General features: G+C 37.6%; 5 protein-coding genes across 10 annotated transcripts; 4 read left to right on the forward strand and 1 right to left on the reverse strand.

Annotated features, from left to right (window-relative positions):
* The first annotated feature begins 12,233 nt into the window (after positions 1 to 12,233).
* LOC101175665 (lysosome membrane protein 2) lies at positions 12,234 to 35,443 on the forward strand. Of its 4 annotated transcripts, none has more exons than XM_078956339.1 (13): positions 12,234 to 12,630; positions 20,234 to 20,391; positions 20,616 to 20,763; positions 20,919 to 21,107; positions 21,232 to 21,323; positions 21,779 to 21,892; positions 28,593 to 28,777; positions 30,987 to 31,105; positions 31,344 to 31,417; positions 31,504 to 31,555; positions 32,470 to 32,622; positions 32,777 to 32,818; positions 33,043 to 35,443. In XM_078956339.1, the coding sequence occupies exons 1-13, from the start codon at positions 12,508 to 12,510 to the stop codon at positions 33,148 to 33,150; spliced, it is 1,557 nt and encodes a 518-aa protein (XP_078812465.1). In that variant the 5' UTR covers positions 12,234 to 12,507; the 3' UTR covers positions 33,151 to 35,443. The 4 variants fall into 4 exon arrangements, with proteins under 4 accessions (XP_078812465.1, XP_078812466.1, XP_078812467.1 ...); XM_078956340.1 differs by having other exon boundaries at positions 33,046 to 35,443; XM_078956341.1 differs by lacking the exon at positions 32,777 to 32,818.
* Positions 35,444 to 35,897: 454 nt separating this feature from the next.
* On the forward strand, positions 35,898 to 45,802 carry nup54 (nucleoporin 54). 3 transcript variants are annotated; one of them, XM_078956338.1, is made up of 15 exons: positions 35,940 to 36,115; positions 36,407 to 36,511; positions 37,288 to 37,368; positions 37,528 to 37,692; positions 38,048 to 38,134; positions 38,596 to 38,754; positions 38,840 to 39,066; positions 39,147 to 39,334; positions 39,455 to 39,651; positions 40,442 to 40,496; positions 41,973 to 42,066; positions 43,047 to 43,154; positions 44,276 to 44,395; positions 45,140 to 45,250; positions 45,330 to 45,802. In XM_078956338.1, the coding sequence occupies exons 1-15, from the start codon at positions 36,073 to 36,075 to the stop codon at positions 45,456 to 45,458; spliced, it is 1,869 nt and encodes a 622-aa protein (XP_078812464.1). In that variant the 5' UTR covers positions 35,940 to 36,072; the 3' UTR covers positions 45,459 to 45,802. The 3 variants fall into 3 exon arrangements, with proteins under 3 accessions (XP_011480014.1, XP_078812464.1, XP_020563283.1); XM_020707624.3 differs by having other exon boundaries at positions 35,942 to 36,115; positions 37,528 to 37,563; XM_011481712.4 differs by lacking the exon at positions 37,528 to 37,692 and having other exon boundaries at positions 35,898 to 36,115.
* A 775-nt stretch (positions 45,803 to 46,577) lies between these two features.
* ppef2b (protein phosphatase with EF-hand domain 2b) lies at positions 46,578 to 54,424 on the reverse strand. The gene is made up of 18 exons (XM_020707622.3): positions 54,286 to 54,424; positions 54,004 to 54,073; positions 53,898 to 53,918; positions 53,436 to 53,563; positions 51,894 to 51,948; positions 51,617 to 51,792; positions 51,388 to 51,502; positions 51,246 to 51,292; positions 51,003 to 51,169; positions 50,384 to 50,420; positions 50,156 to 50,305; positions 49,729 to 50,061; positions 48,130 to 48,315; positions 47,901 to 48,043; positions 47,660 to 47,766; positions 47,392 to 47,555; positions 47,073 to 47,160; positions 46,578 to 46,974 (listed from the first exon to the last, which is right to left on the reverse strand). The coding sequence occupies exons 2-18, from the start codon at positions 54,053 to 54,055 to the stop codon at positions 46,790 to 46,792; spliced, it is 2,154 nt and encodes a 717-aa protein (XP_020563281.2). The 5' UTR covers positions 54,056 to 54,073; positions 54,286 to 54,424; the 3' UTR covers positions 46,578 to 46,789.
* Positions 54,425 to 64,197: 9,773 nt separating this feature from the next.
* Positions 64,198 to 67,846, forward strand: gsdf (gonadal somatic cell derived factor). Its single transcript, NM_001177742.1, has 5 exons — positions 64,198 to 64,453; positions 64,913 to 65,067; positions 65,173 to 65,265; positions 65,349 to 65,479; positions 66,185 to 67,846. Exons 1-5 carry the CDS (start codon positions 64,332 to 64,334, stop codon positions 66,332 to 66,334), a joined length of 651 nt encoding a protein of 216 aa, NP_001171213.1. The 5' UTR covers positions 64,198 to 64,331; the 3' UTR covers positions 66,335 to 67,846.
* A 172-nt stretch (positions 67,847 to 68,018) lies between these two features.
* LOC105355224 (uncharacterized) lies at positions 68,019 to 70,362 on the forward strand. The gene is made up of 2 exons (XM_011481709.3): positions 68,019 to 68,388; positions 68,654 to 70,362. Exons 1-2 carry the CDS (start codon positions 68,163 to 68,165, stop codon positions 69,019 to 69,021), a joined length of 594 nt encoding a protein of 197 aa, XP_011480011.1. The 5' UTR covers positions 68,019 to 68,162; the 3' UTR covers positions 69,022 to 70,362.
* The last annotated feature ends 141 nt before the right edge of the window (positions 70,363 to 70,503 follow it).

Consider the following 70,503-nt stretch of genomic DNA (forward strand, 5'->3'; position numbering starts at 1 on the left):
AAAAGGGATATTACAAAAGGTACAAATAAATTAATAAAATTATTTGAATTTCAATGTTTTTTTATTGTTTTTATTGTCTATTTGATAAGTTTTGTTCTATTACTTTTTTCAGAATGATACAATAGGTATGATCAATCGGAGAAATTAATATAAAGATCTTGATACTGCACACTAATCTTCTCTTTTAGCAGCGCATTATGAGCTTTTTTTAAGAGAAAAATATTTTCCCAGAATTAGTGATGCTGGTAAGGTTGATATTTCAAACAAATGTCAGTTCTAACTCGATTCTGGTGCATTTTGTGGTATAGAAAACCAAATTTGCCATGAATGTCCCTTAGGATCCAAACACGTTAGCTACGAGAAAAATCCAAACTGGTGGCCATTTGGAAATGGGTGCCACACGTTCAATTGTTACAAAAATACTCAATGTCTATTTGCCTACGTCTAATATCTACTATGAGCTGCTCATGCACAGTTTTTAAACTTGAGGGGTACTTGCAGAATCCTATTTTATATATATTATTCATCATTTATCATCTAATCTGTTTTTCCCTTTTGGGAACACGGGGCTGCCAAAGGCAGAGGACACCCTGGATAGGTCGCCAGTCTGACCCATGCACACTCGCATTCACACCTATGAAGAATTTAGAGTAACCAATTGACCTATGAAGCATGTTTTTTAAATGGTGGGAGGAAAACGAAGTCCCTGGAGAAAACCCATGCAAGGGGAGAACACACGAACATACAAACATACAGAAAGGTCCACCCTGGTGTTCTTTTCAGGTCCCCCAGCCGGGACTTGAACCGGGGGGCTTATGTGAGGCAAGAGCGCTAATCACTGTGCAACCCTTTATATATTATTCATATTACATATATATTTATATATTATTTATATTTTATAAATTATATGAAATTAACTGCAGCCTCACAACAGCTGCTTGAACTGAGTACAGCCAGATGTCAGACAGGAATTTTCTGAAGGCTGGTACAAAAAAACATGTGGTAATCATCCAAGGGTCATTCAAGGGCTTGTTTTTAGTGTTGCACTCCTGAAACTGAGAGAGTTACACAATTCATGCTTACACATTTGTGAGTTGTTCATTTGTATGTGTTTGAAATTGTAGGGCACTTTGGGCCACAGAACTGTTCATGACAATTGTGCAAGCCACAGGGGGACGGACAGATAGGATGGGGGCAAACTATCATGCTAAGAGAAATTTGGGCATTAAACCTAACTAGGAAAAATAACTAGAAATACAAGTTAATATGAATGAAACAACATATTAAGATAGAGATAATGAATCATCGATTTGAGATTATTTTCCGTGATAACAGGAACTTGCATTTACAACTCCACAAAAATTTCACTTCTTTTGATTGGCCTTTTTGACTTCAGGAAACTGGATGCTGCTTTTCTGGTTTGATTTCCTCTAGTTTGATTTCCTCTTGCTTTCTGCGCATTGCAGAGATCAGCAGGCAAGAATAAAAACAGTAATAGCTGAATCACAGCTTCGGTCAACATGTACTTTGGACACTGTGGACCAAAAAATGCAGACACTAAAGTTAGAATTAATCCTCCACCTACTTATTACTATTTGGCAGCTTTATGAAGTCATACATAAATGCTACTATGTGAGTAAATGCCCCCACCATTTTAAAGCAAATCTTTTTGCTTTTGTTTTCCTAATAACCTTAAAAATTGATTGATAGGTGAACTTTGTTTATTAAACACAGACCATAAAATTATTTGCTGGCTTTTTAACCTTTATCTTAAAAAAAAAATTTGGAGGGCTTACATTTCCTTTTTTGTCAGTGAAATTGTAACATAGATATTTTATGTGATGTGGACAAACAGAAAGCATGTTGGGTTTTGGAGAAGATTTGGACTGAATTCCATAACAAAAAAGTGGGTCAAGGCGTGAATTTTAGGGAAAATCTAAAGCTTTCTGTGCATCTCCTGAGAAAATGAATTGTTTTCATCCTTATTAATTGTTGAAAGGAATTTACTTCCCCAAAAAATATGACAAAAAACTACCAAAATGCTATTTACACAATACCAAATGTATAATGTATAAATAAAGGGTTTAAAAATAGAGATATTTTATAAATGAAGACCTAAAGACTAAGATCACTACCATCTGCTAAAGGAAAAGCTAGACCTGAATGAGTCTGCATCCATTCAGAAACGTCTGCTCATTCCTGGAAGATTTATGAGGATGTTTGCACCATTCTTAAACACTTCTAGAATTTTGGGAGGCGTCAAAATTTCTTATAAAGTTTTTTTGATTGAGATCAAGTTTTATGAGGGAAACAAAGGAATGTTTATTTCCTGGTTCTGCTCTGTCTTGAAGATATCATGTTTTTGCCTCTGGGTGATGCTGCCTAACTGAATGAAAGCTCTGTTTTGGGTTCATTGGATCCTCCCCCTTTCATCCTTCACACTCGCTAGTTTCTCAATCTGGGTGTGGTGCCAAGCACGCAGAGAAAGGCAGGTACAAAATTACGCACAACTTTACACACAAGTGGTTGCTCCTTGTTGGAGAAGGACACATGGATAAAATCAAAGGCAGAAAAGATATTTCCTGCACTTTCCACTTTAGCTTATGAATAAGTTGTGGGCTACTAAGACAAGCAAATCTGACAATGATTTCTATTTTTTTATTTTCCTCTATTTTCCAAAGTCACATTCTCACCTTGGATGTTCCTTTTGTTCAAAGTCTGCTCCTCTCTTTCATATTCTTTCTTTGTGCTGCGCTTTGGGTCTGCTTTAACACCGCCTGTAGTCCATCTTTGATCCCTCCTGTGAGGGTGTTATTGTCCATGATCATCACAGGCTGACCAGCTGCTGAGTATGGCTTAAGCGTCCCACTTTGACATTCTTTTGCCTCAGAAAACTGCGTGCAACTCATGCATAAAAGATGCCAGACCATCTTAAAATTATCAGACACTTTAAGATTTTCTAGCAGTTCAACTTTCCCGCACTCAGTTCACTCCTTTCATTGCACTGAATTCATAAATCCCAATTTTACCTCTGCGCCCTGTGCCAGACATCCTTTGCATAAAACCAAAAATCCAAATTAAATAGCAAGTCTTATTTCCTTGCATACGCTCCTTTTTGGGGAGGAGGATATCTCATTACATCAGACACTTAATATTTTAGCTTAAATCACTTGATATCGTCTTTGACACGTGCCTAAATTGTTTGTTTTTTTTGGGAGAAAAGTGTGCAGCAGAGCAGCTTGAATGCACCATGACAGCTGGGTTTTCACAGTGCGCACAAATCTGAAAGATTGTGATGAAAAAACATTTTTGTATTTAAGAAGAGATGTGTGTGACATTACTAAAAAAGTGTTTAATTTATCCTGAATCTAAAAGACAGAGTGCAGGCATGAAAAGTCTAAAAACAGATTACTTTCTGCTTTAACAAAAACCTTATGATCTTTATAATTTGTTCCATGATGTGAAAAATGGAGGCCCGCATGTGAGTGGGGAGAAGCGAAGGCTTCCACTTTCTCTAGGTTGTGTTAAAAATCTATGAAAAATTGAGACAAGTGCAGATGATGAAGTGCAATGGGCAATATAAGGCAAATCCTAATTCTGTGCAGGACTTGTGTTGTGGCATGGATTATTCATATTGTGTTTGTTGTGTGAAAGTCATCCTGATTGTATGATATTATTGTATCCCTCTTTCCATGATCCTACAAAGAAATGCCCCTATGTTTTTTGGATCATTCTTCCTTGAACACTCCCAGATATTAATGATTATAGGAAATTACTTCTGGTATTGTTTGAGGAATGAAAATATGCACACTTTTTTAAGCATCTGATAAAAATGTGTTAAAATGCAACATTTGTGTAAGCATGCCTGTCCTGTCTTGTCTGACCCTTTAGTTGATGTCAGTGTTGACTTGATTCTTGTTTGCTGTAGCTGTGAAGAGAACTGAAATGTGAAGATGTCAGCTGGCACTCATCCAAGCTTATGAGAGAAAAAACAACAAAAATAGTGGGGGGGGGGGGGGGGGGGGAGTGGAACACAGAAACAATTTCCTGCAGCTGTGTTTCTTAAAGTCACCAAGCCATATTTTCTTCCAGAGAAAAATTTTTTTTCACCTCTAAACGAATGACACACATTTATCTGGAAATGAACAGCAGGATCTAAAAGCTTGGTGCAAACTTCAAAATAAAGCTGGCTTTAGCTTTATTATAAAGGATTAACCGTGTTTCAGTTTAAAGAGGTTTAAACATTTCTTGGTTGTAAAATACAGATCCTAGATGTTTAAGTTGTGAAATTAAATCAAAAGGTTTTAGTGTTTTATTGAGCTAAAGTGAAGTCAGTGTCAACAGGCTGATAGTGACATTCCTGAAAAAGGCAGGATGAAACCAAATGTTCCTTTACTGTTGTTTTTTAGTCAGCCAGGGGAAAAAGTTTAACTGCAGACTGATGCTGCTTACTGCTAATCTAACCGCCACAGGAGGTTTTTCCTTCCTATGTGCATTCACATGAGCTGTTTCTGCTAAAATAACACTTACAATAATGTGGTGTAGCATGATCAACATTCTGTGCATAGAGCTGTTTTACCTATGAAAGATGACTCATTCAACTCCACTCACTCCATGCTTAGTTGCTGATAAAAACAGAAGATGAAAAGTAGATAGCAAAAAAAGCAACATTTCTTTACCTAGTAATACTCACTTGCAAAAAGGTGAAATGAACAAAATACAAATAAAAAAATTAATGTGTGTCAGTTTATGGGTAACATTATAAAATGTACTAAATGATTAAAAAAGGAGTAGTAAAGAAAAATGTATCCATTTGAATTAGATGGGAAAATATGTGCACTTGAATCATTTATTTTCTTTTTAGTTTAAAACTCATTTCGTTTATTGTCATAAACATCTTTTGTTAGTTATATGGCTTCAGAAGAAAACAAGTCAACACTAAATTTAAAATTTCATTACTTGTTAATTTAAACTGTTTTTTTTTTTCCATGTTTAGAAAAAGATATAAGAAAAGAGTTCCAAGAATCAAGAACATCGAGGTTTAACGGAGTAAATGTAACTTCAAGATCAGCATTCAAGTAACGACAGAAACATGAGTTAGACCAGTGGTTCCCAAACTGGGGGACGCGCCCGGAGGTATTGCAGGGGGGGCGCGGTGGAGTTTAGAAACAAAGGATTTGTATGTTTGTGTCAGTGGGGGGGGGCTCGAAAATATTCTAATCTTCAGAAAGGGGGGGCCCTGCAGAAAAAGTTTGGGAACCACTGAGTTAGACAATAAAAGCTGGAAGTGACAGATCAACATGGTGACTAAGATGAAATTTTATTCATTAACTTGTTTTACTTTAATCATAAAAGGTCTCCTTGAAAAAGTCCCAGAACTGAACGGTTTGTTCCTCACAATCTCCCAGTTAAAGACTTATCTACTGTAACACCCTTTTTTCTAGTTACGTTCATCAGATCCATGCAAATAATTTAGGACATTTTCAGTTAACTCAGATATCCACACGAGCCACTCCCCAGGTTTTATTGCAGCTGACCCAAAGTGGCACTTTGTAAGCCCTTCCTCCTTCTGCAGTCAGCCCATAAACCTTTAGTCAATTGTAAAGATCTTCAAAAACGTAACAGTTGTGTTTCACTTGTTGGAGAATTCCTTCTCTGCATAAATTACTTTGTAAAATTTATGTCAAATATTAGATTTCGTGTCACAATAGTATATGTTTGTTCTGGGCCTCTTTCATTTATATACTGCAATGAGGAGAAAACTTAGGAATTAGATTAACATTTTTTGTTATATGAAAGATGAACTGAAATAAATATATTTGTATATCTTTGGGCTCTAGGTCCAACAGCCATAATTGATTTTAACTTTAACAACTGTGCTGCGCCTCATCAGACTTTGAAGTTGGATGCGTGACATAAACAACTTTGTTATGGTCAAGTTATTGTTTTTTTTAACAAACACAGAACAACTTGACCGGTCATTACAAGCACTTAAATATGACCTTCAAACACAGACCCTCAAAAACAATGGTGTCATCTGTTTGGAGCATTTCAGTGCATTGTCAGCCAAAGGTGAAAGAGTTAAGACAATGGGTTCTCCGCAGGGGAAAAAAACTAATAAACTTGTAAGAAAACATATTGTTCTCAATAACAACTTAAGAAGTAACATTATAAGTACACTAAAACTGAAATTATTTGTTAACCCCCTTGACGCCAATGATCCACACCACTCGTCAGCTCCAAAATTATCTTAATTTAGCATCTACTTAAAAACATGAGTGATTTTTTTTTTCATAGCTGGAAATAAATTCAGGCATAAAGGGAGAAAATCTTATCATATGCTTCCGTCATTATCAGACCCTGTGTGTTATGGGTGGGGTGCCATATTGTTCTCTCTTTCAGTGTTTATATCAGGTCTGATCCCATCTGTCATCTTAAAGAGGGCCACATCAATTTTGTAAAACAAAAACAAAAAATTGGTTCTAAAAAATACTATGCTGTGAAGTAAAAAACTACAAAGAACAATTGCAAATCACAGTATTCTTATTATAAGATAATTTTATGAGCCAGATAAGGAAGGAAATTAGCCCCCACCTTATGGCTCTAAAAGGTGTGCCATAAGTGGGCCATCAGTTTAAGACACTTGCTATTTTTGTGCTAAGTTGCTTCATGTCAGTCTTCCTGGATGTCTCTGGGAAGAAAAATGTCACTTCAGCTATTTCACAATAAAAAGATACTAATATAAAAACTGGAGAGTTCATTTTAAAACCACCCTTTTTCCCTTCACTTTTCCCTGACAGCACAATTGTTTTTCATCTTGCTCGAAGCTGATAGTTAAGGGGGCTGGAAATATTCACCGCTTGAACCCTGAAAGCAGAAGGAAAGCACAAAGTCATTTTCCAAGTCGGAATATCTTCGCTTTGGTTATTACCGTTTTTTTCCTTACAGTCAAACACAGGACACAGAGCCAAAGACAACATACAAAATAGAACAAATGTCTTCTATTGGAATAAGAGGGGATTTACAAGACCCTTTACAAGGATGTTTTTACATTCATCTTTATCCGTTTTGTCCCTTTCGGGGTCACGGGGCTGCCGGAGTCTATCCCGGCCACAGGCAAAGGGAGGGGACACCCTGGACAGGTCACCAGTCTGTCACGGGACCACAATCACACATTCATTCATTCATTCACACCTCTGGACAATTTAGAGTTGCCAATTGATCTATGAAGCATGTTTTTGGATGGTGGGAGGAAGCTGAAGACCCCAGAGAGAACCCACGCATGCACAGGGAGAACATGCAAACTCTACATAGAAAGGTCCCCACTGATGTTCTGTTTCAGGTCCCCCAGCCAGGACTTGAACCAGGGCTTCTTGCTGTGCGGCAAGAGCGCTAACCACTGTGCCACCGTGCAGCCAAGAATGTTTTGATTCTTTTATTATTTTTTTTTTCTTTTTATCCCTGTTAACACCCAAAAGAGTTATGTGAACTCTGAAATGTGTCTACAAGAGTGTGTATCTTGTGTTTGTTTCACTTCAAACAACAGAAAAACTCTTGAAGACTCAGTAAAGATTCTTTTTCTTCTCTTGACCTAATTTTTTAAATAGACTCTATGAAATGACCATTGTCCTCCAGTGTCCCCCTGCAGTTTGCATTGTATAGATTGTCTAACTCGCTTTGAAATGACTTCTTCAAAACATGCACGAAAAAAAGAATGGTCCCCCCCATAGGAACTACCATTGTTTAAAGACACAATGACAGAAATACGGATGAACAACATATGTTCTGTAAAAACAGATCAATAAATAAGGGATTGCTTTAATATTTTCTAGTACAATGAATGATTGGTATCAAAATAAAAAAAGAATAAGAAAAACATAAGACTTTTTAACACCTCTAAAGGATTTATCCAAAACCGGAAAAGTGAAGCTGACAAAATTCCGACTTGAACATTTGATTTTGATTTGAAATGGTTTATTTCAACCAATCAAATAAGAATAATACACAAAAAAACCTTACACTTATCAGTTATGATATGACGTATCAAACTTAGGATAATTGACCTAAATTAAATATTGCTTGAAAGGGAGTGGAAGGAAGCAAATTTATTTAATCCCACAAATGGATAAGAGCGGATAGCCGCTTGTGTTGGACAGGTTTTACTGTTACAGTATAGGGATCATGAAGCTTTGGACCCACAATGTGTATATTTGTATAAACCCCTTTTGTATTTAAGGCTAAATTTTACTTTTATTATATTTGCATGCATTTCTTTTTGGACTAGATGGTAGACAAAGGAAGAGTTGGATGTTAGAGATAGAAGGGTAGGGTGAAAGAGTTGGAGACTAATTAGAGAAACACATACGATGATTGCAAACAAAAAACGGCAACAAATTGTTCAAAGTTAATCATTAAATCTTTCACGTCTAGGTGTTTACCAACTAAGCTGGTCCACAAATGCACTCATCCACACACATACATGTTACATAAATGTGGTATGGACTTTTTTATAGCATGACAGAATTTGAGTAAAACAAACCTTGAGAAAATTACGGACAGTATAAATTAGACATAGCGCATGATTAGTATCATGCTACATCCTAAAAGAATGTGGTTTACTTAATTTTCCTACATTAGTCCTACTGGAAGTTAAAAGAACCAATAGTATCATACTTTGAGAACTTTTGTTTTTTTTCCACCTAATTTTTCCTTTTCTTTCAACTTTTCAACTGCTTTCATTTCAACTGCTGCTACTTAAAATAACAAAAATACAATGATTTTCAATTTGTTTTTCTTTAAATTTCTAAATTGGATTGGTTACTAAGCAGGTCGGTTTAGCTTGCTGATATACTTTGAACACCAACCCTTTGAAGCCAGCTTTTGGTCCATTTGTTAGCTGCAAAAAAATAGCTGTGGTGCTAAATGAACATTTTAGCTTTTACCAGATAAGCCCACATTTTCAATATTTGAACATTTCTTTCAAGATAACATTACAGCACACAACAAGATTACACAACATGTCTTTTTATGTCCTGGATCTGTCAGTGAAAGTTCTTTTTTTTTATGAAAAAAATAAAAAAAAGTATCTTGATCGTTGAAATCAAATTTACATTCAAATGGGTGTGGCAGGTGACAGTTGAGTCCTTGGCTTTAGAATGGCAGACTTGCGACTCTGTGATCATGCCAGTTTTTAGGGGGCCGGATGCAGGAAAAGCAGCCGTTTTCCAAGAACTGCACTTTCCAAACAGAAATACAAACTCAGATGTCTTTTTAAAATGCAGAAAAACAAAACGACTACAAAACACAGTCCCATTCACACACTGGTGGTGGCTCTGCTGCCGAACACTGGCGCCAACCTCCCACCAGAGACAAGGTGGGGTTCACTGTCTTGCCCAAGGACGCTTCAACACATGGGCGTGCAAAGCGGGAATCGAACCTGCAATCTTACGATCATGGGGTCAGACCATGGCTGCACCACAGGGGCCTCATCTAAAAGAGGGAAGTTCTCTGTTTTGCCTGAAAACATAATGCAATTTAAAAACGAAAAAAATGTTCAACTTCCTCCTCGTGATATAAAAAAATGTGTGTGAAATGTCCCCTTAGATTAGATACTCATCTCTTTACATTTCAAATAAAGCAGAAGGAACAACTGTGTTTCCAGCAGGACTGAGTCACTGAGTCTGTTACAGGAAGTGTCAGTTCAAGCTCAAATTTTTTGACCAAAACTTCCATCCATCCATCCATCCATCCATCCATCCATCCATCCATCTACCTTGTTAAAGAGATCTGTAGAAAATAATAAAAATATCCAAGTGTACAATGCTGCCCTCAGTGCAATCAGTGTTGTGATTACACAGGTTTGACTTGAGTAGAAAATAAATCATTCAATGCAGACGCCATGATTTTTTGTCAGTGTGCATGGGGTTGTTGTGCTTATTGCAGCTCCCACATCCGATACCTTTTCAAAAAACGTTATTTTTGAAAATAACAGGAAGTCTTGAAAAAAAGGTTCATGAAAAAAAACATGAAAATTATGTCAGATTCCAGCTCATTCAGATTCTCTACTTGCAACTCCTCCTGTTTCTCTGCTTTCATGTCCAGCTGGTCTACTACCTGACTCTGCAAGTGAATTGTAGGATTGTCCTTTCTGGTTTTTATCTAGTTCTTGAACTCTGTTTCTTCCCTACTTGTCATTTACTGTAAATCTTTCTGGATTTTGACCTTGGACCAGTCTACTGATTCCCCCCTCTTGTATATTTTTTCCTCTTACACTCCTTTTCTGGAATTGGATCTCCATATTGGACAACAACCCTTCTTCCCCTGTACCTCCTTGACATTTGCTGAAGTCTCTCAGTTTCCTCCTTCAAACCATCTCATCACAGTTTCCCCAGTCACCGTTCATCTATCTGAAAAAATCAACTCCACCGATCACCGTCCTTCTAGCATCACGTTCTCAGTGCAGTCGCCATCCAAACCTCTGAAAATAATTTTTCCTTTATTATGAGTCTTTGCTCCAGGGCGTGGTGTTAGTTGCATACTCATTCCTCAAACAACATTATTTTTGGTTTTTTCCCCTCCTTTGTGAACCTGCAACCAGAACCTTTTGGTTTTTAGTTGTCTGTTAGGGAAGGAAGGAAGAGGGAACTGATTTTGGAACCAAAATTAATATTGGCTTTGAATCCATTTTAGCCCACCCAGCTACTATCAGGGGCAGGTAGGTTACCCCCTGGAACATTCGCCAAATTTTATTACAAACAGTTAAAGTTAAAAAAAAGAGCTCTAAATAATTTAATATGCAGTTGTGGATACATTTGAGAGACTAAAAGCTTTTTTACAAAGTTTTGCTATTTTTGCATCTTCTGCTTGTCATGTTTATGTTACAATAAATCTTTTTAGCATTTTCCCTTTTTAGAGCGATGCTAAATTAGTACTTGTGTGTCCATTGTTCAAATTCAGGGAAATGAGATGTCAAACTAAAGGGCATTCATACAACAGGCAAAAATGTGTGCCTTAACCTTTACTCTTGACAGTGGAAACGCCAGTTTAAATTGATCAGATACTTCCTGGCTACTCCTTCTTAGCTTTAATAAGAGACCTAAATGTAGTTTTTTTTGTTTTTACTTATCTTACATTTTACAATTTTGACTTTTTACTAGGATTTTAAAATTTGCTTGTGAAGCTCATAACATAAAATACTTTTGTATTTATATATATTTAGCTAAATTGGCTATAGAATGAAAAAAATTGCAGTATTTTATTGCTTATATAAGGTACGGTAGTCTTATATGAGGTAGTCTGAAGTTACCATCTATATATCTACCGGTATCTATCTATTTATCTGTCTGTCTGTCTGTCTGTCTGTTATGTATGTATGTATGTATGTACGGTGTGAATAAATAAACCAAAAAAAACTCTCCTAGCTTATATAGCCCCTCACACTCCCAATGTAACATTATAGGTGCAACAAAAATGGTGAGCAATATTAGAGCTATCCAGCTGCACAGTTTTGATCCAGATGCCAGCTCAGGCCAGGAAAACAAAAAACTTGTATTGATGTAATGGATCTAATTGTCTCCAGGTGGATGCATTAGGGAGCAGGGAGTTTGTGGCCTGCCGATTGTAGATTTTACGTACCGACTACAAGACTTTTCAAAAAGCCTTTTGTCGTCTGCTTCTGACTCAATTTTTTAAAAAGACATTGTCAGAAATGCAATTTTGAGCTTAATTTTCTTTAAATGCGTCTTCCATCATGAGAAAAATGCTTCAAGAACATATTACTGTAAAACACACACAAAAAAAACAATTTTAACTGGAGTGGGTCTTTAAAAACTTTAGGTTTAAAAGGCCTTTTCTATTGCTTTTACATCCAAATTTACAAATAAAGATCTTTCGGTTATTACTTCTATATTCTGCTAAAAATGAGTAATATGTATGTTACATTAAAATAGATTGGGGAAGGGAGCATGCAGCAACGGTGAGTCTGCTTCTCTCTCTGGGATAAAAGTGTTATACGTGAGCACGTGGCTTTGTAGCTGTTGCCACGTAACTGCGGTTTGGTCTCTTCTCTGCACTCTCAGGAATAAGATAGCTGACTTTGCTATCTGAATGCACTCCGTATGTAAAAGTGGTTTGAAGGTTATTCTTGGTCACGCCACCGTGAGACATACTTTATTGCACCCACCCACATAGCCACCCGCGTGCGCTCAACTTCCTGGAAATCAGCAGAACCAATCAGAGACTTCCTTTTGCAAAGGGGTGCAGCGGAGGGCGTGGCCTCGTTGTAACTTAAACTCAAAATAAGGCGACGTTGATGAAGTCCCCGTTACTCAGTTGTGAGTGGGTTAGGAACTCAGTTATACACCTTGTCCCGCTTTTACTTAAAAGAACAAACAATAACAAAGTCGGAACTTACTTTACTGTATGAAGAAAAGAAGTTAGACGTGGAGCATTAACGTCATCCTTGTTGAAAGTCTCATTTGCTGCTCTCCGTTTGCCATCACCTGCATCATGACACGGAGATCCTACGCGCTCTACGCGGTGGGAGGCATCTGCGGGACCCTGCTGGCCGTTGGGATTGGGCTCCTCGTGGGTAGAGTCTTTCACACGTTAATGGAAAATCGACTGAAAAAGGTAAATGAATCTTGCTTGAATTGAAACGTCAGAACTTTACACCACGTGTCTTAAAAAGGCTGATTGAATGGGCTCTATCCCCCCCCCACCACCACCACCACCACCACCTCCAAGCTACTGCTCTCTGGATGGATTTCTGTGTGAAATCTGGATCTAATAAGTCTTAGAAAACAATGAGGCGATTGTTTTGGCTCTACTATTTACTACAGCACAGTAACAGTTCGCAAAGCTTTTGTTTGACTGCATTCACCCATGATGATCTTCTGCAGAAGCTGAAAGCATTCCTGCAAAATTACACAAAAGAAGAAGCACATAAGCTGACCTGTTACTAACTATATGTTATTACAATATTAGTTAGGAGTTGACTCTAAGAATGGCATAGAATCAGAAGTTGCAAAGTAGCATTGCTCATCAGAGTTGGTGCACAATCTGCAAATCATTTCATACTTTAAGTAGATGTCTGTTTAAGAAAAAAAATAAAAGAATGTCTGCACTTCTGTCATCAGTTTTTGTTATTATTGTGCAACTATTAACTATTGTGCAAAAAGTCATGTTTGCAGGTAATGCTGTTTTGTTTGCATTGGCTGAGGCAGTGGTAGACTTCCATCAAAGTCAAAGGGCATATAATTGGCAGGGGTGTTTTTATGTCACTGTCAACACAAATTTATCAAATAATGACTAAAAAATGAATGCCTAAGTGGTTCATTTATAATTATTTTTTAAACTGATTAAAGTATAATCTGGTATTAACTTTTCCACCAGTAAAGCTCCTGGTGGGTATAGCAAAGATGTAATCTGGGTACAAACACTGAGTGCCAGACAGGCATCTGATTTAAAGGAAAATGAGATTTAGTAAAACATTGATGTTGGTTGTTATTTTTCTATTTAAAGATACACAAATGCAGTAAAGTTTTGCATTTATTGAGTAAAGTGTGTTAATTTTTTTCATTTTTATTTTAAGTTCTATAATCTCTTTGATGCTGCTGTTTTAGAGCACAATTCTCAAACACTTGTCTTGAATGTTAAATGAATTTTGAAACAGTTCCTGACTTCTGGGCAGCTGGCCTAGATTTTTAAGGAAGGTTCGTTTAGTCATTCCTTGGCTCTCTTCAAGACCTGGGCTACTGTTTTGTTACAAGGACAGACTAAAAGACATCGATAGTCTACACTTTCAATGGCCAAATTTTGGTCTTTTTAAGTTTTAGCCCACAACTCCTGTTATCTAACTAGTCCCAAAGTGACAGCAAGATGCTATTGGGACCAGCTTTGACATGTTACAGCAACATTTGTGCTGATTCCTTTTACTTTGCTGCAGAGAAGTGTTAACTCAGAAGGAAGTTAAACAGGCTTTCCTTGACAAACTCTAATGAACTGTTAAACTAGACCCACCAACATAAAGAAGTCATTCAGAACAACATATTTCCTATAGTTGTATCATGCATTGGCTGATGTTTCCTTAAGTTTCAAAATTTCAGTTGTACCCAAGTTGAAAGAGGAAGACATTTAATCATTCCGTCAGTAACAGGATGTGATCAGGGATTTCTTATTCCCGTTTCCAAAGAAGGGATGTTATTTTAAGATTAAAAAAGTACATCATCACACTATTATGTTATTAACTCTTCAAACCTATCTCGTTTAAACCATCTTTTTCAACTTTGGAGTTCAAACATTTCAGGGCATTTTATCTTCTTTCCTAGAGGGACTGTATCTATGTATCAGCAACACCAGAGGCATTGTGTTTGTTGTTTCTTGGCTGGAAAAAGATTTAACAATCTCATGTTTTGATCAAAATTAAAGCTCTGGAGGAAATGGACAAAAAGAAAAAGTGTAGGAAGTAACAGCCTGGTGCTTCCCTGTATTGGCCCTAAGACAGAACTAAAACAATATTATGGTCTACAAATAGGTACCTATCAATGAAATGTTTACCTTTGTTCAAAATGAAAAATAAATGGAATCATCTTTACAACACTATTGGTGTGATGAAACAGGTCTGTTGCATATGGGTGTCAGTTAGGGATGCCACGATTCTGGATTGTAAACCAAACCGTATGTTGCACTATTAAACCGAATCCTGGGGAAAGTGAATCGTTGCCTCCTACTGCATACCAGTATGTTTACGTTGAAAGTGCTACACAATTGCTGCACTAATCTTAAGAAGGATTCACATCGCCCTCAGCAGCGCGCGTCGAGCGGCCACTTATGAATCTATGTAAACACGTTGACATATTGCTACGCAAGTTTCAACAACCGTTTTCGGGCTCTATGTATAAAACTCATGTCCATTGAATGTGCGTTGAATGTTGAACTAGTTGAACTTTGTCCAATCAGGGACTCAGATTAGGTAGTGGGGTATGGATGGCGTCCTTTTTAATTTATGTAAGTGCCAACTGTTTTTAAATTGATCATTGAGGAGAAATTAATACTTGCAGTTTGTGCCCTGCAGAATGTTATGACACAAAGTCTTTTATATATTGGAATAGAGCTGTGAAAGAAAAGCCTGGAGCAAGATTCACAAGATTTTCACCGTTATGACATCTCGCTATAACTCTCTTCCGACTAGAGGTGGCCTACATGCACTAGTATCACATAACAACAGTCCAGTATGAACACCATATGTTGAACGCGCTTCACCTGCCCCGTTTGATCATAGCATTGGTATGAGCCAACTGAAATCTTTTTCTTCACTTATTAGCAAATTAAAGAAATACATTTTCTGAAATGTTTAGTTTTTTGTTGTTGTTTTGTAATATACAAATCAACTAAAACGAAATTGTGACCCAAAAATCGAGGTTAGAACCGAATATTGGAGAAAATATATCGTTGCATCCCTAGTGTGAATGAAATATACAATATCATATACACCCTCTTTGCCACCAATATGCAAAGGTTTGATGTTTGGAAACAAAATATAGCTATTTCTCATATAGTTTTAATAAATGAAATTAGCATTTTTCTTTCCCATTTGTGTTGGATTTATAAACATAATTCAAGATGAAGTACTCAACATTTTTGCATTTTTGCACTAGAAAATACAGAACAGTTACTTTAAAATGTAATACACAATGCCCAAACCCCCAACAGCTGGTGTTGAAAAAGCTAATGCTCTCACAATAAATCTTGAACTAAACACTCAACCTATTCTAAATTGGTAAGTGTAAGGAAATTTACCAAAGCAACTGTCAATTGTAAAGGGTCTATGATATGTATAGAATTTCTTCTCAGCACCCACATAGGGTCAATTCTGTAATTAACACATCAGTATTCATTTTAGGAATCCCAAAGCCACCATAAAAATTCCTGCCAACAATTTAATTTGAAAAACTCCAGCTAACCCACTGTGTTGGGTGGGGTCAAAGTTTTTGAAATGTTGAAAGATGTTGGTGTAAGAGTTTAAAAGACTCTGTTGCTATTCCTTCTGTGCAAGACCCATCTGCTCAAAATCAAACTCCACAACATCCTTGTTTCTTTCTTGTTTATGATTACATTCACCCATATCTTTTGAGTTCAGAGGTGCTTTGATTTTCAAAAACGTCAGAGAAGCCTTCCCAGGAGGGTCACTTTACTGAGATAACAGGCAAAGCATGATAATACTGTTGCCCCTGCTGTCAGTGTAATCACATTGTTATGCCTTCATCCTATTTTATGCCAGGCTTTTTACTTTTTTATATACATTTTTCTGTGGCTTAGTGTTGGCTTTAGAAGTTAGAAACCATGATCAAAGTTTTAATGTTGTAACTTATGAATAGACAAAAACAACTAGTTTTTCAGTAGTAGTTTACCACGACAAATAGATCTTGTGTAATACTTCAAACATAACATAAAGTTACAATGTTCAAAATTGTACTATTGGGAACGGATCTAAGGTTGTGGCAGAGTTTTTGGTTTTGTTAATGTACCATTCCTTGGTGTATGTCCAAAAAAGAAGACCACAGAATAATAGAACATTTGGGAAATTAGCAACAGCAAGTCAAAGAGTTATTTTAGTAAACTTGTTTTGATCAACCAGCTTTAACGTTGACGTTTTATTTTTCCTTGTAAAATGTGTTTTTTTAGTCAAAACTATAATCTGTGGTTGACTTTTGCCCAGACAGAGGTTTAATGTTCTTGTGTTGGAATTAGTTAAAAAAAGTCAAATCTGCTGCAAGTAAATGGCATTTTCCACCATCTAACCATCCTACAATGCAGTTCTGCAAAGATCCTCAAAGTTTTGAAAGTTATGGTTTTTATACTTAGTTGTTTTATACAAATCACCAATATCTGTGAACCTGACGTTGTGCGCACAATTTTTATCTAGAAAAAGAAGAAGTCTTAATGCCAGTTGGATGCACTTAGTCAGAACTGACAATTTCTTCTACATAGTCGCCTCTAAAACTGATTCTGCAGTATGGGCTTTCACCTTTGCACCAGTTGAACCAGCGTAATGGATCCGTGCCACTGGTGACCCTCCCAGCAGTTGACCCAGTTGGTGTGCTCAGGCTCTTTCATACTTCTGGATTTTTTTAGGAGCTGACAGCCCCGTGGCTCACATTTAAGAAAGTTGGGGTCAGTGTGCAAAGGCCGTTTTGAAGAGTGAAAAAATGCTTCTTGTTTGTTACCATAGACTAAATCAAATGAAAGAACGTAGCACCCCTTTATTTTTGGGCTTCTATTAAGACTGCTTTTGATTTAGTCCCCTTTAAATAATACATTTATTTGTTGTATTGTTGGAGCATAACATTGGTTCTGATTTCTTTTGGTACACTAGACTTGAATTTCTCTTGAAAAGCATGTGTTAATACTAAAGGATGCATTTTAAGAACTTTCCTGTCCAATTTACCGTATATAATGTATCTTTCTCTTGAGTTCATCATTCTGGTAAAAGAGGTAATTATTGTCCACAACAGTAAATGGTTTGTCATTTGCTAAAAAAATGTCTTTAGCTCACATTTTCAAAACCTTTTTTGTCTGTGCGTGTGTTATTCAGTTTTTTCTTGTTTTGAAGAGGCGGTACTCTCTCCTGAACTTAAAGTTATTATGAGACTTTTGACAACAATAGAGCTGGACGGGGTTTTTTTTTCAGAGTATGTAAAGCTTGTTTACCGTGACTGGAGGATTTAATGAATGGCCTCTCGCTGGTACTCAGAGTTGCTTAGATCCATGCATGTGAATGTCTCCACATCAAAGCAACAGCGTTTTGGAGTGTTTGTGTATTCACCTGCTACATGTGTTTTCTTATGGGGAGTGGTGTAAAAAAAGCAGTGGTAAGTGCTGGGATAAGAATGTTGTCCTGTTTTTGTTTTCCTTGTATGTTGTGTGGTATGCTGTCTTGGTTACTATATTGGTTGTTGGACGCACGAAAACAACACCAGAGGACTATGGTCTTTCTTCTTCAATGTAAAGTGACAGATTTATTGTCCTAGACTACTTGCCTAAACCTTTGTCTCTGAACACAAGTAAAAAAGACCCCAACAGAAGGAGGGGGTCTTTGCTTCCCTTAAGTAACAATACTCCACATGTACTTAATCCCAAAGAATTGCTGTTACTTTGATGACAATATGTCATACATAATCCTCTTGCCTATAAGTTTCCTGCTTCCAACCAAGACAACTTCAAAACAAAAAAAAGAATCAAAAGATTCCTGTTAAAATACACAGGGTATCAAACTGGGTTGTTGTGAGTGCTGCACCTCCAGGGCCTCATAAATCTTGAACATAAGGAATGTGGCTGAGATCATTAAGGTCGCTGTACTGCACTAACAGTGGGGATCCAGCTCTGTGTGTCACATGATCTGTCGGGGGCTCTTGGGCTGCTAGTTGTCAGGGGCAACCCCCGATAATGGAGTGTTGCGAGGGTCTCCCCTCATGCCATTCATGCACCCAGCCAATGCCCTGATGCACAGGCAGCAGCACCCCCCTCATCAACACCCTTTCAAAATGTTTTTATTCCCCAAGTTCTTTTTACTCAAAAAACAATACTGGAATTTTCTAAATTTATACATGATTTTGGGGCCAGTTTGGTTTGAGTGCTTCAGGACTGTTTCGTCTGTTTTTTGTTTACTTGTAGGAGCACAAATGTGATTTCTAGGTATTTCCCTCATATTTCTTTTGACTCCCTTCATAATATTGTGTTGTCGGTCCTCCTCATGCAGTCATAGAGCCTCCAAGCAGGTAGGGTATGGACAAAAAACACTCAGGCTATCCTGGGGTGTGTAGCCCAGAGCATTAACAATAGATCCTTTACACCCTGTTGGAAGTTGGGTGGAGTCTTTGTGGATCGGACTTGTTTCCCACATCCCATAAGATTGACATCTGGGGAGACAAGAGGCTCGGTGGACACCTCAGAATCCCTCCTCTGTGTGCTTTGAGTCTTTCCAAAGCAGTGTTTTTGCGAGGCCCACTGGTGGGGGCAAACTCTCTTCCATTAACACTGCCTGATTTGCTAAGCTGTTCACATCTCACTGCTGCTAAACAACATCTTTTTTTTTCTTTCCACCTGTCATGCTTGTGTACTTTGACTACAGTCGACTATGATGTTGACCATGATGTTTATTACAACTGGGAAGTTGCAAGTCTGCTAATTCTGTGAGGACTGCTTGCTGTGTAGGTAAACAATGATTTGGTGCTGTACTTTCTCACTCTGATGATTGGTTGTTGACATAGTGCAAGGACTGGGTTAAAACTAGTCAAACAGAAACCGTATGGTCATGTTTGTGTTAATAGAAGGTTCCCTTCTACGCAACAACATTGGAGGAAAGTGTTTTTCTTAATATTTGTTGGCTGATTTACCCAACTCATTGTCCACCAATGCACCATTTTTACCTAGACAACCTTTGCCTGGAGTTTTGAACTTGATGAAGAAGAAGTGTTAGAAAGCACTGAAATTCACTTTTAGTATATTTTGAATTAAGACCAAACAGAAAGTGGTTTCAGTGTGTTAATAATGATGGTTTAAAAACCTATCCACCACCTCGATTCAGATCCTGGAAAAAAGATTCAACTACTATTTACTAGTAGCAATTGCAATGGTACAAGGTCACTTTTGAAGCTTTCTCATGTTGTCATTCGTCACACAAGTGCTCACACATTTGCAGACTAATAAAAGTTAAGTTATTCCCCTCAACGGTAATCATCCATGTTTTGCCCAAGGACACTTTGACACTTGAATGTAAAATCCAGGAATCACTAACCTTACAGCTTAGGGACAGCTGCAAACCTCCTGATTTACAACCACCAACTGCAGTCGACTTCTATTTTTGTGTTAATTTTTTCTGTGTATGGCTGTATGGTCATGACATGGAACAGCTGGACTTGACTGGAGTAAAATGATCGTCTAATTAGACCCCAGGGACACTTTTCCCACCTTCAGAGTCCCAAAGGTCAAGATGATCAGCAAATATTATCAGCTAACCCAGTTTATTGGGATTGAATCCTGAGTAAACAATCCAAACAAAACCTGAGCAGAATATTTAGGTCATCAGAACACATTGTTAGGTTTATTCATGCACATTTGTTGTGTTTAACCTAGTGCTGACGTGCGATCATTTTTGTGTGTGAGATTAATCTATCATGACCTGTAATTAATCTAATAAATAATTGTGTTGTTTTTTGTATTTATTTATCAACAGGAGATTGTGTTAGTAGAGGGCAGCCGTGTCTTTGAGTCATGGAAAAATCCTCCTCCCCCTGTTTTCATGGAGTTCTTCTTCTTTAATATTACCAATGCTGAAGATTGCCTCAATGGTGCCAAGCCAAAAGTCACGCAGATCGGACCCTATACATACAGGTGGGATACAGCTGCCATGATTTGTTGAGCATCTATTTCTTTTTTGCAAACCAATCCGGGGCGTATTTAACTTTTTTCTTAGAGTACCCATGAAACGCAAACACAAAATGTGGTCCATTAATTTATTTGCGCAAAAGCATTTTCTTTGCCAACAAATGCTTTGGACCATTAGAAATCATGGCCAGTACAATTATTTCCTACAACCTCTCAATTGATTTTCACAGGGAATACAGGTATAAAGACAATGTGACCATGGTGGAAAATGGCACAATGGTGTCTGCATACACCATGAAGAAATTTGTGTTCCTGAGAGAGAAATCAGTGGGTGACCCAGCTGTGGATAACATCACCACTGTAAACATACCATCCTGGGTAAGTTGTGAATTAAATATTAAAAAGTGAAAAATCCAAATGAGTTGTAGGGAAAAGAGTTCTAGAGTCGTTCTACACTTTGTTAAATGTTTTCCATCTCAGGGATGCTCACTAACATTGTTTTTCAAGTCCTGTCTTTCTCAATTCATGTTCAGGCTGTAATGGAAAAGATGAAGGACAGCTGGTTTCGGACCGTGGTTTCCATGTTTATGAAAACTCTTGGAAGTGGTCCCTTTACCTCTCGCACAGTTCATGAATTGCTTTGGGGCTATGAAGATCCTCTGCTAGAAAAGGCTGCAGGCTACACTCCTGGTTTGGATAAGGCGTTTGGCCTCATGTACAAGGCAAGTACAAAAAAGAGAGAGTTTAAGCTACTCACTTAAATTTTAGTTTCCCAGAACAGAAGGTTTTGACTTTGTTTAAAAATGTCTCAAATATATTAACACGCTTGTTCATTGAATCAATCAGAAAAATGGCAGTGATAGTGGGGAATTTATTTACCACACCGGAGAGCAGAACTACTTGGATTATGGCCGGGTCAAAACGTGGAAAGGTCAAAGGTAACTATCTCACCCTTTTTTTTACCTAATATCTTGATTTTTCATTGAGAAATCTTTCAATCAGTTAGTTGAGTTCTGAAATGTCTTCCCTCAGCAAAGACACTGTATATCCTAAATATTTTGGGTTCTTTGTTGACCCTATCATATCAGTTTGGTTTGTTTTCCTTCTCTGGATTCTGTTAAGACCTATCATTACTAAAAAAAAACTTCAATGTAAATACAGAAACTATTCTTTTAATAAATTCACAAGTGGAGTATCTGTTTGTTTTAACTACATGTAAAATGAATAATTATCCATGTTCGATTTGATGACGATAACTTAACTTTTCCATATTGGTTTTAGAGGTTGGAAACATTTTGTTAGTGGAAAAAGGTGGAGGAAATACTTTTGAAATAACCTTTTATATTATTTTATTTTATTAAAACATTTTTTATTTCAAAATGATCATTTGCAGCAAGCTGACATTCTGGACAAGTGAGGAAAGTAACCGCATTCAAGGATCAGATGGAAGTAGTTTCCATCCTCTACTTAAGAAGGATGAACGCATTTATATCTTCACTCCAGACCTCTGCAGGTATGGCTCAGAGCTGCAGGACCTTCCCGCTGTTTCTATCTCCTTTTTAATGAGCACCGTTTTTTTGGTGCTATGTTTTGTTTTTTCTCAAATGCTATTCTCCCTCTGGGTTTTATTCAGAAAACTGTGTAATGTTTTTAACCTTTTACAGCTCTTTACCAAAATGGAAAACTATTCCTGTACTGTCCCTCATGCATTGCTGCAAAAATTCTAGCTCTTCAGATTGGTACAAAATCCAAAGCAAAATGACAGATCCCGGAAGAATAAATGATAGTGTTTTCTGATACCTTGATTTTTTTTACTTGTAAAATGTCACAAAAACCACTAAATTGATGATTTCTGAAAACCCCTCGAATTAAATTTTCATGACTTATCATTAATACAATCTATTCTTATAAAAGCATAATTTGACATTTTAAGAATTATTGACACAAATCATCCATCCATCCATCCACCCGTTTGGGGTCACAGGGCTGCTGGAGCCAAACATGCTACTATTGGACAAAGGTGGGGTGCACCCTGAACAGGTCGCCGATCTGTTGCAGGGTCACACACTCACATGCACACCTATGGGAAATTTAGAGTCACCAATAAACCTATAAGGCATGCTTTTGGACTGTGGGAGGAAGCCAGAGTGCCTGGAGAAAATCCACAAATGTACAGGGAGAACATGAAAACTCCACAAAGGAAGATCTCTGCCGGAATTTGATCCAGGTGCTGACCAATGTGTAAATTATCCCTTTGGACTTAGGCAGTTTGCTTTGGAGACAAATACTCATTAGTTTTTCACTGAACTCTTGTCTTGTGAAAACATTTAAAGATCTCCTCCAAAGAAAATTATGTTTTTAGTGTGCTCTTGTGGCACTTTTTCTGATATGAAGGACGTATACAAAGAAAATTAAACTTCAAATTTCATTTCTGAGTTTTTCTGTTTTGAAATCGTTGTGAATAAGGAGTTCAAAGAAAAATTATGATGAAAAAAGCTTGTAGCAGGGGCGTAGGTGCTACTATATAACAGGCAGGTCACAAGCTCCATGCTCTGACCAATTCTGATGAATACACTTGCAGACAAATAATGTCCTACATATTTTCCAAACAACCTGCCATTCTTATTGGCTAGACACACCTGATCCTGGTAATCAGCAGCAGCAGATAGGGTAAGATTTCTGGAAAACCAGCAGGAGGTCAGCCCTTGAGGCCTGGAGTTTGACACCCCTGGTGCAAACAGATGGATGATAGGAAATGGGAATGAGTTTACTCCTCCCACAACTCAGAGGTGAATTGCTAATGAACTTCTGATGCTGTGCAGGAACTATGCCCTGAAAGTAAAAACACATTTTTAAAATTTTGGCTAAAAACGCAGAAATCATAGTTAAAAGACCACTAGGAACGCTTTAAAATAGATCAAAAGATGATTGGAGTGAGACATCAAGAAGAAGCCAAATCCAACTTTATACTGAGTTTCATTCTCAAAATGTCTTCTGTGAAGTAGGGCAGCAATTAAGTTTCTGTCCAAAAAAAAAAAAACTGCATCCACTGCTGCATGGTATATGCTACTTTGTGGTGTAAGAAAATAAAGAAGACTCATTCTACATGAAATCATTTTAATAAATTCAAAAAGCAGTGATTTAAGCAGCACAGCGGACTCAATTGAATAGGTTAGTTCAAAAGGGGCCCAAGTCCAAGAGGTTTGTTTTTCCAGGAAATGAGTTTAATTGCATAGCTTAAAGGGAGGCTACACCAAATGATTAAAACTTTACCCAGATTTAGCAACAGTTCATAGCTTACAAATGCTATAATATGAAGCACCTCACTTTTATAATTTCAGAGGACTAGCAAACTAAAGTCTCTGGACTTGGGCCTTTCTTGAATTAAACAGGGCCGCTGCCATATTGGATAACTAGTGCTGCCATCTATGGGATAGAGCAAAACCCATGCAAGAGAGGCCCAAATCCAGGAATTTTGCACTTAATGCATTTTAAATGTCAAGCATAGTCAATACATTACAACAGACTTGGGACTTTTTTTTGCACTTAACCAGGTATCTTTTCCCTTAAAGACCATAGAACATACCGTATAATATCTCTATTTTGAAAAGTTGTGGACTTGGGCCCGTTTTGAACTAACCGATTCAATTGCAAATATCACTAAGTGTGAGGTGGGGCAGACAAACCTGGCCGTACAGCCCACATTTGGCATACTTGACTTTTTGGAACCCTAGATTTCCTGGCATGATGAGTCCAAATAAGAACATGAGGATTTTAATGGGATGGAATGGTATTGCAGAAGCCAAAAAGCAGGGGAAACAATATGTCAAAACATAAATTTTGATTTTGACTTTCATGTTTAGTGTAAACATGGAGCATTATAGTGTGGTTTTTAGCTCTAAAAACACAAAAAAGATAGGTCTCCTTTAAATTAGACAGGCTCTGGCTGTTGTCTATTTTCAGCCCATGTCCCCACAGTCTGGGGTTCAGGGTGTCACATCTGTGGTAAACAATGGTCACAGTCTCAGCATATCTTGAATTCTTATCTAAAGATTCTGACCACCAACAAACCCTACCAGGAGTGATGTATATTTACTGTGGTCCTTTTTCTGGCTGAGCTGTGTGTCAAGTGTCATTTTCACAGATTGTTGTTTTTTTTAAAACAATTTTTAAGCATTGTTTATAACAAAACAAGTTCTTTTTAATCCTTATTGATAGCAGGGAATAAAAAAAATTCATACTCGCACTTATAGACTCCCCTTTTTCAGAGTTTTAAAGAAATTTGCTAAAGATCTTTGGAGTACCTTTGACACCGACTGTGTATATGCCAAAACCTTTCACCCAAATATCTACTAAACCCTTTCCCCCACTTACTCCCTCGCCAGTGGTGTCATCACTCCTTTGCTATTGTGACCATACAGGAGACCGCGTCCCATGTTTCCTGTGCTTTTACCGCTACTTTAAAAAGGAAACAATTAATGTGTTGCTATTTCTTACCGATATGTCCAGCCCACTGATCTGTTTGTTCTAAGCAAAAAAAGGTATTTAGTTTAGAAATGGAATATGTTTGCTGGTTAAAATGACATTTAAAGGGGTCTAATGGTGTGCTGAAAAGTAATCTTTGAGTAAAGCCAATTTCTTTTGATGGGTAGTGCTGAAAATTGTACTTGGCACTTTTATTGTGTTGGAGGCAAATCTCAGTGAGTCCTTTACAAGATGATAGAGGACCTTAGTTCAAGTCATTTGAACATTTTTTTGAACTCATAGGACTTTTTAGATTAACTTTGCTTTTAAAACTGAATCTTAATCTGAGTATTACCGGTAACTTTGTGTTCGTTTATTGATTTATTTTTGGGCTGGAGCCATTTCAAGGAGTAGCAGCAGTTGTGTTTGGATGTTTTTTTTTTACTGCTCCTAGGCTTAAGGTTATAAACTGTCCAGGTCATCTAATAATTCGGCTAATTTTGGCTATTCATTAAGATTTTGAGGCAAACTCTCTCAGACTATCACACTATCTCTAGCTTGTTTGACTGACAGTAGAGTTTTCTTTCTTGAACTGCTGTGTAATCCTAAATCTAGATACATTAGGTTTCACAACCTAGTCCTGAGAGCTGTGGGCATCATCAAAATAATTCCTCATTTTGGTCATTTTGGTTAGCAGAAACTTCTATCACATGAACACTTTCAACTTATTCAATATTTTTGTTTTATGTTAAAAAAATAGGCTTTCAGTTCTTTAGGAGTCGTTTTGGAACCTTAACAACCTCTGTAATGAGTTGTTATGTTCCTTAAGTCATTTCAGAGGTGGTTAGTCCCGTGAAGACTTTCCAACATCAAGTGGTTTCTCCATTTGTTTATACTGGTCACAACTGGTTCTCTGAAGTCCTAGAAAGCCAAAAAAAAAGGGTTTGACTGAAAGTGCAATTTTTGGAGATGTTTGTGTACTAGTGAAATTTGTTTCAAGATCTGAACTACTGAACCAATAAATATGGAAAATATACTTCTACTTTTTTTGCAGAGCTGTAGGTCAGAAAAAAAGTCTTGCACAGGCCATCTGTTTTTTAAGGGCCCAGTAGAATTCAGACCCTTTCGTATTTGTTTGATTGTAGAGCTATATAAGGCCCTTCCTTGGCTCCTCTCCCAAAGGTCAAGGGAAAGGTCCTCATAGTGCCGATCCTTAACTAGTGGGCTGCATATTCTCCCTGCTAGTTGGCAGACAGTCTATAGATAGCTTTGTTCTTTGTTAGAATTGTTGGGATTCCCTTGACATTAGCCGTTAGTCAAGATGCAACAGGCGGTGCACCTTTTTAAAACTTTGGTCTTATCAGTTTTCATTGTTTTTGCCTGTTAAAAAACGATTTATTATGGGAAAAAACTTTGGGTTGCTTTTGGTCAGCTATGCGTTTCTCCATGGAACCCGGCTGTGAATCTGCTGTTTGGCCAAAAATAATTCTCTCACAATTCTGCTGGGAGCTCTTGAAACAGAACAAACATTGGTAGACCATAATAGATGTTTTTGCAAATAGAGTACTTTCAAGGGAAGCTTGAAATGCAATTTAGGATATAATTTAAAATAGTATTAACATATAAACAGTTTAATAGGCTCCTTAACTGCGGCTTAGCTAATTTCCTGTAGTTTTAAAACAACAATCTGGTGCTCATAGGACAATGTTTTTGCTGCTTTAATGGGTTTCCTCATGGTGAGATCTCTCTTCCTTCCTTCCGCAAAAAAAAGGTAGTTAAGATCATTCATATCTGAAGATCAAGCAGCTTTGAAGTTCGCAGTAAGAGGATATCAGTCGTTATAAGAATAGTTACTGTGTACATTTCACTGTTTTGCGGATGATACATAGTTTTATTTATCCAAAAAACCTGACCAGAAGACCATATAGAGAAACTTAATGCCTGCATCAGAGACATCAAGACCTGGATGACGATTAAGTATCTCCTCTTGAACCCAGAAAAAACTGAGGTCATTTTACTAGGTCCTAAAAACCTCAGAGATGCTCTGTCTGATTGGATAGTCTCCCTGGATGGCGTAAGTGTAGCCTCCAATTCCACAGTTAGAACTCAAGGGGTTTTATTTGACCAGGATTTATCATTTAAGGCTCACATATTACAGACTTGTTAAACTGCATTTTTTAACCTGCGCACTATAGTCAAGATCAGAAATATATTATCTGAAAGTGATGCTGAAAAACTCATCTATGCATTTGTTACGTCCAGGCTGGATTACTGTAATTCCTTGCAAGCAGCGTGCCCTAAAAAATTTCCTAAGAAGTCCTCAGCTTTTTTTGAATGCAGCAGCAAGATTGTTAGCAGGAACTAGTGGAAGAGAATACATTACTCCTGTGTTAGTTTCACTTCACTGGCTCCCATGTGAATCTAGAATCAAGTTCAAAATCCTCCTGCAAACCTATAAGGCCTTACATGATATGACCCCATGCTATATTAATCTGGAATCGGGGAGCGGGGGAGTGATTCCAGATTCCAGGTGGTCTCGTCTGTGCTCCTGTGCCTGACCATTTACCTCGCCTTTGGCTCGTCTCGCTCCCCCAGGCGTCCCCCAACGCCATCTGGATGAAGCCAATCTGCTGGAGTATTTACACATGTAGTTGTAGGGTTAGATAAGAGTTTTTCCTTTACCATGAAGGAGGGTCAAAGGCAGGGATGCCCAGTTTAGCTTAGTCTGTTTAGTTTAGTTTTGCCATTATTTGTTGAATTCTATGACTTCATGTTCTTTATGATTTCATATTTAATATGTATGTAGCCTATAGAAATGACGATTGTGTTAATATTGGGCATGTAAATACAATTGAATTGAATCAGGATCGGGGCCTCAACCTTTTTTCTGTTTTGTTTTGTTTTTGTGTATTTTTAGAAAAAGCTGCTCCTAATTGAGTGTTTTGAAGCCACACTACAGATAATCTGTAATGGGATGAATGGATGGATAGATGGATGGCTAACAGTCAAGGAAAATGACAACATCATTGCATAACTACATCAAAACAACAAAAGACAAAGAACTAACCCCAAACATCACAACATTCTCAGTTCATAAATTCCTCCTAAAAAAGGAAAGCAATTGTCTTGAGGAGGATTTGTCAAAGACTTTTGTGGAGACATCTTTTCTTGTCCACTTTTGGATGCTGTGTGGCTTTGATGCTTTGGCACTGAGAAGTGAAAGAAAACGTTTGACAGTGGAAATGTTTCCATGTTGTTCAGGTGCATACTGTTCGTGATAAACGGCCCAGGTTAATGATTTCTTTAACCAATCAAATATGAAGGTACAGCAGAGAACAAGACAAACTGTCTACGTTTTGGGGAAAGAACACAGTTTAACAATATTAGAGGAGGAAAAAAACATTCAGGCTTTTTTTATGTTAATAATTAATGTAGTTTTTTTTGGTACCTTTCCAAAAGAGTAACAAGCATTTTTTTTAAGGGAGAAAATGCCATTGATGTATATAAACTCAAATTATTTTTAATCATTTTGGTTAAATATAGATGTTTTGTTAAACTCAACTCAGTTCCTCTTTACTTGTGTACTTATAATGTACTTACTTGTACTAATGTGTTCGATGAAAGTATTTTCAAATATGATTTAAAGGTTTTGTTATTCTGAAAGCCTCAGCTAAAACCAGATCAGTAGTAAAATATGAAAGTTTTGTAATATTTTGTTTTTTTTATTTACCATTTGGTTGGACCTGCAGGACAATCTACATGGACTTTGAGAAAGAGGTTGAAGTAAAAGGGATCCCAGCGTACCGCTTCACCCCGCCGCGCTCTGTTTTTGCCAGTAAGGAGGAGAACTCAGACAATGAAGGTTTCTGCGTCTCTAAGAAGGAGTGCCTGGGAACTGGTGTCCTCAAAGTCAGCCCATGTCGCAAAGGTAATATCTCGCTTGCTCCCTGATCTTTCTATCCAAAACACAAGTTTAAGGTCACTCAATGGCACTACCAATTATTATGCCATTCACGTTTTTTCTCAAAACTCCCCCCGTATTGCTAAACCCCCCCCTAAATGACCCATGTGACAGAGCTCTTCAGCCCCCACCTCAGGCGTCATCTGACCACAACTGAAGCAGTGAGGGGCGGGGGAGCGTGGCTGTAATTCCTATCATCTGACTCTGCCCTTGACTGTGTTCGGGCTTTATCGCGGCACCTGGCTTCCCAGCCCAGCTGTCCCTCGTGTCTCCTAATCTTTGCCTTTCTTAAAGATTTGCATTTTCTTAAACAGGAAAGCAGCAATCTGTAGTGACAAGCAGTGAAGTTATAACTGGTATGTTTAAAAAAGTTCAACTTAAGTTACATTTTAGGGATAAAATAGTATATTGGAAAGTTATTTTGTTGTGGATTTGATGTTTCAACTATAATTAAATATGTGTAAGACACTATGAGGTAGATCTCTTTGGTCTTTGGTGCTTTATTAAAGGTGACTTTTTTTAACAATGAAAAAGCAGGAAAGCCAAAACAACTACCACAGTTTGAACACAAAGGAACACGGTGTTCAGGGGGAAATCATTGTGGATAAGGTCACCTGTAACCACAATGTTACAAATGCGTGTGCGTGTTTGTCCTCCACCAACCCTGCAGGCTGTCATGTGGGCAGAATCTCAGGTGACCGGGGTGTTTTTGTCTAAGGCCTGTTGCCAAACACCACAGAAGGAAATCTGTCACCTCTGCCCTACTTCATTAACATCTCAAACACTGATTTTATTCTTTTCCTTTTTTTGTTGTTTTTGCGTCTCCTCAGCTAATACATCTTTTTTTTAAGGGATCATTAGCCGAGTGGCTCCTGTTTACTGCAGGCGGAAGGAACTCTTTACAATTGAAATGTTTTTCATCTTGACTTTCCTTTGTTGAGTTAGTGCTGATCTGTCGTCCTGTATTGTTTGTGTTCCGTGGGATGTAGATCTCAAGATTACGTCTGCACACTTTTCCCCTCTCAATAATATTTTTTTAGGTTTTTAATCATAGCCTGGTTAAATTTGACACGCGTTGGAAATGTGCTTTTTTTATCACGATGCTGTATTTCCTCCTCAATGTATAAAAACAGTTTAGTGATCAAACTGGAAAGTAAATCAAGCTTACAGAGTAGTTAAACTAGTTTGCTCAGACACTTGAAACAGAAGGTTGAATAAAATACAAATATTCCTGACATTTTTAAAAGTTTTGAAGAGTCGTTAAAGCTGATTAATCAAATTTCCTTACATTGGACTTACAGCAGTTTACCACAGCCATTGCTGGAGATAAGTGCTTCCTAGAAAGACAAATGTCTAAATAATTCTGAAGTATAAAATAATCTGAAACAAAGGAAACAAAAAGAAGAAAACCCAGGAAGAGTTGACCTCGTCTTATCAAATTCGGCTATCCAATCTTATTCCAAAATGAATTACTGCAGTGAGCAATATGGCCAAGATCAAGTCCAATGTCAAGTGGATTGGGGCTAAATACAATCCACTCAGTTTTGCTCTCATAAAAAGTGTGGAAAATACTGACCCACTGCCTAATGTCCATGAAACAGTCACAAATAAAGGGAAGGGCGTTTGGGTCATTTAAAGAATCTGGCAAAAACCGATAATGAGCATAAAAGTGTTAGAAAATATAGTTTTTCAAAAAGAGAGCTGATTGGTAATAAGCGTAAATAAAAACAGTATTGGACCAAGAATGGAACCGTTCTCACTTTGTCACTCCACAGGTGAGAAAAGCATTGGTGGTAAGAGTTAATGTAGAAGGCAAAAGAAAGCTTTACATTGTTTTTTTATTCTCTGGAAAAAATGTGCAGTAGACTTCAATATTTGTTGTTTATATTTTTGTGATTAGTGAAATGATTTATGTCTTTATGCTGCAAAAAAACAAGCTGCTGGAGAAAAGCTCATTGACCTACTTAAAGAAAAACTGTATCACAAGTACATTCCATTTCTTGTCTTTGACCTTTCTAATGCATTTCATGTCCAAACTAGACATGAACACTAGACATGTTCTTCTTTAATCATTTATACATTTGAATACGTAAAATTGAGCGACTGAGATAACAAAACTGAATTACTTGCGAACACATGTTGATTTTTATGTCATATTGACTTTATTCTTTGGCAGGAGCGCCTGTGGTTGCCTCTTTTCCTCACTTCTATCTGGCAGAGGACAAATATGTTGACGCCATTGAAGGAATGTCCCCTGACAGGGAACATCACCAGACATATTTAGACCTCAACCCGGTGAGCAAATCATCTTCCAGTAACAATAAATACAAACAAGGCTGCTGATACTTAGCCTTCACTTCCACTGTGACAGTGATTAAAAGGTGAGAAGAGTTGTACCGCAGCACCTCCTAGGGGGACTGAAAGGGTCATTGCAGATTTAAGCATAAACACCACCAGGAGCCACATTTGAAGACAACTAATACAATTTCTTTTGGCTTTCATTATACATATGTACATGAATATTTGCTGACAGACCACTGGAGTGATTTTACGTGCGAGCAAAAGAGCACAGGTTAACATCTTGATGAACAGAGTCGGTGGATTCCCGTGAGTTTCTGTTTTTCACTCTCATCATACAATGTGTTTTCAGTTGACGTGTCCTGATTCTAATGCCTTTACTGTATTCTATCCAGGGACACAAAAAACCTGAATGAGACCGTCTTTCCTGTTATGTTCCTCAATGAGGTGAGTCACAGTCAATACACACTCACAGAATGTGTAGCTTAACATTTTAGAGAAACCAGCTTGTTGTGAAAGATCTACAGCTTTGGTTTTTAGCATTTTCAAATATTTATTCTTTACAAAGTTAAGAATTTGATGACATATTCTTATAAAAATGCTTGTTTGTAAAATAAAGGAGTTTAGATGCTTTGATCAGCACTGGATTACTATAGAAACTGATGACCATACAACCAAGAGAGATAGTGTAAAACAAATTTTTTTGTTATTTTTTAAATATTTTGTTCAGTTTAGTTTAGTTTTATTCTAAATACAGTGTGCTGAAAAGAGTAAGTAATTCATTCATTTAAAATCGCCCAAGTATAAATACTCCTATGTAAGATTTTGTCTTAGATAGTAAGAGCTGTTTCAGAAAAAAATTTATAGTATTTTTATTTTGTAAGGACCACCTTTGAATTAGGTCTAATGAGAAAAGTGAACTGTCTAATTGGTCATCACACCAAATTTCCAGCTTTTTGTCAGTTTGAATAATATTTTGAAAAATCTAAATAAAATAAAGTATTAGGACCCCCATAAAGATAATCAAAATTTCTAATTTTCTGAGTACAAAATTGCAACATTATGAGAAAAATGTATTAGTTATACTAGAATAAAGTTTTAAGACTATGGGAAAAATAGTGTCAAATTTATGGAGAAAAAATATTAAAATGATTAAAAAAGTCATCACTCTATGATAATTCCATTATAATTTCATGAGTTATAGCTTGAGAATATACAAGATTAAAGTCATGCATTTCAAAGGCAATAGCCTGTTTGCTAAGAAATATATAAACAACTACAAAATAACTAATATCGTGTTCCAGCATGAAAGACGTAGAGCTGAAATCTAACAGACTTTGGCCTTTGTCTTTCAAACACAGAGTGTGGTGATCGATGATGAGTCTGCTGCCAAAGTTAAAAAGCTGCTCCTAATTTCTGATTTGGTGTCCAACTTCGCGCTCTTTATTGTGGGACTTGGAGGCATCATGCTCATCATCCTAGTTGTCCTTCTCTTTCGGGCCCATCAAAAGAAGGTATGAACTCCTCTTATATTTTTGCTACTTTGGTCTAACAGCTTGCTGTTTGCTTGAGCTAAAAAGTAATTTGTTTGAATTCTCATCATTTAATCAGTGTTTTTAACCATATACTAATGGCATCCCGCATGCATTTATCACTATATCTCTACAGAATGAAGTTAACCGCATTGTGTTTACCAAGGCTCTCTATGCTGTAAGTCTTCAGGGTTGTTTTGCTGCTTTCACATGGATTTGCTTTGTTCAGAGAACTCGTTGCACCATTTCATTTAATATTTCTCTTTGCATACGACAAAGCAGGCACTTCTAGTTTTAATACATTAACATAAGACGGTACCTAAAGCTTTAAAGGCACACTGGCTCCGTGGACTGGCATAAGACAGGATGTAACTTTAATTGTTTTTTCCAATCTTCACTCAGCAGCCTTCGGCTCAAGATGACACATCATACTGTCCCGTGGGTGACAAAGGAAGGGAAGATCCCCAAAATGGAACCTACATCGGTTTGACAGAGAAAGTGGACGCCTGAAGTTGAGGAAGAGGAGGGTGGAGTTTTGCGACAAGGGGTGGGTGGTTGTGGGGTCATGAACGGGGTTTTTTGGTTTCACAGATTTTGTACTAACTGCTGTTAGTGAAAGATGTGAAAAACGATGGTGATTGGCGTGTTATGTTCCAGTTGGGCTTTTCTGTTTGGCATGATCTAAAATGCTTGAAGTGACCAGAAAGTATTAAAGCATTTGCATTGACAAGGACCATCTGACTGAATGGGAACTGGCATCAGATAAAAATAAAGTCCAGGTCTCTCTTTGTTTGTTACGGCTCCTCATAAAGGTGAGGAGATTATTATTCTGGACACTTTTACAGCAAAAGACTAAAGTCAGCTTTGAGAGAATCTTATGAAATGCAGGCTCCTTTCTTTTGATTATTTCTTATCAGGTTCTCTGTAAAGTTTGTCAAAAATGCCAAGAAGCAAAGCAGCAAAAAAAATAGAAATAACAAGAAGAGCTTTTAAATGGTAACTTTTGATTTATTTAAGATTTTGTAGAAGCTTTTTCTTGATTTTTTTTTCTGTCGAATGCTACCTCCTGGTGGCTGCGTCTTGCTGTTTGTAATGTCATTTCAACACAAACCAAACAAAGGACTGCAGTAGAGATGACCTGTGCATAAATGCATTGCCCCTCAATCGGTTTATTTAGCTCAGCTCGCTTTGAGCTCATCGCATTTAAATTGTATTTTTTTCCCCCTGCATATTGCAACATAATCTTTAACCAGCTGGGTTTTTTATGTCAGAGAAATGGTATTCATTTTTGACTTTCAGATGTACTGTTCTAATAGAAAATTGGAATTCCACATTGAAGGCAAACATTATCTGTAATCTGTGCATTGTGATAAACCTTTGCAATTGTCCTGCCGCCCACTTTTAGCTGCTTCAGTTCCCACTGAAGAATTGTCTGCACCTGCCAGAATAGTCATTTGATTTTTAAAACTTTGCAGTGTAAATTAATAGTGCCTTGAGCTGTTTAAAAAAAACATTGGAGCAGAGCATATCTGAGCCTGGTGAAGCTTTGACATACGTAGCTTTTTAAAAAAGCTTTTTTTAAAAAAAAAAAAAAAAAAACAGGCTAGCATCTTAAATAAACTAGGCACACATGAATTTAATTATTATTCTTGGGTGTTATACTTCACTCTCAGGGTGCCTGTGTTTGCTGTCAAACATAGTAAAACAAGTAAAGATAAAATTATTCAAAGTTTTCTTTTTATAAATCGATTCAGTATTAAAGCTCCTAAGAATTTCAGGCTAAATGGAATGAATTTTGTTGGGTGATTCATTCATTTGTGATCTCTAAAATCTAGAAGCAGTCTTGGCATTCATTTGAGTGTGCAAGCTATGCATGATGAGGATGAATGTCAAACAAAACTATGTATATTTAGATACTGTCCTATTTTTTTCTAAAGAAAAAATACGTTTGGCGTATTTCTGTAAATGTTAATGTAGAGATGCTAAAGTGAAGTTTGAGTCTAACGCTTAGTGTAGTTTATCTAAAGCTCCAAATAAGACATGATGTGTGTCCTTAACATGCTTCCACTAACTGATATAAATAATGCAGAACATGTTTTTTTTTTAATAAACATGAACCAGTGTTACTGCTTTACTTGATTTTTCTGATGAAACTTTTTAGCTTCCGTCCAGATGCCAAGAAAAAAAGAACATGTGACCGAAGTATTTTTTTTTTGTATAGCCTCCATGGTCAAAGTGTCTCTATGTGCCATATCTTGTATTCCTCAAATAAAAAGCTGCTCAGTTTATTCTGTGCAGGCTCCAATACTGGTTTTAGCACTTCATCTGTGATTTAGATTCTTTCATACTATGTAATAATCCATGTGTATATATCAGGCTGTTGAGATTTTTCTCCTTTTGAGTTTTTTTGTGTTATTATCTTTTCATGCAAACTAAAATTCATTATGTACAATAATTAAACTGAGGGCTAAACAAATCCACACGTTTTTATAATGTAGTTGATTTCGATTAACGAGAACAAGCGAATAAATTGGTAGCTTCCGTCTCATATGTTACAAGACAGTGTTATGCAATGTCTGTAGTTGTTTTTGAAGGGAATAAATTATTTTGTTACATTGATAAAACCAAAACAGATCATCCTCACATGCTTACGACTGGATTTCTTTGTAATGCCACATTTCAATCAACATTTTCATCTTGGAAATTATTGCTGCAAATGTAACCATTGAGTATCCTGCCTGTTCACCTGTTTTTGAATGTTACTTTTGATCTGCACACAGAAATAAAAAGTAGCTTAAGTGGATGTGTACTTGTTTTTTGTCTTTTTGTTTTGGTCATATTTAGTAAATATTTTTTCAACCCTGCCATTTTCATAATAATGAATTTATTTTTTATTTGTCATTTTAAATATAATTAGAAAAAGACATGTTTTATAGTGAATTAGGAGGGAAGAGGAAATGTTGTGTATTCTGTGTTTTTCCAAATAAACATCAGGAAAACTATGAGCCTGTATTAGACATAAGGTCTATATTCTAGTATATTGAAATCTATTCTTCCTTTGGAAGGGATCCAGTTACAAATTTTACAAATATTCCCTGTTAAAATAGTTTTTATTGTAATATATACTGTCAGATGTGCATTTCACAAGCTCCATTACATTTGTCTGCACTTGTTGAGAATTGTTTTCAATCAATTTGTTTTTTGTTATTGATTAATTTAGTTTTGTGGCCTAACCCTGAGCAGTACTGAGCTCCTTTGGAGCTTCTTGCCGTTGCGGGTCATGGTCAGCAGGTGGCGGTACGGAGCTTTTTTGACGCTCGCAAGCCGTTGCGGCTCCCGGTCACCAGGTGGTAGGACTGAGCTCCTTTGGATCCTACTCGCTCACTGTTATTTCTGAAGAAGAAGAAGAAGAACGCTCCCAAAGCAGTCAACATGGCGTTCAGTTTTGGCGGTGCCACGAGCAACACAGCACCAAGTATGTCTGTTGTTTGTGAAGTTTTATCATATTTATTTAGTTAGGAGTAAATATATATTTATCGAAGCTATGCTGTCATGTTTTTTGTGTGTTTATGTCAGTTATATATATGCTGTGCTAGCGGATCACAGCAACTGCCGTTAAGCTACAGTTACGGTCAATTGCGAAAACTGGCTTTTATTTTTTTACGCAATTAAAAGCTTTTGACAATACTTAAAATAGCACGGTTTTGTTGAGCTATGTGTACTTAGCTGCCGTTAACAGCGCTCTGTATCATGTGTCATTGCAAAGGTACGTCCGGGTTTTCATTTGGTTCCTTTGGTGCCAAGACAACAGCGTCCACATTTGGGTTTAACCCGACAGCCATCACGACCACCGCCTCGTCCGGGTTTGGCAGTAAGTCTGCGTCTTCAATTCATTTAGATGCTGTGGAAAATGTAATATTCGGGGGCTTTCTAACCCATTCCTGCTCCTTTTATTTGCTAACGAAGAAAAAAAGCACATGACCAGTTAGATTTATTTTTCATAACTGCTCTGTTGTTAACCTGCAGAGTCTTAAGTCTTAAATTTTTATAACAGATGAATATTTTATTATTAAACAGCATAATCATAATTAAAAGACTACTTGGTAACGCGTTTACAATAGATCAACAGGTGATCAGTGGGGCTTGAACTGAAATTCCTTTTAGCCTGGTGGTTGTGGGAAACTGAATTCTCTACTTGCTTGATCCATTGGAGAGAATGACTGTTTAATCCACTGAAAGATGGACTAAATTCAGGTCTAAAATATCTTAAAACAAACCAGAAGGAACTCTGATCATGATGATGTACTTATTTGTAGTAGATTGAAAACCAAAATAACAAAATCTCAGTGCAGTGGAATAAAATTACAGTATGTACAATTTAAAGAAAAGAAAAGAAAACTGAGGCCAAACAAAACCCTACATTTTTATAATCTTGCTGTTTCCAATTTATGAAACAAGTTATGAAATAGATCCAGATGAATATTTTATCAAATAATAAACATGCTTGTGGGTTAGTTGCCCTAAATAGGGCTAGTAAACTATATTTGATCATTCATTTGATTGTTTAATTTTACACTGTTTTTTATATCTTATTTATTTTGAGGGCAGGTTTCATATCTTTGATGAGCTGCTTGATTTGTTTCATAGCTCTTACAGCTCCTGGTTTTGGGGCAGCCACCACCACCACCGCACCAGCCACAGGATTCGGCTTTGGCTCCACCAACACTGGTAAGATGCGGCACAGAAAGAGCTCGTGTGTTGCTTCTCAAGCTTATTTTTATTACAAATTCCTCCTCTTCTTCTAAATGTATGCCAGGCTTGGCTTAATTTCTTGTAACCCCTCCGTGTCACTCTCTGTTTCTTGCTGCCTGCCTTCCCCGGCTGCAGGATTTGGGGGGCTCGGAGCCGGAGGCAGTACGGCTGGTGGGTTTAGTTTTGGGGGGTTTGGTTTAAATGCCAACCCAGCTGCAGTGAGCTTTAATGTGGGGTGCTTTGGTACAGCAACCACCACTGGCTCTGTTTTCAATTTTGGTAATAGCCTGGCTAGCACAGGTAGATGACTTTTGTGATTCAGTTCATTGTGTGTCTGTTAAAAGAAAAAAACACATCTTCATTCATTTGTCCACTTTCCCCCCACATTTCACTTGATGCTTGATTGTGTGCTGTTCACTTGGTTTACTGTAGTTCCACTTGCATAACATTTGTGCAATTATAAGCTGTTCATCCCATATGGTTTCCATTTGACTGTTAGTTTCCAGAGCAATGCTGTATTGATGTCTCGATTTGTTTTCTTTAAAAATTGTGATGTTGTTTTTGTGTTCATTTATGGTTCTATTCTTTCATTTTTGCTTCTTCTTAAGGGTCACCTCCTTGTATTACATTTATTTGTATTTTCTTCACCTCCCAGGCGCTTTTGGAGGCTTTGGGGCAACAACTACAACTGCTGCTGCACCGGGATCCTCTTTTAGTTTTGTCAACCCCTCCAACACAACAGGTCAGCACCAAGTTCCAAGAAAGAGATCAACTGTGCTCGTCACACTAAAGATGAGCAGGAATCAGTCACCCTTTGGAGAAAAAAAATGGCCATTTTAGTTACTAAATTCTGCATAGATGTTCCACCTTTGTTTAGTTTAAACTACTAGTTATGTCAAATGCTTTTTATTACAAAATATAAATGCTTTAGCGATGGAAATGTAGTAAATAAATCAATGTTTTATCATATTTGCTTGAATCAAAAATGAAATCAAATTGGAAGATTGTTTACAATTTTATGTAGGGGTAGGGGTTGTTTTTAAATCCGTTTTCATGTTGGACCTTCTTGCCACCAGGGGTCACTCTCCCTCTAAAGAAATCACCGTTCTTTTCTGCTGCACTTCTTCTGCACAACGTTTAATGGAAAAACCTAAACGCTGCATGCTTTCAACCGTCTTGTGTGGCCAAACTGTTGTGTTGTAGGAAGCTTGTTTGGGAACACACAGAACAAAGGGTTTGGGTTCCCAACCGGGCTTGGAGCTGGAACCGCAACCGGAACATCGGGGTTTGGAACTGGGTTAGGCACAGCTGGCCTGGGCGGATTTGGAGGTTTTAATATTCAGCCGACCCAGCAGCAACAAGGTAAAGGGGGGTATTTCCAGGATGGGGAAAATCTTCCTGGGATTCTGCTCTGTAATGTAATGTATGTTCTTCATCTCTTGTTAAGGAGGCTTGTTTAGCCAGCAGGCCCAGCAGCAGGGTCAGCCTCAGCCCACCCAGCTGTTCCAGCAGGTCACCGCTCTCTCAGCCCCCACTTTACTTGGTGATGAGCGCGACTCCATACTTGCTAAATGGAACCAACTGCAGGCCTACTGGGGTACAGGGAAGGGCTACTACGGCAACAACAACCCACCCGTGGAGTTTACCCAAGAGAACCCCTTCTGCAGGTTCAAGGTGCTTGCAGCTGCTTCAGAGTGAATTCATCTCTTGCTCTCAAATGTAAACACTAAAACGGTGTCTCTCGGGGTCCCCAGGCAGTGGGATATAGCTGCATCCCAGTGAGTAAGGACGAGGATGGTTTAGTTGTCTTGATCCTCAATAAAAAAGAAGCTGATGTACGAGCCCAACAGCAGCAGCTGGTCGAAACCCTCCACAAGATCCTAGGAAGCAACCAGACTCTAAGTGTCAATGTAGAGGGTGTGAAATCCCTGCCAAATGACCAGTGAGTTATGAAAACCTTCTTTTTTTATTGTTATTATTATTTCTCAACCTATAGTTCTGGATCTGTCAGTGATTGCAGTAGACTGCAGACAGTGATCCCGGTGCTGACTCTCTTTTACAGGACAGAGGTGATCGTTTATGTTGTGGAACGTTCTCTGAGTGGCACCTCGAAGCGCATCGCAGCGTCTACGCTTTTCAACTTTCTGGAGCAAGCCAACATCAAGGCCCAGCTGATGCAGATTGGGGTAGCCATGTCTGTCACGCGCACCGAGCTGTCCCCAGCCCAGCTCAAACAGCTGCTACAAAATGCCCCCGCAGGTACATCCATGGGTGAAACGTATAAGCAAGTTTGAATATTGGGTTCTTTATGCAAAAACAGAAGCTTCGGTGTTGGTAGAGAGTGTGCGACTTCTCTAAGTTTTAATTTTTGTTCTTTTCATTAGATTGTCTAGTAAATGGTTCATTCAAAGTGCATTTTTTTTTAACCAATTTTCACGTGTATATTGGAGAAACGAACAGTTAAAATGCCTCCTCCAAAGTTTTCTCTAAATGGTTTTAGGTTTTTTAACATAAGCTTCACAGTCGATCATTATGTATGTAAAATAAATATGTAAATAAAAATGTAATCTGTTTATACGCACATCAATATTTCAGTCTTACATCGTCTCATATTCAAAAAAATGAGTGATGGAATAAGCTTTTTTTCAGATAACATTAGATGGAATGTAATCATGTTATTTTTATTCTGCCAAAAAGCAGCATCAGAAAAGGCACAGCAGTGCTCATTTTCTGTCGCCCTGTTATGGTTTCTGGCAGAGTTCTAATCTGGTCGTCACGTAATATAATTTGCAAATTATAACATTTAATTTTAAGATTAATTTCCAGCAATAATTTGTTTTTTACCACCAAAAAACGTAAATGCATGAAATAAGTAAACATTTTTTTATGAAAAAGATTTTTAACTATAAATTCCATGTCATTTTAGTTTAATAGTTCTTGTTTTACTGAAATCACTTCTTAATAATCTGTTCAATTTCCTCCTGAGAAAAGACTATTTTTTCAAAGCAGTCTTCTGAGTAATAACTAACCATGTTGTCCTTTTGCTCAGGTGTGGATCCCATCATTTGGGAACAGGCGAAGGTGGACAATCCTGACCCAGAGAAGTGCGTTGCTATTTAAAATGTCTGTTTGACTTGATAAAGGTAGTTCTAAAGGCAGACTGTTCAGGTTCTCATTTCCTAAACAGCTTCTTTGCTGTTGAACATTCTAAATTACTCTTCAGGTTGGACTCTTCTCAGTCCTCTTAACCCTCGTGCTATCTTAGATGACCCCAACCGTTGCATTGACGTGTTCTCCCTACCATGACAAAGGTGGATAAAGGTGGAAAGATTTCATGTAATCCATGGACACCAGTGAAGATCACAAATCATTGAAGAAAAAAGGTTCAGTGCACTCTCTTGTGGGGTCTAGATGACCCAACTGCCAATGTTAAAGTGCCTAGGATAGCACAAGGGTTACTGACAGCCGTAGTGAGACCCACTCTGAAGAGCAGTTGAGATGGTGGAAAGATTTCATGTAATCCATGGACACCAGTGAAGATCATAAATCATTGAAGAAAAAAGGTTCAGAGCACTCCCAACGTTAAAATGCTTAGGATATGGATTAATGTTAAAGTTAGATCATGGAGTTTGTTAAAAACATTTTTTTAATTAGCTGTATGCAGTTGAGATGTTCCAGCCAGGTTTGAAGTCATGATGGGTCAAAGATGGCATCAGTCAAGGGGTTGACCTCAGCACAGTTGATCACATGACTTGGATGGAGTTTGATTGGTTTGAATTTTATCTCACTGATAGACTTATTTATATTTGAGTCCTCTATAAGCCATGTGGTGCACCACAAGGTTCTTTTTAAGGTCCCAATTTTTTCATTTCATTTTTTCACTTTGAAATTAAAGTATGGATGCAGCTAAACCCGGGCAAAATGCAGAATTTAATCTTTGGTCCTGAGGCTGAGAGTGTCAAAAACGATCTTAAGCATCTAACAATAACATTTTGTGACTCCGTAAGAAACTACGCTGTTTTCAGCTCAGCGCTCCGCCAAAGCATGGGTCAAATGCAGACATAAAATGTCTACACCTCACTGCGTAACAGCTAATGGACTTTGATTTAAACATTGGGTTACTTTCACGCCTTTAAATCTTTCTTTCATTTTTTAATTCAAGTACTATTCCATGAGTTTATAAAGTTAAATGAAGCTACTCCTTTTTAGAGTTTGTAATATTCCAGTTTTAATCATAATTACAGTTTTGCATCTTTTTGCTACATTTTTCATCTAAATTAGTTTTACTTTATGAAATATAGATGACAGTGTTTAAAGTCCACCCACCTATTTTTAATTTTTTACTTTTTTGTGTGTGTATTTTATTGCATTTGGAGAAAGTAAAGTACTTTTAGAAATTTTGACATGAAAAGTGCTTCATAAAGTTAATAAAATGATGAGAGCGTGCCATAATCCAGAGGCAGAGCCGGGCCAATGGAAGACAGCTGCACAGACATTACATAAACGTAATTCTAACAGGTTCATTTTCTACTTTTTGGTCAGTTAAGAAGTAATTTCCAGACGTTCGTCTCTTCTTTCAGGTTATTCCCAGTGCCCATGGTTGGATTTAAAGAGCTGCTGCGCAGGTTGCAGATCCAGGAACAGATGACCAAACAGCACCAGACCAGAGTGGATGTGAGTGAGATGAAAAATAGTTTGTGGCTCTTGGTTGCCGTTTTAGAAGTACCGGTGCACAAAACCATCTGATATCAACGCAGGAATTCTGAAACTGTGGTCAAGGCCCGAGCGCAGATGTTCGCGCTCGCTGCCAACTGTTTGTTTTTTATTTTGAAGTTATTTTTACAAATACAGCTGCAGGTGTTTTCACCGGGGGGTTCAAAATTGACAATGTATTTCATAAAACGTGTACACACTAGCTTTAGAATAATGCTTTTAACTATTCAGTTAACCACCCTAAATATGGTGATTTTAAATGGAGTCATTATTTACAGATTAGTTTTGGATTGGAAGATAATCCAATATTATTATAAAAAGAAGTTTAATAATGTAATTCGAATCATTTAAAAACTGATACAACTTGGTGGAACAAAACTAGGACTGCACAATATGAGGAAAACTCATGATTTGTGATATTATTGATCAACATTGCGATGACGATATAATTTGCGATGCATGAAGAAATTGCGAAACAACTAAGTACAGAATTTCCATTTCACTGCTACAGTTTAATTTAAATAAGAGTCAACATAACTTAAATTATTCTTCCAATGACCCTCGTCTACATGGGAGGCAAACATCTAACTTAAAAGGGCTCCATGCGATTGGTTAATTATGTAAAGGAGTACTTCTGATTGGTCAAATGCAAAAAGGCATTTTATGATCCATTAAATTCTTCAAGCTGGCATGAGATTGTTGTAGCACATTTAAGGTAAATATTTATTGGAATTTTTGCCATCTTTTTTTATACGAATATTGCATAGCTTGACATCACTATAATGACAAATTTGCTATTTATTGTGCAGGTCTAAACAAAACAAATTATTATTATGCTTGAAGAAACTTTGAGAGGAACTCCAGGTGTGATGCTGGTAGTTTTTAGCATTAAGAACTATTAAAACGCAAAAAATCCAGTGCATTGTTGTTTGAAATTGCAGATTATATCGAATGACATCAGTGAACTGCAGAAGAACCAGGCTACAACCGTGGCCAAAATCGCTCAATACAAGAGGAAACTGATGGATCTGTCTCACAGGGTGCTGCAGGTAGCGTCCACATTTATCAGATTAGACTAAATTGTAATTACAGAGATGTCTGTATCAGACTGTCGGTATCAGTAATTCTTTTATTTAGAGCTTGTTAGAGTTTTTGTTTTTTTAAGTGCCTTAAAAGTTCTTTAGATCAAAAACCTCAGAGCTGGTTCTTTTCAACAGCTGATCTGCTCTGAGCTGCATTTTTGCAAGAATCGCCAGAAAGTCCAGACATTATCCTGCGAGGAAAAAAACAAAGATTTTTGAGAATATATTCAAAACATAAAAACTTGAGATGGACAAAGAAGAGTTGAGACAAGCTAGTAAAGACACTTGCTGTCAGTTTAAAAGATTTTCATACGAGGTATTTATCTCGCAAGTCCAAATCTGGGGTTATCTCGCCACCTTGACCAAACTGTTTTTGTGCACCTCCTGCCCAAGCTAATGCCGTATTCTATACACTTTCTGGCAATGTCAGGATCCTTTCATGATATAAAGACTTCTAATGGAGTATTACGTTGTAATAATGAGCCTGCAGCATATACCACTGATCATAAAAAGATTCAAATAAATATCCAATCCCTGTTTGGAATGCGAGTGGCGATTGTAAATGATCAGGCCCAATTTCCAATCATTTTCCTGATTTTTTTTCTATTAATACTGGAAATCACACTTTTGTTTGTTTGGGCAGTCCTATAATTTGACTTAAGAAAGGTGATGTTTTCTGATAAGAAACCGTAGCTATAAAAAAGTGCGTGGAAGGGGTTGAAAATGGATTTTTAAATGAGAGCCGCTGTTTGGACTTTTTGTTCACCTGCTGCAGAGACTGAATAATGAATCTTTCTTCAAGTCTGTAATCTTGCAGCTGTTGTTGATGATCAGGTGAAATCCCACTGAACTGGCGTTCCTGGCAAAATCTCCATAAAGCTGAGAGAAGTGTTTGTGTGGAGGCTCAGAGGCCCTCTGTCCTACATTCTTTCTCTCTGAAGGTTTTAATGTTGTCCGGTACTATTCTTCCAAGTAAACTGATGAATCCCATCTGTATATTCTATCACATTTGAATGTTTTGGCACTGCTTGCATTTATCTCCGCTCGGCAACACTGTCCTGTGTATCATTGCCATGTTTTCCTGGAAGGTTTTGATCAAACAGGAGATTCAAAGGAAAAGTGGCTACGCAATCCAAGTGGACGAGGAGCATCTCCGAGTGCAGCTGGACACCATTCAGTCCGAACTCAATGCCCCCACACAGTTCAAGGCAAGTCTCTGCAAACTGGAGCAGGAAGCTACTCTCACTGAAGGCTTTGGTCTGGAAGTAGACAAAATGGGTCTAAATTTGTAACTTTATAAAGCTGCATTTGACAATAGAAATAGCTATGTTGCCTCACTACTCCCTAACTACTAAAGGGCTATCTATGGTTCTGGAGTTAACATGCTTACTGCATTTTTTTGAACAGCAAACTTAATAACTATTGATATTTTACAAAGACTTTTTATGAATCCACTGTGTTCTGATGAGAAAAACTTTGAGGGTTTATACAAAATGAATGTAAAACACTTTTTTTTTTTAAATGAAAAATTGTTCAAATGCAGTTCATTGTGGTCGATATTCGCCAATCTAGTGAGCAGCGATGCACACTAGTTTCTCGGAGAGACTTCTTGGAAATTTCCAGGGCACTTGATTTTGGAATTGTAGATTCAAAAATCCCAAAAAATTGCACCAAGTGGTGAGTAGTGAGGGAATTTGGACACAACCCGTGTTATTAATCTTTGAATAATTTTAGTCCATCTTTGCGTATCTGCTGCTGTTTGGTGGTTTCGTGGACGTAGATGAGTCTAAATAGCTTAAAAAACAGCAATTATTTCATTTCTTAAGAAATAAGTCTTTGCCAATCTTTTTCGTTTTTGTAAAGTCTGTCATGTTTGTAAATCTAAAGTACTGTTGGAGATCAAACTGCCTTTGTGAAAACCCACCAATAACTGTTTCCCTCCTCTCATTAAGGGTCGGCTGAATGAATTAATGTCCCAAATCCGAATGCAGAACCACTTTGGAGCTGTGAGGTCAGAAGAGCGCTACAGTGTGGATGCAGACCTGCTCCGAGAAATCAAACAAGTGAGGGATCCTGTCACTCATTTGCTTGTACGACTGTCTATAATTTGTCGCTAAGCGTCTTCTTCTTTCCGTCATGCAGCACTTGAAGCAGCAGCAGGAAGGTCTGAGTCATCTGATCAGCGTCATTAAAGATGACCTGGAAGACATCAAATTAATAGAGCATGGGCTGAGCGACAGTGGACACATGAGAGGGGGCATCCTGAGCTGATTCCAACCTCTCAAAGCCTCTTCACACACTCTGACCCTTTATTTTGAAAAGCAGAACATCTTTCTTCCAGACCATTCTATTTTGCGATCTTCAGATTTGCTCGTTGCAGAAAAAAAATCCCGGGCTTTCCAATCAGTACAGCAAAACGACTGCGTAATCTGGATTGATACAGACAGCTCAATGGAATGATCAGTGTCTAATAATAGCCACGTCAATCAGATTATGCACATGTGACTGCCAGTGCTTTGTAAACAAAGAGGTGTTAAGTGTGTCAAGATGTAAATACATCTTTGTATTTTTTTTAACTATTAGAATACTAATAAATTTAAATTCTAAACCTTTAATGGTCTGTTTTTGTAGTAACTAGATGCTGTAATATGAACTAAATGTTTATCTACTTCCTTGCATTTCTGCTTACCTTATATTTAAACTATGGTACACCTGACACCATTGTTTACCTGCAGACTTCCACTTTTCTATATCTCATCAAAGCAGGGCTTGAGTTGATAGGATTTACATTTAGGCTTTGCATCCCTGCAGGGATGAAAAGACTGATTGGCAGCTGGACTGGTTAGGCAGCTTTCAAGCAGATTAGAACCCCCACATGTAGTCGGGTCACCCATGCATCTTAAGGGTTTGCACCACAGTCGGTTTGCAGGTTTTACCAACCAGAGACGTGGGAGGAAATGCAGAATTTAATACAATAACGAAACCCAATTTATTCAGTTAGTCTGCACAATATTGAGAAATTTTTAAAAATGGAGATTTTTATTGGTTTTTGTCAAAACATATACAGTGATTTTTGTTTTTAGTTTTTTCTAATAAATCTTTTTTTTATGTAAAGCGATTTTCCCTTTTCATCCTGTTGACTTAAAACTATCAGGCACTTAATTTTCAATCAAATGTATTAATAAAAAGCAAATCTGAAAGACAGAGTTTAGCCACTGCAAAAAGGTTCACTTACTAGAACAGTTTTTAAAGCTCCATTTAACTGATTAATTCAGTTTTTCTTATTCTAGAACAACAAAGGTTCTTATGCAACATGACTTTTTTTTTTCAAGGCCACCAAAGAAGCTTGAGTGTGTTGAATTACCCGATTAAAACGAATGACACAATTAATTGCTTGAACACAAAAGGTTTATTTCTTGTTTATTAAGAAAACAAATGTTCACTCAGATGAGATTTTAAAAAAATAAAGATGGTAAAAAATAACAACTTTGAGGTAGAAAACATCTAGATAACACCAGATCCACTTACTTAATCTACTAATGTTCTATAGATGGATCCTTATAATCCAGTCTGCAGTTCAGTGCTGCTCCCGTTTCAGGCGTTCAGCTGTGTGCAGACAGGTCCACCAACCGGAAGGCCTCCATGAACTCGTTGATGTCAATGCTGCCGTCCTTGTTGAAGTCGATGCTGTGAGCCAGGTCGGCGATTGCTTTGTCGCTGATCTCCATCTTGAGATGAGAACTCAGGAGCTTCCAAGTCTGACGAAACTCCTCCAAAGAGATCAAACCTGGAGGAGAGTGGTACACCGAGTGCCGTTTGGCTTGTCACAGCCTGAAGTGTGGGCAGATCAGCCTTGAAAATAAGTGTCGTGTCGCTGTCCCTCACCTGAGTGATCCGTGTCGATGATGCGGAAGATGGTTTCCAAATTGGAGTGGTTTTTGTACATGGTTTCCAGGATACTGGTGTCTGAAACCTGCAAACGGGATCAAATGTATGGTTTTTCTGCAACACTATAAGAAGAATGATCTACCGGCACACTGAATTTGAATAAAACGGAAGTATATTTGAAATTCCTCTATCACAATTGTTGTTTTCACTTGAACGTTTTTTCTCTTTTGTGTAGCTCCTTTAAGCAATATCAGTGGTGAACCTTAAAAACACCTAAACTGAATTAAATTAAAAAATAAATATAATAATAAAACACCTCTAGTTTGGGCTCAGTGATGGACAACTCCTTTATCCACTGCTGGTAATCCACCATGCCATAGTGGGTTCTGCTGACAAGCTGAGAGCGCAGCACCCTCCAGGGCAAACCCAGCTTCAGCACGCTCTCTGTAGCACTCGCCCAGTGTCTCATCGAGATCTTCCCTAAGGTCAAACGTGAAGACACAGGAGAGCAAGTAAAACCTGGTGAGTGGTCGGTTTGAGTCAAAGGGACTAAGGAGGCCCAAAGGGGCCATTTGTGGCTGTACCTGTTTGATGAGGATCGAACTCCTGGTAAGCCCTGATGAGATCTGATTTGTGCACAAACAGCTGCTCTCTCAAAGCTCTCAGGGCTGATCTCTCCGTCCAACCCACACTGGCAAAAAAAAAGATATTGTAATTTAGCCTCAATCTGAAATGTTTTTAAATGTCACATTGATTTTATTGATTTATTGTGCAAAAATGTTTAACATGTGGCTTTATTTGTCGAACAGCAACTCGTGTGTGTACCTCTGTCTCAGGGTGAGTTCTCTGCACGTCCTGCTGGCCTGGTACTGAATGAGGTGCGGAACCAGATCAGCTCCCATTCTGATGTAAGCCCCTCTGTTACTGCCCACTTCATAATAGTTGGAGGCTGAAAATATTGTGAGCACCTGCATGAGAAAGAAGAAACAGAGTATCATGACTGCTAACTCTGACCTCCATACTTTCCTCCCATAAGTGTCCTCTTTGTGCTCACCCTGCGGTTGTGGCAGAACTCGTAGCCATCCTGTTTGCACTCGTGGGAACGGATGAGAAGCTGCAGGTTGTGTCTTCCCAGCACCTCCTCTGTAACATCAGGGCCCCAGTAGCAGCCCCCACCTCGCACCTCATTGGAAATGCATCCGTTTTGGGGCATGGGATCACTCCACAACAGGTTCACTATCTGAGTGAAAGTTTTAGACCTTGAATCGAGTGATGGTATGCAGGTTGACATTTCTTTATTAGAAAAACTGAATACGTAGAAAAAGTTAGTTAAAGTCTGCTTATCAAGAAAATCTCATTTTTTTACGACAATACTGCAAAAAGAAACTTCTAGGAACATTTTCCATTAGATCCTGGTTTGTCATCTGTTGTGCTACAACACCTGCACAAATTAGACTCATAAAAAGACAATACACTAAAAAGACTATAAGGTAAAAAGACCTTTGTTTAAAAGAAATGTCTTATTTTTGCAAGAAGATAACCTTATCAAGAAAGTATTTCCATTGCAAAATAGTCTTAGTTTAAGAAAACACGTCTTAGAGACTAGAGGTGTTGTTCTTAAAGTAAAAATTTTTTACCCCACTGGAACATTTTTTTTTTGCCCATTCAAAGAACATTTTCAAACTTGATGAATTTGTGAGGTCATGGAACCGTAATTACCGTAATTATAACACATCACAACCAATATCACAGACAGAGAACAAAACAATCATATGAATATCTAACAGCCTCAGCAGGGTTTGCACGCAAGGAGAACCAACAACTTCTTCACAGGAGATAGCTTGTTGATGTGGCTACCTTTTGCCCAATAAATAGCCTTCTTCAACAATAACTTTAGTGTCATCATATCATTTTGAAAGATAAGAAAAAGCTTGATAATTGTTGCTACCTAAAATGGACTTTAAGAATGAAGTACGTTAAAAAATAAATATGAATGAAACAAGGTGCAATTTTCCTAATGACCACTAGGAACTTGTTAAAAATCTAGTCTGTCCTCAGTTTTGCAACAGCTTTACTCTGTTTTTTTCAACAAATATTTCTATATTTTGCTTTAGGGAAAGGCTTGGATTTGGCACGTCTAAATATTGAAGACCGTAGAGCTGAAAAGCTGGTTTTCACTCAAACTGGTGGAAACCAACAGGTCACCTGATCATTTAACTAAGAGTCATTAGTTGCTCAGTAAAGCTGTTGTAGAGCGGATATTTGTTGGTACATTTTTTTAAACAAAAACTATCTCCATAACTATATAATCTAGTCACAGAAAATAAATGTTAATTTTTTTTATAGCTGGTGTTTTTGTTGTAAAGTTTGGCTATTTATTTTAGTGTGAAACCAAAGTGTTGCCCACTGAAAACGATCAATAATGTCCAATTTTTTAAGTAATAAGGAAGGACATTATCAACAACTATTAAAACAGCTTCAAAAACAACAAAACCCAAATTAAAAAATAATAAACAAAAATTAAATCTGACATTTTTTTAACTAAAAGATATCCAGCAATCTACTGGTATGACACCTTTGGTGGAATTTTAGGCCACTAAGAGAGTACTCGGGGGTCTAGATACTAGACTTAGATGTTTTTACCGTTACGTACCTGTTTCCAATCGTGTCCATTTGCTTTTGATGCCTCTGCAAAGTCTGGATCAGAATCAGAGTCCAACTCATTTCCATTCTTATAGGTTTGGTCAAATCCCGCCAGCCTGCGCCGCCTCTTCAGCTCATCCTCCACAGAGGAACTCAGCTGATGGCTGATGGACGGGTTTTGCAGCGAGCGGCGAGGAAGGTTGTTCCTCTGAGGTAAGGTAGAGCTGTGGTTAGTTAGAGAGCGGACTCTACGCCGGCCCTCAGCTGGTCCGTTGTCATCTTCATTCTTGTTGCCATTGAGGGTTTGATGGACCGTCTTAGGAGGCCTCAGGACTGACACATACTGCAGGTTTTAGAAAACATGACATAGAGTTTTAGGATGGCTTGGCTTGATTCACACACAAAAAAATGACGTTGGGGCTGAAGGCCTTTCTCACTCGGTGTCTGTCCACTCTGCTGACCACACAGAGGTCAGTTGAGTTAGATATCCCACCATGAACCACCAGAACTTTGTCGTTGATCACTGTGGCTAAAGGAAGCCAGCTAAATATCTTTTGGAGAAGCTTTAGTATTTTTTTACCATGCACCTGAAAGACAACGGAAAATTAATCATCAGTTTTATTTAAATTCTTTGATTAAATTATCTCAAAAATGTTTAAGTTTACCCTGTATTTTCCCAAAATCTCCTTTGTGAAACCATATCTGGTTGAAAAAAGGATCAAATTAGTTCCAGGTTTAAATGTTTCAAACATGGGAAGAACAAAAAGAGACTTTTCTTGACTGCATTTTTTCAAAAATTGTACCAAAACTGTAAGGTTTTTAAACTTTAAATGAAAGAAGTAACTTACAAAAAAGCATTTAAACATAATGAACAACTTAAAAAAGCAACCTGCATCCAAAAGATCTTGATTTTTCTTAAAACAAAAAACAACAAAAAACCAAGAGGAATTTACCACTGGGTTAAATTAAGACACATTTTTTAAATCAAATATTAAGAACTGCAATATCTGTCTCAGGTAATATTAGAAAACCTTAAAAGTAAGTCAGAATGCCAGTACATAAGGATGGAGGATGTGTGGATTTTGCAAGATCAATACATAAAAACCTCAGTAACCTCTAAGGAAATTCAAAGCCCAAGCGCAGGAACACTTTGGAGAAAAAAACACAGCTTGTTCAATTTGATTTATCCTTGAATCATGGAATCATTATATTAAATTTTGATATTAAAAAAGTAATAAAGTTTCATAGCTAATCTTATGAAACTCAGTTACAAGACTTGATTACCTTAAATTAACGATGTGGTCCTCATGATTTCCTCTGTTCAAGTGCAGATCATTTGGGTAGACAAGCAAAAACCCAAATAGGATGAGCAAAATCTCCAAAGAGCTCTTCCCACGATCAACAAAGTCTCCATTGAAGATGTATGGCTTCTCGCTGGACGGTAGACCATTCTGCACACATCAAATTCAGGTAGTCAGGTTCCAAGAAATATGTAGAAAAACACGACACTTTGTTTGCCTGAAGTACCTTATAAAATATCAGCAGCAGATCTTCAAGTTGTCCATGAAGATCTCCTACAAAAGAGGGTATTCAGCTTAAAGCACGATATGTTGGGTCACAAAGAAAAAAAGAGAAAACACGTGGTCAAAAAAAGGCCAGCAGATTTTACCACAGATTGTGATCTCTTTGGTTTGGGAGACAGAGACGTAGTTGATGTTTGGAAGGATTCTGAGAAGTCTCCAAGTTTCTCCAAGAATCTGCAGAACATATCGAGCATGGAGCTGCTACTGGGAGAAAAAAGCATGCCGTGAACTCACTGGCTTCCAGAGAAAATATCAAACAATTCTCCACTTTTGCCCTTTTTTTTTTTTGCTTCAGACATATTTGGTTGTTCATACTTGTTTGTGCTTAAAAGCCTCCACCAGCTTGGACACCCCACAGAACGTCATGGGGAAGGTCAGATGGGGGCCAGTGTAGCTGTCTGGTACCTCGATGTCCTTGTAGCAAAAGTATCTTTCCCACTCGGTGTCACGGCAGATCTCGTTCTCGTGAAAAATGTGAGATATTAGGTTTCCTTTAATTAAGAAAAAAAAAAGATTTGGGAAAACAAAAGAAGAGAGCTTAGACTGACTTACTGGTGAAGATTTATCATAAAAAGGGAAGTGTGGACCTTACTTTCACTACTGGCTGGGGTGAAGTGATCCATCAAAAAGCCAAAGAAACTGTACAGCTGCAAGACAGTAAGAAGTAAAGGAATAATAAGTTATTCTTATTTAAGGGTCACCAAAATACTTTAGATTATGATTTCTCAGTGAAAGAATAATTAATTCAAAGCACAGATTGGTGGATGTGTCAAAGGAAAGTCCCAAAATAAAACTTTTTTAATAATGGTATCATACAAGTTTCCAACTGTGTTTTGGTCAGATAAGAAGTTGATGCCATAAAGAAGACCGATTAAGATTTAAAGTTTTACTACTGTGCGTATTTACATTACAAAAATGTAAGATGAAAAATTTGGATTCCTGTGCGTGATGTTGCCAGAAGACAGTTGCTTTCTTCCCCTCCAAAAAAAACCTTGTTTCAATGTCCTAACAGAGGACATTCTGAACCACTGACATCAGGAAATAGCAGACTGTGGCAAGCTATGCAGCAGGGACAAGTGGCATCAAAACTTCTTTGACCATTAACAAGTTTGTTTTTCCCAAAATGATTTTTGCAGTGGATGCAGTTTTCTATTCCTGTTAGTTTGTTTGTTCATGCAACTTCACAGAAAAACAACTTCATGGATAAAAGTCAAAATGAAGTTTAATTTGCCAAAAAGCTGATTCTTGAATTAGGGAATGTTTTTACCTGACCAAAAATCAGCTTTAAAAAAAGGATTTTTGTGTGTAGTGATATGTGTAACAAACAGGACACGTCCAGTCCAGTATGTAAACATACATTGCATTTGCTATAAAGTCTTGGATGTTTTTATAGTGCAAAACTATGGTAAAATAAAATAAAAGTGTTTATGTGGTAGTGTTATGAGTATGTAGACATGCAAATCTCCATAAAAGACCTGAAACAACTTTAGCTAAATAAAATTACAACAGGGGATTATTTCAAGTGAAGTTAAATTCCCATTAGTTGTCACGCATCTAGGTTTGTGAAATTTGTTCTCTCCATTTGACCCACCCCCTGGGGGAGCTACAGCCACTCTCTAACCCCCCAATCCAAACCCTAAAGCTGAGTGTCAAGCAGGGAGCCATTGAGACCCATTTTTAGAGTCTTTGGTATGACTCTGTCATGGATTTGAACTCACAACCTCCCAGTTTCAGGGCGTCCACTCTACCGCGAGGCTGAGCTGGTTTACTATACTATATGATACTACTTGGGGCCGTAACAATTTGAAACTAAATGTTATGATAGGACCCTGATTAAGATAGACCGTCAGTGTTCAGCCACAAGACCATAGATTTTCTTCAATTTGACTATTTCATTTCATGAAAACCACAAGTTCAGAAAAATTTTATGTGAAAATGTAAAGAAAATGTATAAGTAAAAGTACTTTTTAATCCAAGAAAAAATATTAAGTGAATTCATAGCAAAAGAAACCCAGAGGAGTTATAATAATTATTGGAGATATTTCATTTATTAGAATGCACAGAAAGAAAAAATGGTGAAGAATGAAAAGGGAAACCTGTGTTAATTAAGATGCAATAATCTGTGTGAGGCCACCTTTATTTGGTCTTGTTCTCCTGCGTATTCAATAGACTGGAAAATGTTCCACGTGCACCTGCGTCTCATCTCCAGCCGAGCCACGTACTGCCGGTACCAACGCTGGATCAACAGAGCCGCTCTAATTGCTAAAGAATAAGGGGGAAAAAACACACTAAAGTGGTCAACTTCTTTTAGCTCCTAAAAGCTGCTTACATTTTTATGGTTCTAGTTAAAACTATTATAGGGCCACCAGCATTTTTACTATAATTAAAGAAGCTTCTGATATATATGTTAAATACTTTTAAAAGTGTGGGTGTGTTTTCTCACAGTAAATAGCTAAAACTATTCCAAGACGACTTCAATGGGTGTGTCTGACTGACCTGTGGCAGCTTCACAGGTGCATGAAATGTGGGTTTGGACAAGTTAAACACAAACAAGCCTGAACTCAGATGTTGTCACTATGATTGAAATGGGAATTACCTGGGACCGAGTAAATGCTCACTGAAAATAACACAGAAAAGACAGAAAATGAAGACTTTTCAGTCATGTATGTACATCCTTGAATAATGATCTTCAATCAACTAACCTCTGCTGCATTTCTTCTCCTGGAGACTTGATTTTCCCATGCCACATCCCATGACCCCTTGCTATTTTCTCTGTTGGAGACAATGATACTTTTCATGTGTGAAAAGTATCATTACACATCTGACCTTGTACTTTGTTTCCTGGGACTAGTGAAATATTGCTTTTCTAAACACAAAGTAACAAAATTTTCATAGAAAGTTTGACTACTCGCCTGATAAATTCCTTTTTCCTAATATAACACAAACTTTATCAGGAGCATGAATAACTTCTAAAGAAAACTCACCTTCAACTTCTCATGTCTTTTAATTCCCTTCCTGGCTTCTTTTGCACCTGTGAAGAACTCCTCTGTCTCAGTGTTTTATCAGCTGAAAACTTTGGGTGCGTATCATCTCTTGGTTATCTGTCATCACCCCTGGACACAAGTGTTATGTTGCAAAACTCAGCAGCAATACACTCTTAGCTATCAGGAGCACAGAGCACTTGTGGCTATCAAAACCACTCACTCAAAACAAGATGCAGGTGGATTAGGGTTAAATCTTACTACAGCACTCATCTACGCTGAATAAACAGATGAAGGCTCTGTTAAAGGGCACTGTGCTTTCTGAAAGGAGGGAATGTTTTGCCAAGGAAAAGACGTTCAGACGGTTTAAAATATGATCTAAGCAGTAACTGCAAATAGCGAAATTTATTTTCAACAGTTAAAGGTTTATTTTTTATTCTCTAAAGTGATTCTTTTAGAGCAGATGGGAATCTTTATAAACTGGATTGAGCTGGTTTAGGTCATATTTATTTCAAAGGTTGTGCACAAATTCACTATGGGGCGTTTGGCTTTTTTGGGGGGGATGGGGGGTGTCCAAATCTACAATTCAAAAATCCAGTGCCCTGGAAGTCTCTATGAAAAACTGGTGTGTATTATTCCTCAATTATACCACGATGGATTGCATAGGAACAATTAGTCATCTGAAAAAAGGGTGTTTAAATAATTTTGTTTTAAATCATTAAGTTTTCATCATCAGTAGAACACTGATGACTCAAATAGTCATCATAAAATGTCAAAAGTTGTTTGAATTTTACTGTGGCAAATGGGTGACATCATATTTGCCTAAAAAAAAAAAGTAGTGGATACGGGTCTGAACTGTGTTGAAATGCAGGGCACTGGGCAGTCTTGCACTATGTATTGTCTTTTGGGGGTAAGGGAATTCAGATGTGCCTAAGACTCCAGTTCTGTTTGTTTAAATGTTTAAATGTTTTGTCGTTCTCACTTGCCAATCAATATTGGTGAGGAAGTTTTAAAATTATTTTATAAATGGCTGTCATTATGTGACAAAGTGTAAAATTAGTAGAGTTTCACATTTTACCACAAAATGGAAAAAAACAAATCACAAAATTTCACATACAAGCTTAAGTCTACAACCACAACGGAAGTTTTGCTGACCTTTGACCTCAGGAAAAATCCACCATCTTGGATTAAAAAACAAACAATCAACACCTTTAGTACTAGCTACAATTTAAAAACCTCCTAACTTGCCTTCTAACTTCTCGGGTACCATAGCGAAGCTATATTACCACGGTGAATTTTAAATAAAACAAATCAGATGCCATTGAAGCGCAGACTTTCAGCTTTTATTCCATGGGTTGAACAAAAAGATTGCATAAAAATGTGAAAAACTAAAGCATTTTTTAAACAATCCCTTCATTTCATGGGCTCGTAAGGAATTGGACAATTGACTTCCATGCTATTGCATGGGCAGGTGTGGGCAATTCCCTTGTTATGTCATTATGAGTGAAGCAGATAAAAGGCCTGGAGTTGATTAGAGGACTCGTGCTTGCATTTAGAAGATTTTGCTGTGAACAGACAACATGCGGTCAAAGGAGCTCTCCATGCAGGGGAAAGGAGCCATCATTAAGCTGAGAAAACAGAAAAAAACGTCCGAGAAATTGCTACAGTATCAGGAGTGGCAAAATCAACAGTGTGGCACATCCTGAGAAAGAAAGAAAGCACTGGTGAACTCAGCAACGCAAAAAGACGTCCACGGAAGACAACAGCGGTGGATGATGGCAATCATTTCCATGGTGAAGAGGAACCCGTTCACAACAGCCAATCAAGTGAACAACACTCTCCAGGAGGAAGGCGTATCAATATCCAAGTCTACCATAAAAAGAAGACTGCATGAAAGTAGATACAGAGGGTACACTGCAAGATGCAAGCCACTCATAAGCCTCAAGAATAGGAAGGCTAGATTGGACTTTGCTAAAAAGCCCCTCAAAAAGCCAGCACAGTTCTGGAAAAACATTCTTTGGACAGATGAAACCAAAATCAACCTGTACCAGAATGATAGCAAGAGAAAAGTATGGAGAAGGCGTGGAGAAGCTCAAGATCCAAAGCACACTACTGTACATCATCAGTAAAACACGGTGGAGGCAGTGTGATGGTCTGGGCGTGCATGGCTGCTAGTGGCACTGGGACATTAGTGTTTATTGATGACATGACACAGGACAGAAGCAGCCCAATGAATTCTGAGGTGTTCAGAGACATACTGTCTGCGCAGATCCAGGTGAATGCAGCCAAACTGATTGGGCGGCGTTTCATAATACAGATGGACAACGACCCAAAACATACAGCCAAAGCAACTCAGAAGTTTATTAAAGCAAAGAAGTGGAATATTCTTGAATGGCCAAGTCAGTCACCTGATCTTAACCCAATGGAGCAGCATTTCACTTGTTGAAGACTAAACTTCCGACAGAAAGGCCAACAAACAGCAACTGAAAGCTGCTGCAGTAAAGGCCTGGTAGAGCATTCAGAAGGAGAAAACCCAGCATCTGGTGACGTCCATGAGTTCAAGACTCCGGGCTGTCATTGCCAAAAAAGGGTTTTCCACCAAATATTAGTAATGACCATTTTGTTTTCAGTTATTTCATTTGTCCAATTACCTATGAGCCCATGAAATGAAGGGATTGTGTTTAAAAAATGTTTTAGTTTTTCTCATTTTTATTCAATATTTTTGTTCAACCCATGGAATAAAAGCTGAAAGTCTGCACTTCAATGGCATCTGAGTTGTTTTATTTAAAAGTCACTGTGGTAATGTACAGAAACTAAATTAGAAAGAATGTTTCTCTGTCCAAATATTTATAGTCCTGACTCTACCTGCGGGCAACCCAAAAAGAAAATGGTTGCTGTGGAGTTAAAACCAAAGATTTATTTTTGAAGAAAAAAAAGTGTTTTTAATTTATTTATTTTTTTAATAAATTTGTCACATGCAGCTCTGACCAGGGTGACAAGGGCAGAGATGAAGGTTCCAGGGGCATGCAGTGGCCTCTCAGCTAGTTAAGGCGGCGAGGACAGAGGGCACCTACAGCCCACACAACGCCACTGGCGGCTTTAATATATGTTGCATCTATTTTATAGTAATAGAAGTTGCTTAAAATAACTTTATTTTTACAGAATTACATTTTTTTTGGCTGCATTTATATTCATGGTTTTGTAAGCTGCTTCTTTATATTGTTTTCTCCGAGTACTCTTGCGTGGTTTAAAAATCAAAATTCAATCTCTGCGAGACAATAAAAGGCTCTTCAGCATGTCTTATCTTGTGCTGCTGAGAATTTTCTATTCTTAAACCATTACCATGTTAAGGTAAACTACCAAGACTTCAAGCATCCTTCAAGGATACAATAGCTCAACCGACAAATTTAGATGAAGTTAAATTGTCTGTTAAATGGGAAGAAAATTGTATCTGCGAAGATCGTCATTATTTTAACAAAAACAGTTACAAAATGGCAAATGAACTAAAACACTTATGTTTTATTAGGTAGGCATTTGGACATTTTTTTCAAAGTTTCTCTGGATCATGGATTCCACATTGATGAGGAGGACAGTGAAACATTTCTCCAGGCTATGTGATCTAAAAATGAATAGTAACTGTTTTTTCAGCAGTAATTTGTAAATATTCACCCTCCAATAATCATCTAGGTGCTGAAATCCTGTTCAGGGGATGTCTTCTTGGATGTCTGCTGTAACATTTATCACAGCTATCACTCATCCTGTGCAAAAAGATTTTCTGTGAACCCAGCCAGTGGCAGCTGGCGGTGGTGTGACTCCCCACAGAACTGCAGCAGGAAAATGGTGGGAGATGTCTGGTACTCAAGGACTCATTAACCGGTGGTTGAGTGTAGTCCAAAAACTGTGCCATTCCAGAGTGACCTCTGGAGTTTATGCAGTTGTGTGTGTGTGTGTGGATGGGGGTGTGGGTTCTAAATCGGTGCGAAGGCCTTTTTCTGAAAAAATAAGGAAGATGATTGGATTGCAAGTTAAAAACAAGTTCAACTGAGGACAAGATTATTGTTGGAATGTGTTTTTAGAAAGTTAGGGGAAATAACAGTCATGCACCATAATTTGATTTAGTAATTCAAGGTTCATTTCACTTTAATTTTAGGATTTATGATTCTGTTGACGTCAGAAGGTACATTTTGAATTTTTTTCAACCATACTTTACGTATATGCACATAAATTAAGTACACAGATTGACGTATATCCACCTATAAACACACATGTCAAACATGTATTATACACATATTACACAAACAATCCTCTGGGGGAAAGATCCAATATTCTCATTTACACTCCAAAGTGTGGAACAAAGGTCCTCCTAGATTTACAGCTGTAAAAGCAACAAAGGGTGGGACAGTATTAAATTAAACCCCTTAGTTATCTAAACCTTCTGTCCATTAGTTTATATTTTTTTTCAAAAGGACATTTTAGATTTCATGCATTCCTAATACAGGCAAATACACTCATGGGCCACTTTTTTAGGCACATCTGTCCAATTCCTTGTTAACAGAAATTTCTGATCAACTAATCACAATGCAGCAACTCAATGCATTTAGGCATGTAGACGTGGTCAAGACAATCGGCTGCAGTTCAAACCAGGTTTTATTTAGGAATTTTTCTTACCGAGAAGGGGGGGTCTAAGGGCAGGAATACCCAGTTTAGCTTAGTCTGTTCACTTTAGTTTGGGAATCAGTTGTTGTCTTTTATGACGGATTTTATGTTTTGTACAATAAGTGAAGCCTGTTAAGACAACTGAGTTGTAATATTAGGCTATTTAAATAAAATTGAATTGAGTTAATTTAAAACCGAGCATCAGAATGGAGAAGAAAGATGATTGAAGTGACTTTGAACGTGATGTGTTGGTTGGTGCCAGACGAGCTGGTCTAAATATTTGTTAAGAGAAAATGTCCATTTGGTGGAAAGGCCTTGTTGATGCCAGCGATCAGAGGAAATGGCCGGACTGGTTCCAGCTGATAGAAAGGCAACAGTAGTTCAAACAACTGCTGGTTCCAACAGAGGTCTGCAGAAGAGCATCTCTGAACGAACAACACGCCCAACCTTGAGGCAGATGGGCCACAGCACCAGAAGTCCACACTGTGGGCCACTCCTGTCTGCAAAGAACAGGAAACTGTTCACACAGACTCACTAAAATGAAAATAGTTGATTGGAAAAATGTTGCTTGGTCTCCATTTCTGCTATGACATTCGGATGGAAAGGTAAGAATTTGGCATCAACAACATGGAAACATGGATCCAGGATCCTGCCTTTTATCAACAGTTCATTCTGGTGGTGATGGTGGTGTTATAATGTTTTATTGGCACACTTTGGGCTCCTTTGTACAAATTGAGAATGGTTAATGCCACAGCCTACCTGAGTATTGTTGTTGACCATGTCCATCCCTTTGTGACCACAGTCCACCATCTTCTGATGGCTACTTTCAGCAGGATAAGGCAGCATGTTATAAAGCTGGAATCATCTTGGACTGGTTTCTTGAACATGACAATATGTTCACTGTCCTCAAATTGCCTCCACAGTCACCAAATCTCAACCCAGCAGAGCCCCTTTTGGATGTGTTGGAACAGGAGATAGGCATCATGGATGTGCAGCTGACAAATCTGAAGCAACTGCGTGATGCTATCATGTCAACATGGACCAAACCTTCAGAAGAGTTAGGTGTGCTTAATAAAGTGGCCAGTAAGTCTAGTTGTCAATACTGTCAGCATTCAAACAATTGGGTTCTTCCTCCCATAACCAGTGAAATCAGTTAATGCTATTTTATTTTTTTATTTCATATTTACTGAACCCAACTTTGCTCCTGGTGGTCACAGGTTGGTGCCAATGTTAGGCAGCGCAATCAGTGTGTGAATGTGTGTGTGTGCATGCATGAATGAATGGTACTGTGACTGTAAAATGCTTTGAGCCGTCTAAGAAGGTAGACAAGTGCTATGTAAGTATTTGACATTTACTTAAGCAAAACAATAAAACATGGGGAACCTCCGTTGTCCATGACAGTCAGAATATGTCCATCTGTAAGCGTATAAGACTAAATGTATGGGAGTTCTAGAGATGAAAGAAAACAATGGAATAATTTAAGCATTCTTAGAGTACCACCACAAACATAAATCATGAGGGTTTCAGCATCGAGTTTCGGCCTGCTTATATTTAAGGGAGACTGTTGTGACTTGTGGAGCACCTTACATAAGACACTACCTCATGTTTTCACAGTGGCTGATAAAAAAAAAACTGGTTACGAAACAATTAATGATAGGGGAAGCATTTAAAACCTATACTAAAAAGCAATGAAGCAATGTTTCCACAACAAGCTTATAAAAAATGTACACCTCCCTAAACACAAAAAATGAATTTTTTGTTTAAATTGTTCGCCCATTTAATATTTGGGGCTACATTTAACAAACTGAGCATTTGAGCTGCTATTCCACATGTCAGAAAAGTGGGAAAAGTTGGGAAAGGACCAGAGGGTTATATGTGTTAGTCTGAATGCACAAGTATTTGTGTGTGAACGTTAGTTGTATTATGTACATGTTAACTTGTTTGTATGTGAACATTACTGGAGCCAACAAGTATTTCCCCCTCTCTAACATCCCTATCTCTTCTTCCCTCCTTTTCTCCTCCGTTTGGTCCAACATAAAACTGTTACAAATATGAATAAAGTATAGTATAATTTACAAAAGGGGTTTATTCAAATATACACCTTGTGTGTCAGAAGATTCTTAACCCCCTGTTCTAAAAGTGAAACATGTCCAACACAAGACGCCCTCATCTGTTTGCTCAGCTGTTGGACAGGACAAGTTAAAGAAAAAGAAAAAGGAAGAGCCAAAATAAAGAAAAATGTTCTTAAGGGATCCATATTTATAGAACAGTGGCAGGTCAGAAGCAGTGATGACAGAAACATCCTCTGAAGGCTCACATCCAAGTAATAGTCCTCCAGATCCTTCCATATTACCAAAAGTGCAATTGTACCTTTTTTTTGGGTTCATATTTGTCATATATGTGCAGCTCTTTTGCTCCCACGTTCAGACTTTTCCAAGCATTTATAAAAAGCAAAAGAAAGAGGTCACTTAGAAAACTAAAATAAGTACTGAGACCATGTTTCATTAGGTCTGTTAGGCCAAAAATAAAGTTCTTTAACTATCTTTAATCATCTCAATAAGATGACAGCATAGAAAAACGCACTAATGAAGACGGCTTAATTCAGATAAGGTTTGGCTCATAAAATCTGTTTTTTTAATAGTTTTTTTTACAGACAACAACTGATTTGGGTATTATAACTAGATTAACTTAAACTAAAATGTTTTTAGGTTAATGAACAGGTAGATATATGTATACCATGCATTAAAGAAAAGATGCTTCAGACTAGAAAAAGGGTCAGTTATGACAAAAGAGCTGCTCAAGTGTTTTTCATCGGAATTTGCCACTTAAAAACACTTAGAAACAGGAAAATACTCTTTTTTTAACCACATAAAACATATAGCTTCCCCAATTTTGCACAGAAATCACAGCATGAAGGGTTTCAAGTTTTTGGTAAATCTGTGCGTATGTGAGTATGAGCCTCCCCTAAAATCGTCCTGTCATGTCAGGTTTGTTTAAAAAAAGGATTGCAAGTCTTGTATCTGCTTGTATGAAACATTCCCTGGCAAAAAGGAGGAATGATGATTTGATATTCAGCACTGCAGATAACTCGTCCTATTTCAGGCCTCATGAGAAAGTTTGCTGGGACTCTGTCTAGGCCTGAGCATCCGATGGGAGAACATAAAACTGCTCCGCCCCAGATGTCATGCATATGTTTTTGATCACAAACAACCTTTGTTTTTTTCCCTTTCTGGCTTTCTGACAGTTACATCACCTACAGGTATATTTCCTATTTTTTGTTACATTTTGATCCTCTGGATCCTGTCCTTGAAAACCAACAACGCCGTAAAAATATTTCATGAAGTTTATCAGAGGTGACATTCTGTTTTCATAAGAGTCAAACAGTGGGAGGCTTTATCTTAGCAGATAATTACCCTTATGAAGTGTTGCTGCCAGGTAGGTATTATAATTGGAACAACCAACAAAAAAAAATCTAGTCTTACATTTTTCTGCAGAGCGTCTCAGAAGATGTTAGCTCAGTGGAGGATTGATGCACAGAAACAACTTTTGACACTTTAGTAAAGGATAAGCAGAAAGCATACTGAAGCTAAAATGATGTGTTGACTAATATGTGGAACAAAAAAAGGACAAAGGAACGATCACAAGATGCAGGGAACGTTTCAGAACAGAATTGTTTGAAAGCTACCAAAAGGATCTGAAGTGTGCACCTCTCACACTCAAAACCCACATTCCCATGTTGTCATAAAAATCTGTGGCACTCTTTGAACATGGAGATTTTTGAATTGGCATTCAAAATCTGTCTTGTTAGGATATTAGCTGCAAGGAAAAAAATTATTGTGGGTTTTCCCAGAATTAAAGGACATTTGAGCTTCAAAATTCATGAAAAGTAAACCTTCATTTTTCGGATTGTCTGCTTCATATTCACCAAAAATAGATAATAAACAGTCATAGAAGTGGTTAGCATTGGCTTATTACAGATCAATTGTACAATGTTTTTATTACATTATGTTTTTATTTATGTATATTAATGTATTATGTATGTATATACATGATGTATTTGGTGTTTGCAACCTGTTACCCGCAAAAAATGGTAACAGGGTTGCAAATCTGTACTAATATTGGCTTTCTCTCAGAATTAAAGATAGTTATTTAGCTGTTACTGTTGACTAAGAGGACAAACTTATGTAAATAAATAAAATATAAATAATGGTCTTATCCTGATTATATTGGTAACAGGTTTGCATGGGGTAGAGTGTGACATTAAATCTAAGCCAATGATGTTGTAAAAAATATGAAAAATTAAAAAGAGGAGAATCTTTTTTTTTCCCATTCTTTAGGAAAACTGATGTCAAGTTCAGCATGCCATGTAATCCTCTGTTCTATTATTCTTCTAAATTGTTAAAGAAGTTATGATAACAGGGTTGCATGCATGTTGTGGAACACATGTTGCACAGAAAATAATTATTATTGGAAATATTTTGTTTATTAAATAATAAACAGACACAAATAAAACAATACAAAAAATAATTTTAATTAAATTTGAACTGTTTTATTTAAGATTTAATTTGGACATTGGTGGGTGAGACAAGGGGAAATTTGCATTTAGGGGGTTCTCCAGACTTGTTTGGTATATTTTAAATTATTTCTAAGCATTCTTTTCTCTTAGTTTCTGTAGATTTGGTCTCAGGACAAGAACATTTAGTCAGAAACTACATATTTTAGTATTTTGTTTGTGGATTATTGGAAATTTGATGGGTATGATAGTGGAATGACCCACTTAGTGATATTTAATAAGAAGTTTTATTATTCTACCATACTGAACAGTACCTGTTGATTCATTGTGCCTGTCATTAAATTCATTTGACTAGAAATTACACTACCGTACTTTGTAAGAATACATTTTTTGCAGTGTATTAAAACCCACACTACATATACATTTTGAATCATCCCAAAAACTGGTGTGAGTCTCAAATGCTTACAATTTAAACTTGCATCCTTTATCCTATTAAAAAAAAATCCTGTTGAATATTGTAAAACATGTTTTTTTTTTGCATTTGTTGCCAGTCTCATACATACATGTTGTAAAAGATGCTTCAACTTTGAAATTTTTGCCTTGAATCTGTCTTTCTGTCTTCCTCTGCCGGATCATTCTCCTTGTGTTCTTTCACACAGAACAAGGGAAAAGCCAACAATGTTCAGTATCTCAAGGCCACAATGAGGTACAACAAGATAAAAACTCAGGTTCCCAGGCCCCGGGCTAGCAGTACCAAGCGCAGCATCAGTCTCGCCACTCCTTTCTCCTCCAAACTTACGGGATCAACCTTAGCCTATCTTGACGGACAGCCTAACTCAGTCTTATACCTTCTGCAGAACGATCTTACTGCTCGTCCACCATGTCTTTGGCACTCATTGTCTTGTTAATGCTTCTTGGCTCTTCAATGGTTATTGCCTTTGTCCTGCATCCGTCAAGGGAAGAGCCTGCAGCCTCTCCTGCATCTACTGTTTCCCACCACAGGTTAGTTTTGACATGATTGTGATGATCTCACTTGCCTTGTGTTGTGTTTGCGAATTGCAACGATCCTTTTCAGCTAACTCTGCAAATGCTGGTCATAGTGGGAGGCGAAGTGTAGCTTTGCTGACTTTTCTCTGTCAGGGAACTACGTGCAAGCAGAGACGTAACAGTGCATTCTGTTCAGTCATCAGTGGAATGAGTCACTCTGCCACACAAGAGACCACTTATGTCTTGGCCAAGAATCTGTGAAGTATCTTTAAATATCATTGAGGGTGACAGGATGTTAAACATTTTCAACCTCATCCAGAGTGTGATCAGAAAAAAGCTATAATTGTTTAGTCAAAATACACATAGCAAACATTTATATGTACATATGTATATTTTTTATGTTATGGTATAAATGTCTATTTTTAACTGCCTTTAATGTTGTGGTTAAGTGTAAAAAAAATATTTTGTGTTCAGGTGTCAGGATGAGTCATTGCAGTCCTTCAGGAAGAGTCTCCTTGAAGCTCTCAGCCTGCAGACGGAGCCACGCCTGCCAGCTGGCGGGCTGGACACTATTCGAGAGCAGTGGCAGAGAACCTTCAATGCCGCCATGGGTGTCACGGACACTACAGGCATGTGGTATTCCTGATTCCAAGAAATGTCAACCCACATCAGAAACTGTGAAATTGAATCTCATTTGTGGTCAATTAGATTCTAAGTTTCCCATGTGCCTCCAGCTCCAGTGCTCTCCAGCTCCTCTGTGTCATGCGACAGTGAAAATGATACCAGCCTGAAGTGCTGCTCCATGGCCACCGAGGTCTTCATGAAAGGTTTGCAACACCGTGGCCTCATGTTTAAGCAACACACATTTACTGCATAAGATGTTGTGCCAAGTCATTCCGTCACTTTCCAGATCTGGGCTGGGACAATTGGGTGATCTATCCTCTGAGCCTGATCATTGACCGGTGTGCTCTCTGCAATTCCTCGGATCAAATAGCGCAGTGTCCGGCAGCCCATGATGGAGTCCAGATCAGAGGCTCACAGGTATTCTGCAATACTGATTTGATGTTTTAAATTGTTTGCTCTCTGCAAAAAAACAACAACATGAATATTGTTTTCCAAGCTCACAAAATGAGACAACGACAAAAACAATTTGGGGTTAAAAAAAATCAATATTCACTTTTGTTTTTATGCATTCATGCTTTTATTTATGCTTAGTAGCGTTCACCCACTAGCCTGAGAGCTACCAAGAGAACACAGCTGGATGTTTGACTTGGTGTGTTCAGAAATTGGATATTTATAATTACCTTTTCCCTGCCAAAGTACATTCACTTTAACAGCCAGGGCATTCCACAGAGCGGAGCAAGCAAAACGCCTGCAGGGACTGAACTGAGGCTACAGGAGTTCATTAAAAAAAACTTAAAGCATATATTTTTGTGTTTTATATCTACGTTTTGGTTATTTTATTTCTCTTTAATAAAAAAAACACAAAATTATGTTTTTTCTTTACATAGAGTGCTAGAAATTGCCCAACTTATTTGATTTTCTGTGTATAAGAGTTTTGCTGACTTGTTTTTTTCTACCCATCAGCCATCAATCTACTAGTTAATCCAAATTATATTTGTTGCACATTTTTTTCCACACAAGCAAAAACAAAAAGAATGCTTAGATTGGTTCCACTGCCTTGTTTAGTCTTCTAAAGTACTTTTTGGTAAAAACATCTATTGAGCTGACGTTCCTCTCCTGCAGGACCAGGCGAGCTGCTGCAAGCCCACCTCCCTTGAAATAGTACCCATCGTCTTCATGGATGAAACCAGCACCATTGTCATCTCCTCGGTGCAGCTAGCTCGCGGCTGCGGCTGTGGACCAGGCAGCGCCCAGCAGCCCTGCAAAAAGTAGGCAGGGGTTGGTCAAAATTCTGTGAAGCTGAGCCAACTGGCATGTCCAAAGTGTCGCCTATCTACTCTAACAAACACCTGTGAGGCTGATTGTTTCTCTTGTCTTAGACTGTTAGTCTTTTTGTTTAAACCTGATTGTGGGAACCAAAGCAAAGTCTCAGCTTTGCATTCCTGCTGCACCGCTGTGGGAGCAACCAACCTATTGAGTCATAGAACCTCAATGCCCCCATTTAAAATAGACACAAATGTTCTCATCTGCTTGACATAGAGTCCACTTAGTCTAAGTAGGTGTTTCAAATCAATCAAAGAAAAACAGATGACCGTTCCGTAAGAGATGCTTCCAGTCTCTGGAGTACAGATTGCTATTTATAGAGTCTAACTGTTACTGAGTGTTCCCTCCAAAAATGTGTAATCTTTCCTGCGCCAAACACTCCCACAGGCCAGTAGTCGTTCTCTGATTTGTGAGACTGTTATGTCCTCTTTTGAACACGGAAAAAAATAAAAAAGGCTCTTTTTTTCTTAGACGGGAGACTCAGGTTGGTCAAATGAGGTTACCAATTTTACACAGATTTGCTGTCACATGAATTTTAAAACCTTAAATGAAACACTGTGTTTTTTAGAATTGCCCCACAAGTTTCCAATTCAGTCAGAAAACAAATAAAACATTGAGAGATTTTTTTTAAAGCAGCCCTTGGGCCTCTGTGGAACAATCTGGAAGTGGTCAGATTTCATTCTATTCAAAAGCATTTGGCAAACATTTTCTGTCCTAGCCGTATTTAAACTATTTGAAACCCTAGAACATTGACAGCTGAAATTATTAAAAAAGAAAATCTGCATAATTTTATTTCCTTTTTGATTAGAGTCAATCTTTGGGAGATTTCTAAACCTTTTCCAAGTAACCTTCAGATGATGGCAATAAAACAAACGGTGAACAAACTGCATATGAAACCACAATAACATATATGCAGTGGCTCTCCCTGTTACATCACTGGCAGGGCCCCACCTCCAGACCCAAACAGGCCGAAAAGATGCAGAGAGACAGGGAGGGGAAACCCAAATAAGTGTTTTTTTTTTAATTAATATAAACACTGACTTTCTTTGTTTTTTCATGTATTTTGCTTTTCACAGTGCTGGATTTTAACAATTTAATTCTCAGCTTTTCTATTTTGATTTTCATGTAAAAAATACAAACTATTTTGATTGATAGATTTTTTTGTAATGATTCCTTCAGTAGTAGATGTTCTCACTTGTAAAATATTAACTTCTTGAACACATTTTTTATAACATTTTGTATTCCTACTTAAAAAGTTAACCTCACATTTCAAATTTTGTATTGTGCCTTCACATCTGTATTACCTCTTTATTCAATTTACAACTTTGTATAAATATAGTCCATGTCAATGCTTTGCTTTAGACCATAGGCTTTGCTAGATTAATTATGTGTAATAATACGGTGATTGATACAATTTATGTTGTCTTTGCTCTCAATTATTTGAATAAAGGTGATTGAAAACAATGGTTTCTTTGTCAAATATTTTTGCATTGATGTGCAGCTTTGAAAAAGGAGTTTGTTTAATAAGAATTGTTCCTTTTGCTTGGGAGTTGTTCTTGTCAGACAGGCAGTAACTCGTGATGTTTAGCCAAGAGGGAGGGAAATAGGAGAGGAAAAAATGTTGGCACAGCACTCCTGAGGGCCAGTTGGTGGTGAGGGGCAGAGCAACAGGGTGCAGACTTCTGAATAGTCCTCAATATTTTCTCTCACTGCTCTCATTCTCTGACCTGGGACCACTGAAGCTTTTTTTTCTCTTTTTGAATCAGTGCTGGACAGAATGCCTGCGTACATCACTGCCTGTCTGTGTTGGGGCTTATTGTCCCGACTTCTGATTGCTACAGGGGCAATTGAGTGCACAGAAAATGAAGCACCGGAGATAAAGCCGAAGCCAAATACCATGAAACTGCCAACTGAATGTTTGATCGAGTGCAGTTCAATGACCTACATCAACAAATTACAACTTCAGGATGATCATAATATACGGATTACAGATTCAACTGAAGGTAAGTTTTTTTCTAAATAAGATTAGTTTATGCTTTAATTTAATTTTAAACAATATTTAAATCCTATTCCACGAAACCATTAAGCTTTAGCAGAGACAAAATAAAATTCTGTAAATGTTACGGATATGTGCATTTTACAGCGGGAAAAAAAAGATTTAAAGCTAAATTAATCTCTTTAATTATTTTAACAAATATTGATTGGTTGGGTTTGTTTTCAGAGAACAGCTGTGTTTGGGTCTCATTACAGATCTGTCTGTCTTCACAGGAGAACTTGGGGAATACTGCTGGTCTTCCAAGTTAAAGTGCACCATTGGAGAGAGCTTTGTGAGTGCCTATGTAGTGGTGCCTGTGGATGTGTCTATGACGGAACACGAGCAGCTGCAAGTCAGAACCTCTGCCCCGAGAAGAGACGCGCTTCACATACACAGCAGCCCCACCACAATTGCAGACAGCTGTGGCTTTCGTTACGAGGTCACGACGCACTTCAGCACGCCAGATACGGACACATCATTCTGCGTGCAAATAGTGACCCAGGAAGATGACCTAGGGGACAGGTTACTAAGATGCCCTCCTTATTTGGTCACCTTCTGGCAGAGAAACCCGAATCAGTCTAACAAACAAGGTGCAGGATAAAGATTTAACATTAAGGCACTCAGATATTTTACTTTTAAAGCACAGATGACATTTTTCAAAGTCTAACTTATGTATCTAATTAGACTAAATGGAAAATTAGCAGAAAAGAAAAAATAACATGCCGGTACACAGTTTTTTGTACCCCTTTTATTCCAAAATTTTTGTGTGAGTAAAACGTTATCAAGTAATTTATTTGGACATCATTTGAAAATGTTAGCACAAATGTTAGTTCAATTAAATCATCAAAATATAGAAAAAAATTGTGCAACAGGTTATTGTTGGGACTAAACAAAAGGTTCACATGCACCTGAAGGTCACTTTGATTTTGCTTGAATGTCACTTTTGCTATTTGGATGTCTTTTTTGCCGCTCCAGACAAAAGAATTTCCCCATCGTGGGATGATTAAAGTTATCTTATCCTTACTCATGCTCAGTTCTCCTTTGAATGTCAAGTAGTTATGAACCCAGTTGCCTCTCTAGACAACCCTATCCCTAATTGTAATCCTAATCTTATCCTTTTATATGTTTTGTGTTTAATAAGCAATAAACAAATATTTAAGGATGTCCATTATAAATATTCACAAAAGCACTGATATGCAAGATAAATTATTAGGATAAGATCTCAATCATTTTTCAAAGTGATTAAGTGTAAATACAGAAAAAGAGATATGTGAATGACTGATTTAAGTGTGGTAGGAAGTTAAATGTTGTAAAAAAAAAAAAAAATCAAAAAAAATGTTTTGTCCCCACATATTTCCCTGGTTCCTTTGGTATTTTCATCTGGCTTTGTAAATTTGCAGATTTTTTGTTTGCACAAAAATGAAAAATGATTATTTTTCTCATGGATAAATCGGATGGAACATGTATATGATGATACAATCCATGCATAGTTTTGAATCTTACCTACGTTATGCTACGCTGCAATGTGATGTGTGTTGTTTTTTAAACCTATACAGCATAAATACATTAAAAAAACAGTTATTTGATGATGAATCTGTCTTTTCACAAAATAAACATTTTTCACTTTCTGCTGTGTTCTGCTCGAGGTCTGTTTTAATTTTTCATTGACCTCCAAACTAAATACTTGACTTCTTTTTTTTTTAACTGTTGCATTGTTTATTGATTTAAGTTGACATTTTAGAACAGCAATAACTGTTTAACCTTAGATTTATTTTTAAAATGTTTATTTCTTCTTTTATGGCAAATTACTGCTGATGTCTACAGACAGACCACTGAACCTGTATACACAAAGCCTGGTAAAAGCTCAATGATCTCTCATTCAAAGCAAATGCAGTGATGGAAAAGTTCTCAGTGAAATAAAAGACGTTTCAAAAAACCATAACATCTTTGTCTACAGTCATTTCTGCATGTGTCTGATATTATCAAGACAAAGCAGTTTTAGTGTATGGATTCTTTCATACACAGAACCAGCTCAAAGCACTTTACAGAGATGCAAATGTTTACAAAGCATGCAGGAAGGCAA

Source organism: Oryzias latipes, chromosome 12, assembly GCF_053564925.1.
Source record: "Oryzias latipes strain Hd-rR chromosome 12, Olatipes_Hd-rR_3.1".
Lineage (NCBI taxonomy): Eukaryota > Metazoa > Chordata > Actinopteri > Beloniformes > Adrianichthyidae > Oryzias > Oryzias latipes.

Coding starts and splice junctions, on each gene's coding strand:
- gsdf (NM_001177742.1), top strand. CDS start 64,332: ATGTCTTTGGCACTCATTGTCTTGTTAATGCTTCTTGGCTCTTCAATG. Junction 65,068..65,172: donor GGGTGTCACGGACACTACAG/GCATGTGGTATT, acceptor ATGTGCCTCCAG/CTCCAGTGCTCTCCAGCTCC. Junction 65,266..65,348: donor CACCGAGGTCTTCATGAAAG/GTTTGCAACACC, acceptor GTCACTTTCCAG/ATCTGGGCTGGGACAATTGG.
- nup54 (XM_078956338.1), top strand. CDS start 36,073: ATGGCGTTCAGTTTTGGCGGTGCCACGAGCAACACAGCACCAA. Junction 44,396..45,139: donor ATGCCCCCACACAGTTCAAG/GCAAGTCTCTGC, acceptor CCTCTCATTAAG/GGTCGGCTGAATGAATTAAT. Junction 45,251..45,329: donor TGCTCCGAGAAATCAAACAA/GTGAGGGATCCT, acceptor TCCGTCATGCAG/CACTTGAAGCAGCAGCAGGA.
- LOC105355224 (XM_011481709.3), top strand. CDS start 68,163: ATGCCTGCGTACATCACTGCCTGTCTGTGTTGGGGCTTATTGTCCCGA. Junction 68,389..68,653: donor GATTACAGATTCAACTGAAG/GTAAGTTTTTTT, acceptor CTGTCTTCACAG/GAGAACTTGGGGAATACTGC.
- ppef2b (XM_020707622.3), bottom strand. CDS start 54,055: ATGGGATGTGGCATGGGAAAATCAAGTCTCCAGGAGAAGAAATGCAGC. Junction 53,564..53,897: donor GAGCATTTACTCGGTCCCAG/GTAATTCCCATT, acceptor CTTATTCTTTAG/CAATTAGAGCGGCTCTGTTG. Junction 46,975..47,072: donor CATCGACACGGATCACTCAG/GTGAGGGACAGC, acceptor ACTCTCCTCCAG/GTTTGATCTCTTTGGAGGAG.
- LOC101175665 (XM_078956339.1), top strand. CDS start 12,508: ATGACACGGAGATCCTACGCGCTCTACGCGGTGGGAGGCATCTGCGGG. Junction 12,631..20,233: donor TGGAAAATCGACTGAAAAAG/GTAAATGAATCT, acceptor ATTTATCAACAG/GAGATTGTGTTAGTAGAGGG. Junction 28,778..30,986: donor AGTCAGCCCATGTCGCAAAG/GTAATATCTCGC, acceptor ATTCTTTGGCAG/GAGCGCCTGTGGTTGCCTCT.